The sequence below is a fragment of the Sciurus carolinensis genome, chromosome 15 (genome assembly GCF_902686445.1).
Source record: "Sciurus carolinensis chromosome 15, mSciCar1.2, whole genome shotgun sequence".
NCBI lineage: Eukaryota > Metazoa > Chordata > Mammalia > Rodentia > Sciuridae > Sciurus > Sciurus carolinensis.
The window spans coordinates 53699591-53771405 of NC_062227.1; the positions used below are offsets into that span (position 1 = coordinate 53699591).

The window sequence follows — 71815 nt, forward strand, 5'->3', positions numbered from 1 at the left end:
CAGAGGTGCTAGAGAATGTCCCCCTGGATCCTAAGATTGTCAAAATGTACAGAAGCCCTCCATGAGGACATAAATGAGACCGCCCAAAGATTCACCCAAAGATGACCAGTTCACTCTTGTGCTTAAACCCAAGTGACCAGGAGACCATAGCTCTATACCAATTCATACCAATAACTCGAGAAACCCCTAGAAGCCTGGGACCCTCTCCACCCAAGGCAGAGGAGCAGGCTAGACGGGGTCTGGCCTCTCCCCTGTGGGCATGGACATGCTTGTGCATTTCCACTAAGACTGAACGGTCTTAGAGAGAAAAGAGCCAGAGAAGAATTTCAAAATTAGTACAAAAGAGTAGGAGCCACATTTTCTAAACATTAGAAAAGGAATCCAAGTCTCTAGCTTCATCTTTGATAGCTTACACCCCTCCCCAGGTGACACCAGGGTCCACACTGGGATTTCCTGGCCCAAAGCTGGGATTTTCCCAGACATGGCTTTGGCCTAGAGCATGATTCTCTTATTTGCCTGCTTAGCCAGATTCTGACAGGAAGGCTGGGCCCTGCTGTTCCCAGTGCAGGGAGGGCAACGGCAGCCACTCTGGGCTCTCCCATGGTGGACTTGCCCTGGCCGTGGCCCTCCCACTTGGTGCTGAGGGTCTGCTCACGGCTCTTACTCCAGGGCTCCCCACCACTCAAACTCAGCTTCTGCAGGCCAGTCCTGCACCTTTCAGCTCTGCTCCTTCCTGGGGAGCTCACGGATGCATAGTAGGTCTGGACCCAACAAAGAGCATTCTTCCCAAGAGAATGGAGGAGCCAGTCTGTTTGGGGAGACTGGCTTTCTGGCGAGATGCTGGACTCATCCAAATAGCCTTTCAGTCACTATTTCTGAGGGAGAAGAGGTGTGGGCAGCCAAGGAGAGCGTGGGAGTGGGCCAAGCAGATCATTATGTGTTCTTGGAAGGAGGTTTAATGGACTGGCTCTGAGCTGAGCTGGGAACGGGCTCTGAGGCCCTCAGACGGGACGGGGCTGGGCCAGGGATTCCACGTCCAGTTCTAACAAGTGGCGACGCCTTATGGAAACTCTTGAGAGACGTTCTGTTTCAGAGGAGCCAGCTTGTACTACATCTGATCGCTCTGGCCATCTTTCCCTTCAATTTGGGAGCACAAGAAGGGAAATGAAAATCACTGACTGCCTACTATGTGCCAGGAACTAAGTCAGCAGTTTTACCGTCCTGAGAATCCCAGGTTGCCCTCTGAAGAGAGCGACAAGGAAGCTCACGCTGCCCAAGCAGCCGGGCTCTTTCCAAACACAGCAACCTTCTCTTTATGAGGCCATTTTTGCTGCACGTCTCACCCTTGCCCTCTAGCCAAAATTCCCCCATTTTAACAGGATAAACATTCCCATGGCAAGGGAACACTGTGTTCCCTAGAGGAGATGTAAGCACGTCACTCCTGCTGAGGCCATGTGGCCTTATGAAACAGAGCCGGCTAAGGCCTGGCCCCCGCCTCGAGGGCCAGCCACCGGGTTCTGGCTAGAGCTAGGCCCACAAGGCCGTGGGAGGAATGGGGGATCCCAGGGCGGGGAATGAGGTCTGCAGCAGCTCTCAGTTCTCCAGGTCTCTACCTCCAATAGACCTTATGGTGAGGTGAACTCACTTTGGAAAAGTTGGAGAGCTTCAGCCACAAGAGAAACAATTCCTGCTTTGCAATTTCAGGGCCTTGATTTCTCTGTAAATGAGAATATTGTCTGCATAGAGGAAGGACTCAGAGGTGGAGAAGAAAGTGACTTTTTGGAGACTCTCAGAGAGCATTTGCTTTTGGGCAATCATTCATTCTTTCCTTAATTCATTCAAAATTTATCCAGGAATTAGTACAGCTCAGGCTTTCTGCAGCTGGCACAAATACAGAAATTAACAAGCAGGCAGTCCCTGTTCTTAAAGGACTCAAAATGTATGCACATGTGTTTCATCAAAAAAAAAAAAAAGTATTTCACGTCTTGTGGTTAGAGAGTAATTCCTGAATACACCCATTCTCAACTCCTGTGACTTGAGCACATCACTTAAAAACCACTCCGTGTCCTTGATTGTGTGATATTCATTGTTTTCATAAGTTCACATTTCTGAGATCAAGATGCATCTTAAAATTGTGATCAGCAGCCTTTTATTCTTTCTTGGTGATACATATATATAATGATTTATCTTACAGTTGATAACATCATATATTCAATGAAATAGGTTTTTTAAATATTATCATTATTATTTTTCAGCTGGTTAATGGATTTTACAGTCACTGAATTTAACACAAGGTCTTTCCAGGACATTTCCAGTTCATCCAGATGACACACATCCAATGTCTACATATCTGACAGTCCTTCACTTTTCCTGTGGAAATTTTTACTAAGGGGCTGGGAGTGCTGTATCACCTCTTGGCCACCAGAGGGAGCGAGCACATTGGCGAGAGACTGGTTCCCAGGTTCCTTGCAATCTGCTGTCTATGAAACCTTTCCAGCATGACCCCTCCAGACCAGTGCGCCACACCTCTCCCTGAAACCCCACCTGCAGAACCAGAATAGAGAAGAGAACCCCAATTCCAGAGCAATGGAAGAATTTGGTGGGTTGGATTTGAATGTTGTTAGAACCATACAAAAATTTGCTGTTGCTTAATGAGCTCTTCCTGGAAGTGAGGTCAGTGCTAGCCATAGCTCTGTGACCTGGAAATGCAGAGACAGAGCCCACACTCTTCTTATACCATCAGAGATTCCTGAGACCCCCAGGGATTTGTAAAGCTCTCCAAGGAATTATTCCCACTCTAACAGTCACCTGTAGCCTCACTCACAATTCCATCCTTCCTTCTTCCTTTCTGCCTTCACCCTCCCTTCCTTTCATTAAATATTTATTTGTTGAGCATCTACTACAAGCCAGGCACTATGGTAAGAGCTAGGGATACAATAGTAAAAAGAAAAGAGGCGGTCACTGTCTTTGAATCTCGAGTTCTGGGGGATTTAACCAATTAGTACACAAATCTGCTGTAAGGAAAAATACTGGGTCCCAAGAGAGCATGGGACAGGAGAGGGCTGAGTGCAACTGGATCTGGGAGGGTTTCCCTAGCAAGTGGTAACTGAGACAAATTCCTCCAGGAAAGATGGAGGGGAAGGCTTCCCAGTGATGGACCTTGCTCACCAAGACTCTGAGCTGAAAAGGGCTCAACACCTTCCAGGCACTGAGAGGAGGCCAGCATGAGCCCAGGCTCAGTGGGAGCTGGGTGAGGCAGAGCCTCACTCACCGTGATAAGGGTGCGTGTTTCCATGTGAAATTATTGAAGGGTTAAAGCAGAGAACCAGTTTGAGTGAATGTGAATGATCATGTGACTGCTCTGCCCCATGGAGCATGGCTTGAAAATTAAATCTGAAGGAAGGTGGAGGTAACCAAGCTGGAATTACTGGGGAAGTAGCAAGAGGTTGTGGTAACTCCTGGGTGACAGTGTGTTCTAGAAATAGAATTACTGGGTGTGGAGAATAATATAGAGGGGAGCATTAAAACTGAGGCCTAAGTTTCCTGAAGGAGCAGCTTGGGAGAGGGAGAATTTGCTCTGGCTGGACACCATGACGGAGGACAGGATTTGGAAAAGTAACATTATGAACCTCTTAACTTTAAGCCATTTGTGGAACCTTCATGTATAAGTTTAGAGTAGACAATTGAATCTTTTAATCCAGTGCTCAAAACTGGGCTCAGCATATTAGATCCAAGAGTCCTGGGTACATACATGGAATACAAAGCCACAGTGACAGCTGGCATCATCTGAATAAGGGCACTGTGAAGAGAAAACAGTTCAGAACAGAACTCTGCAGGAGGTTCATGTGTGCAGGAGGCAAAGCCAGTCAAGGAGAGGTGAAGAAGAAACCAGAGAACAGATCAGCCAGGAACGCTCACCATTGTGTCAAGAAGGGATGCCCAATTCTTGGACTCCATTGAGAGGACTAGCAAGATGAAAACTGAAGCACATTTGGATTTGCCAACATGGTGGTCTTGAAGACCTCAGCAAAGGTGATGGTAACTCACACAGGGATGAGGCGGGCTGAAGAAGGAGCAGGAACTGGGTGTTTGTTGGGAATGGCAACCACAAATACAAAGTGAAAGCAGCACCCAGGGCATGAAGTCGATCTCTAGCCAGGTTCAGTGACTCAATGGAACTGTGGAAAAGTTGGAGCACTGGGTCCATCCTGGCTGGGGTCCCACCACATAGGTATAAAGGAGGGAGAGAGAAGCAAGCAGGATGGAAGAAGTAAAATGAAATCTAAATTGGTCAAGGAGGAAAGGGAAGATAGGTGATGAGTGGAGCCAAAAGGTCAGAGATGTCCAGGAGGTCAAAGGGCTGGGTCAGAGGGGACCCAGCAGGCAACTTAGAAGGACAGGAGGTAGTGACCAGAGGAGGGATTTGACTTTTGAGACTTCATAGCATGTGTGATATCAAGCCTATGCAGTGACTGTGGAAACTGGTGACTGGAAAGAGTGAGTGGAGTCAGTGGAGTTGAGGAGGACAGGATCTGAGAAGCCAGAGACGGGGACAGTGAGTTATCTGCCTGGACACCGAAGTTGCGTAGAATGATTGGCGTGGGGATGAAGATGTCTGCTAGGAGCACTTAAAGCCTTCATGGAAAGTGACCACAAAGTCAGTAGCAGCAGCAAGCAGTTGGGAAGCGGGGGTGGCCAGCTGGAGGTAGCCTCTGAGATGAAGGCTTCTGCACAGTCCAGGTGAGCGGCAGTCTGGAAGCATGATAGAGAGCAAGAACCCTCCTTCCACTGGAGGAGGAGAGGAAATAGCCCAGGGAAGTGGTACTAATGCAAGCATGGAAAGGGCTCTCCATCTGCTTTAGAGGAGACCTGTGCAGTCCTTTAGCAGTGTCTGCGATGGTAATCATAAGGAATGGTAGCATCGGTGTCTGCAATCTGAGATCAATGTCCTAAGAAAGACAGGCAGCACAGAGTGATAGGGAGAACCTCAGACCACACTGAGAGGAGCTGTGATCATGAGCAGACTCAAAACTACCTCTCAAAAACCCAATAAAGCAAATAAAGATGTAACTGAGCTGGAGGAGGCCAAATAAGAATGGCTAAAACAACAGAATGGGAAGGGGAGAAGTAGAGCACTACCAAGCAGCTGGTAGGAAACTGGATGAATCAGGAAACTGGGGACCTTGAGCAGAGAACATTCCACAAGCCCTGGCCCTCACAGTGAAGGGAAAAGGAGCCACACACAGAGGGGGAAGGACCTCCAGCCTGGATGCACACAACTTCCAGTAGAACACACCAGAGCTTTGTGCTCCTCTGGGGAGGGAAAAGGGGGAAGGAACTAGAAAGGACCCAGAGGAGAGGGGAGAAAGGGGCCATTGGAGATCAACTGGAAGCAATACCATCTCCATAGCAACTTGGAAAATGAGTTTCTTTGAGCTCCTCAATTGGTAAAAGATCTATGATCTACATCAAGGGGGAAATATATGGACAACAAACTACCACAATAAGATAGTACAAGGGGCAACATGAAAGGTGAAGATCAGGGGTAAAAAGAGAGACTTCTGCTGGGCCGAGTAGCACAGACCTGTAATCCCAGCAGCTCAGGAAGCTGAGGCAGGAGGATCACAAGTTTGAGACCAGCCTGGGCAACATAGTGAGACTCCCCGAAAATAAAAAAGGGCTGAGGTGTAGTCCTTAGGTTCCATCCCAAGTACTACAAAAGAGAAAGAGAGAGAGAGGTTTCTGGCAAGATGGTTAGGGAGGTCTTCACAGCAAAAATGGACATTCTTCAGGACTGAAAGAATGGGGGAGTTTTGAAAGCAAAAGCTGACATGGCTGGAGTAGTACCCGCGCCCCCATCAGATCTCATGCCTCCTGAACTGTCAGTCCTCTAGACCCAGCCTCCTTCACTGTTCTTTCCTTTCCCTCCCACCAGCTGCATGACAGATGAGCAGCTGCCCCTCAAGGAGATGTCTGACAAACACAGCCGCCCTCTCCTGCCAGAGCCTCTTGCCGGCAGACACAAACACTACGAGTCAGAGCTGAGCAGCCCTACCTGGCCACCTAGCCCCCAGGACACACACCCAGCCCTGCCCCTGCTGGAGATGCCTGAAGAAAAGGTGAGTCTTGTCCAATCCAGGATGTTCTCCAGGTGTAGAGATGGAGGGTAGTGGGAAGTGAAGGATGCTGCTTTCCGGGCTTCCCAGTGGACTCCATAGACAACAAGGAAAGGTCACTACCCAGGGAGAGTCTGTCCTTAATCAATGCATAGTCACATCCAAGATCCAGTCCTACATGGCCTTAGATTTAAAAATGTGACTCTGTAGGACGTGATGTAAAGTGCAAGTAGAAAATACACACACTCACGTGCCAGGCTTCCAATCTGTCTCCAAAACCTTCCCCCTTAGACTTGCTCTCTGAGTTACTCTGTGGTCTCCAGAACAAAGGCCTTTTCCAGAAGGCAGGCCCTGGCACTTTCTGAACACAGGAGCAAGAGGTGCATGGATGACTTCTGAGAGTGGAGAGGGACACAACACTGCTAAGAGTCTTTTTAATGAGATAAAATACACATGCCATAAAACTTATGCTTTTAAAGCATTCATTTAAGTGGTTTAAATATATTTATAGAGTTGTGCAAACATCACCATAATCTAATTCCAGTATTTGAATAGTCTCAAAAGGAAAACCCATGTCCATTAGCAGTCACTCCCCTTTCCACCCTCCCTGTCCCCTCCCCTAGCAACCACCAATCTACTTTTTGTCCCTTTGGATTTGCCTATTCTGGATATTTCACATAAATGGAATCATATAATATGTGACCTTTGGTGACTGACTTTTTTTCTTTTAGCATGTTTTCAGGATCATCTATGTCACAGCACAAATTAATACTTCATTCCCTTTTATGACCAAACCATATTTCACTGTATGGAAACACCACAGTTTGTCTATCCATTCATCAGTTGATATTTAGGTTGGTGCCACTTTTTGATTTTTGTAAATAATACTGCCAAGAACATCCATGTACAAGTTTTGATGTGGCTATATGCTGTCATTTGTCTTGGATACAAAGCTAAGAGTGAAATTTCTGGATCATATAACTCTCTGTTTAACATTTTAAGGAACTGCTAAACTTGTCAAAGCAGTTACACTGTTATACATCCTCACCACTAATGTTTCAGATGACAATTTCTCCACATCTTCACCAACTTGTACTATCCAACTTGTACAATTTCTTATATCCTAGGTGGATATGAAATGGCATCTCACTGTGATTTTGATTAGCATTTCCCTTAATGGCAAATTATGGTGAATGTCTTTTTAAGTGTGTAATGGCCATTTATATATTATAGTTGGAGAAATGTCTTTTCATATTCTTGGTCCACTTTTTAAATTGACTTATTTGCCTTTTTATTATTGAGTTGTCATAGGTCTGTGTATGTTCTGAATACTAGACACTGAACAGATATATGATTTGCAAATAATTTCTCCCACTCCATAGGCTGTGTTTTCACTTTCCTGATAGTGTCCATTGAAAGCAAAGCTTTTAATTATGATTAAATTTTTGTTTGCTTATGCTTTTAATGTTGATCTTAAGATCATAGTTATGAGTTATACCCCTGTTTTTGTCTAAGATTTTAGCAACTTTATTACTAACATTTTGGTCTTTTATTCATTTAAAATTAGTTTTTACATACTGTATTAGGGGGTCCCACTTTGATCTTTTACATGTGAAAACACAGTTATCCCAGCTCCATGTGTTGAAAAGCTTATTCTTTCTCTATTAAATCGTCTTGGCCCTTACCAAAAATCAACTGATCATTAACATATGGGATTATTTCTGAACTCTCAATTCTATTTAATTGATATATATATATTTATCTTTATGCTAGTATCACATTATCATGATTACTATATCTTTGTAGTAAGTTTTGAAATCAAGGAATGTGAGTCCTACAATTTTGTTCAGAGTCAAGAAGACTCTGGGACTCTTGCATTTCCATATAAATTTTAGAATCATATTCTCCATATCTAAAAAAAGAAGTGACTGAGATTTTGATAGGCATTGCATTAAATATGTAGATCAATTTGAAGAATATTACCATTTTAATAAGATTAAGGTTTCCATTAATATAGAGTATCTTTTTCCATTTATTTAAGTCTTTAATTTTTTTCAGTGATTTTTCTTTCTTCACATCAATGATATTCTTTAATTTTCAGTGTACAAGACTTATACATCTTTTGTTAAATTTATTCCTAAATATTTTATTCTTTTTAATGCAGTCATAAAAAAGTATCATTTTCTTAATTTTTAGATTGTTAATTGCCAATGCAGAGAAGTAAAACCAATTTTGCATATTGGCCTATCTTATAACCTTACTAAATTTATTCATTATATCTAATAGGCTTTCTGGCAAATTTTTAAGGAATTTTCAAATAAAATAACATGATATCTGCAAATAGAAATAGTTTAACTTCTTTCTTTAAAATCTGGTTTGCTTTTGTTTCTTTTTCTTGCCTAATTGCTTAGGCTAGAACATCTAGTACAATATTAAATAGAAATGGCAAGAGCAGACATCCTTAGCGGGAAAAACATTCAGTCTTTCATCACTAAGTGTGACATTATCTTAGCTAAGTGTTCCTGATCTTAGCGGGAAAAACATTCAGTCTTTCATCACTAAGTGTGACATTAAGTGGTGGCACATGGCCTATAATCCCAGCAACTCAGGAGACTAAGGCAAGAGGATCACAAGTTCCAGGACAGCCTCAGCAACTTAGCAAAGGTCCAAGGAACTTAGCAAGACCCTTTCTCAAAACAGAAAGGCCTGGGCATGTGACTCAGTTCTTGACCAGCCCTGGGTTCATTCCCCTGCCAAAAAAAAAAAAAGTGTGATCTTAATTTTAGTAGATTGTGTTTATCAAGTTGAAGAATTTTTCTTATATTCCTAGTTTATTAATGACTGGTAACATTTTAGTGCCCAATAGTTACATGTCCAATTGGCTACCATATTGAAGAATATAGTTTTAGTGCAAGAAGTATTGAGTAAGGGATTCTCATGTAGAATTGAGGGAAGTTTGAACTCGGATGGGGAAAATAATTTATATTTATTTTTACTAACCTCCAATGGAAACATTTATTTTGATTACAAATGTAAGCAATGAACAGTGGTCAGATTGGTAGTGCCTAAGATTTCTATCACTGTCACAGGTTAGGTTTCCAGAAATCTGACTCTGACATGGAAATTTGAAAGTGAGAATTTGCTGGGATGTGCCTTTGGAACCAACACTTGTAGAGGAGAAAATGCAGCCAGATTAGACAGAAACAGGAACTGAGCAGATATAATCACAGTAAAGACCTGATCCTATGTGAGCCCTAGAGCTGGGATGGCCTTACAGGACTGTCCTGATTGAGGTGAAGAGGTCCCATATATCCACTCATCGCAAATTTTAAATTTTAATAGGCAGTAGATCTGATGTACATACACAGACCACAATTTTTTTTAAATACTGTGATAATTGCATTTCAATTTAATTGGTTTTCTTGGCAATCTATTTTATTTTATACATTTCCAAACATTTTTCTGGAAAGAAGTTCCTAGGCTTCACTAAACTGTCAAAATGGGTCCCTTGTACAAAATGTTAAGAAACCCTCTTTTGAAAAATGTGTGGCAGTCCCAGGAAGGGCAGTCTTGCATGGAGTACTCTGGACAGTTTTAGACAATGAACATGTGGCTCACCCTTTGTGTCGTGATCCTTAACCTTTATCAAAAAAAAAACCCTGACAACCCCAAATGTCCCTTATCTCAGAAAAGGATATTATGATGTCTTCTTGTGGTTTTTCTTGGAAGGATCTCCGATCACCTGATGAAGACAGTCACATTGTGAAAATTGAAAAAGCCAATGAAAGAACTAAAAGGAGAGGAAGCGAGGTGCCCCGCAGAGGCTCTGCAAGCCAGGGAGGCTTCAGCCTCTTCCAAGCTGTGAGCTACCTCACGGGTGAGATGAAGGAGTGCAGGAACTGGCTGAAAGGTAAGCACCTGAGCAAAGGAGCCGTGGGCCAGGCCAGAGACAACCCTCGCTTTGGTTTGGACACAGAAGTTACTCCCTCACACCCTCATCCAAGGGCTCCTTCAGTTGAAGGATCTCCAGCCCTGAGTTGACCCCAGATAGGCATAACAGACCATACTGAGCTGGAATTCCCAGTTTCAGAATGAAATACCTTCCATTGACTTTAGTCCTTTGCAAATTGTCCAAATAAAGGACAATGACATTGGCAACATGTAAACCATTTCCCAAACAAGTCATTTGAATCGCCCCTCCTTCACTTGTTCCACAACTATTTATTAGGTGCCTACTGTGTGCCAAGAAAAAAATTGGCATCATCTGCCCCAAGGTTCCAGGATTTTTTCCTTTTAACTTCTTCCCGAATTAAATGCTGCACCAAACACCACACCCTCCCCCGCCCTGCCCCCACTTGTCCCCCACCAGCACGGGGGCGGGGGGGTTGTCCTGGAAAATAAACCAGAGAAGGAAGCAGAATATATCTCCCCTTTTCTACACCTGGCTTTCTGTGGGCCCTGATACAATAATGATTTTCACTGCTGGGCTAAAACAATTTCTTTTCCAGCTTCCTTTCTTCAGGCTACTTTCTTTGCTGCTCAGATACCAGTCCTCAACTGAGTCATACAGCACTAGACAAAAAGAGTTTCCTTCCCTTCCCACCCCTTCCCTTGGACCAATAAATTTCCCTTGGAGAGCTCCTCCAATTTCCTTGCCAACAAAGCCAGTGGCTGGAACTGTGTTAAATTGGTCTCGGTACAGTGCCTCAGTCTTTGTGGCAAAAACTACCACCCAGACTTGGGCTGGGTGACACCCGCACCCTTCCCCTTCACTGCCCCACCCTAGGCGAGGCTAAATTAGGAGACACATCCTGGCTCGAGCATCCCTGTATGCATTGGTTGCCATGTCAACCAGTGGTCCAATGGGGCTGCACAGTCTAGACCCCGTTGACCGCTCTGTCTGTCTCTTGCAGATAAGCCCCTGGCCCTCCAGTTTGTAGACTGGATCCTGAGGGGGGCAGCTCAGGTGATGTTCGTCAACAACCCAGTCAGTGGGCTCATCATCTTCATAGGGCTTCTGATCCAGAATCCCTGGTGGACAATTGCTGGGGCTCTGGGGACAGTGGTCTCCACCTTAACTGCCCTTGCCTTAAACCAGGACAGGTGAGTCCCTCTTACAGGTCTCTTGGCAAGATGTGTGGGGCACAGTCAGGTGAGTCCCTGAGTGTCAACTTCGCATAGGTCACTGGAGGTTCCTACAGAATGAAATTCACAGCCAGGGATGGCATCAGGCTCAGTTTGACTGTGGAACTTTCTGGAAACACTCCCTCTGAGAAGGGTATAGAGGAACATGTAAGCTGTTCTTCCCTCGTGGGGCCTACAATCTAGTTTTAGTAGACCACATTGGCAGGCAACAGATACCTCAGAATACTATAAGACAGTACATACCAGAGATTTCAGAAAAGGTGGACATCTCTGCCCATTGGGAAGTTTGGGAGGCAGCCATAGACATGTTGGGTATGGAGAGAAGTTGAGAAGAAAGGGAGGCAATGTGGGAAGGAACATCTGAGGAAGGGGACATACAGGGGCAGCAGGAAGAATAGAACCAGGAATGGGGAAGTCAGCCGTGCTGAAGCAAGGGCCCTGGTGGGTACAGAGTTGAGTAACAACAACATCTAGCATTTGTAGAACTTGACAATTTCTTCAGACTCTGATATGTGTTATTCCAACAGTTCCCAAAGCTTCCCAGTCAGAATCAGCAGGGATGAATTATTAAGAAACAGCTTCAGCTCCACCCCCGCCCTCTGATTCTGATTCAGTAGATCCAGGAGGAAAGTTTTTAACAAGATCCACCCAGGAGCTTCTGATATCAAAGAACTTTGGGACATGAATAAGGAATTATCCCATAGCTTAATGTTTTTCAGTTTGGAGTTTGTGGAATCATGACTTAATTATCAAAAGCATTTTTTAAAATTAAGACCAATAGAATAACATAAACCAACTAGAACAATCCATGTATGGTAAAGGTACAGGTTATTTTGTAAAATTTTTGTTTGAATCCTGTTGGAATGTGGTGGGGAAAGAACTTGATCATAACATAAAATGTATTTCTTTACATCACCATGAATCTCACCATTGTGTCCGTCCACAAGAGTGGGACCCTAATTAGAATAAGATATCTTCCACACTTGTATATCAAAATGGAATCTACTGTTGTGTGTAACTTAAAAGAACTCATTTTTTTTTTCTCTCAAGAAATTAAAAAGCACCACCATGCCTTGTCACCATTGGCTCTTAGCACTGTGTCCCAGGGCAGATAGTGAGGGTGGCAGGTGCTCCTCTAAGGTGCCACAGCCAGGGGTGGCAGGATGTGGGCTTGGACACCTTATATGTCAGGCTTGAGATCATGCTGCCTCCGTCACTGCACTTGCAATGACAACATGGCCAGAGGCCTCAGAGTGAGCCCAGCCCAGTGGCAGTCATCCAAGATGGTGGCCTTGGGGGCCACACCAGCAAACTGGGCAGCCACTCGAGTTCAGACAGAAGAGGGCTGGTGGGTAAGGTGACAGTGGGCTTCCGCCAGGGTTTTGTGTCTGCTTCAACCAGTAGCCTCTTGTTCCTCATGCCCACTTCCCTATCAGCTTATGGGCAGCTGGCCAGATGGGATCAGCTCCTGCCCACCGTTTTCTAGAACTTTCCTGGGCAGAATGCTACCCAGTCCTTGACCTTCTTCACTGTAACCCCAGGTGAGCACCTGCCTCTTTGCCTGACATCCTCATCTGTGGAATCTGTAGCTCTTGAAACCATCATTTGCTGCTTTGACAGTCTGATGATACTCTCCTCTTTCTTGTAATCATATCTACTGGTGAACTCACCAAAACACTCAGTCTCTTCAGAGACTGCAGTTTTATACCAGACCCACCTAATCCTCCCAAACAACCCAATGAAGAATTAAGACAAATGTACATCAGATAAAAATCCAAGCCCTCAACTTGGCTTCCAGAGCTTTCTTTGAGGGCCCCTTGCAACCCAGATCTCAGTGTCAATCTTGTCCCTAGTTAAGCACTCTCATATGATTCCTGACACCTGGTATACCTCTGCCTAGCCAATCCTACCATCCCTTCAAATCCCTCCTCCTCCAGGGAGCCACCCCAGATTGCCCCCAGGGTACTCTGAACAACCATAGAACATACCCCAATATTTTATTAGATTTCTCTTTGATTTTTTTTTCTGAGTCTTCTCTCCCTGGAGTATTCAGAACAGAAAGGCCATTTCCTGTGTTCTATATTATACCACAGCACCTAAGAAAAACTCAAGCTTCCTTGCTGATAGGTAATCACCATGTTCTACACCATAGGCCCGAAGCTTTAGGCCCCCTTCACAACATACCTGCACATCTCCTTCCAAGGACTCCATCGCTGTCCACCATGAACCACTGACACAGCTGTGTCCTTGCCACAACCCCACCACCCCCACTACCCCTTGACACCCCACTGCCTCCCCGCAACCCCCCTAGTCTGAGACTATACTCTGTGGATAGGAATTTGAAGTCTACACACTGACACCAGCTATGGCCTGATGGCATTTGATCCTGGTGAAGAACTTTTGAGCGTTGGGGTTGATCCTAATTTTATATCCCTGATGGTCAGGGTGGGGATGAAAGGCAATGGGTTTCCTTTTGATAACCAAACCCAGAAGCCATCACTTTAGGTTAGAGAGAGAGAGAGACAGAGAGAGAGAGAGAACATTCTGGAAAGAGATGGTCCATGGAGAGAGGCAGCTGTTGAAGCAGGCTTTAGATGTCCCTCTAATTTCATCTCCCCTGGACTCTCTCACCTTGACTCCTGCTACCCTGGCCACACTCAGTCCCTGGAGCTGCAGGATCCCACCCCCCATCTACAAAAGGGGCCAACCATCTTTCCACAAAAAGGACTTGACTCTAATGCAAAACACAACTGGAATATGTGGAGAAAACATAAACACACTAAAAAAAAGATTTTCCCCAGAACAAGGGTTCTGCTTCTGAGGTGGTCCCAGTGGTCTCCCCTGTTGCCCTCATGCTTTCCCAGCCCTAGTAAGTCCCCAGCTGCCCTGTAACTTCCTGGTGACACTCCTGCCCCTTCCCCGTGCCCCACTCTCCCGTCGGTTCAAGATCTCCTGGCTCCTATGGAGGGGGAAGCTCCCCACTCCGACTCCAGTCCTAAGTCATGGCCACCACTAGGCATGAGCCCTCCTCTAGCCAGAGTCCCCTCCCTCCATCTCAGGGAGCCTGGAGATTCTAGAAGCCTTGGCCGTACAAAAACAGCCAAAATGTGATTAGGATTATTACTCAGACATATTCATTCAACACCAGCAGTGACCACTGCACACCACACGCAGCGGACAATGGGGCTCAGTAGGCATGGCAGTGAACACAGACAGGGACTTGCCCCCACGGAACTTACAGCCAAGTGCCAGAGGACAGACCACAAGGCATAAAGCTCATTCTCTAGCAGGGATTTTGCAGTGGGATTTGCCCAGCCCCTTCCCCCTACTCCCTTTCCCACTCTCCTCTCCCAGGAGAGCTATTAGAAAGGTCAAGGGCAATGTCCCTCAGGATCAGGGAGAGAGGTTTAGTACAAGCAGACTTCTCTAAAACAGAGACAATGGACCCAAGCGTGGCTCTCCACACCTCTGCCCCCATCCTCCAACACAGACCAGGGTGGGGGTGCTCGTGGGCACCCCAAGCTAACTCAGCACCTCCACTCCATGCAGACACAGAAGGAAAACACCCAGAGCTCAGCCCAAGAGACCACTCACCATTTGCCTCTCTTCTTTCCTCCCACCCTCTCTCTGGCCCTTCTTCCTTGCAACACACACACATACACACACACACTCTCTCTTTCTCTGTGTCACACCTCAAACTTCTACTAGATTTCCTGCTGTACCTAGCAATATGAGGTGTCCCCAGAGAGAAAAAGGAAAGGAACTGGTAACTACACAACTGCCCAATACTCACTGAGCAAGCTGACTTTTTATGTATCATTGGTAAAGTTGACATCTAAATTACCTTAGAATTCTGGGGGAAAAGTTCCAACAGGCCCCACCAAATCCCAACTCAAAGGTCCTGTTTCACCCCCAGATCAGCCATCGCCTCAGGACTTCATGGCTATAACGGGATGCTGGTGGGACTGCTGGTTGCCGTGTTCTCCGAGAAGTTGGACTACTATTGGTGGCTTCTGTTCCCTGTGACCTTTGCAGCCATGACCTGGTGAGGCACCTCCTTCTTTCTGCACACAGATCCATGGGGCCCCAAGATGCTTGTGCCTTTCACTGGACAGGGACAGGCCATGCACTGCCATGGCACCCAGTGTCTTCGGAGACAGGCCGGTTTGTCTGGCAAGGCATCATGAAAGCTCACGTGTTCAGGAGCAACACGAGGGAACAACGTTCCCCCTGTCCTTGAGTGACAGGCTTCATAATAAAGGCTAACTTTGATTGTGTAGCTCCTAAATGACAGGCAGAGTGCTAAGCAAGGTCGGATGATGTGTGTCCCAATTTACAAAAGAGAAGTCCAGAGTATGCAGAGGTCAAGTAGCTCGCCCCAGGTCACGCTCTATGGGAGTTTTTGATGCTCGCCTTCTGAATCCAGAGTGTCCACTATCAAACTCCAGGCTGCATCAGAATCTTCTATTATGTAGCCTACCCAAGACCCAAAGACTGAAAACTCACGTATGATAGAAACAGAAGACTTTCTTGGGACAAAAGTTCCCTATGTAAACTAGAATCTTTGCACTAGAAGTATCAGTTGAAATCTTCCTCAAGATGGAAGAGGGTTAGGAACAAAAATTCATTGAGTGCAGGGTGCCTGTCATTCACACATACAGATTCTTAGCTCATCTGAATTTACAGCAGGTCAGCAGAGTGCCCAAGGGTCTCAGTAGCTTGCCTGCTGTCACGGTGAACCCTTGACCTCCACCCCTGACTTCCTGTGCGCGTACCCCCCTGGCCTCAACTCTGCTCACACATGGTGATTTATTCCTGTTCTCAGTGATAAATCAGACATGGTGATTTATTTTTAACATCTCTAAGAAGTAAATGTCTTTCTTTGGTTTTAAAGTCTGGAGTTACTAAAACCAGTTAGTTTAATTTAGCTTAAGTACTGTTTCATTACTTTTTAGTAGTGCTTGCAAATAAATTACTACATTAACCATTCTGGGCAATTTATTTTTCTTCTTAGGATTTCTTTCTGAATCCATTGAGACAAAAAGATAAGGCAGTCATTTCGGTGGAGATTTCTTTAATGCTCACCCCCTGTGAGGAGTGGAACTTTTTCTCATTTGCATATGTGTTCTTTATAACTATATAGATTAAGCCTCTCAGTCACATGGCCCTGGGTGGCAGTTAGGCTTCAGTGTCTCCCACCCCCATTTCCCAATTTAAAGGACAAACAGTACTGATACCCTCCCTGAGCTGAGTTCTGTACTACAACTCTACTTCATTCATGCATTCACAAGGTCTTTCAAAATCCATGTAGGTAGGGTGGGTATTGGTAATGCCGTGTCCCAGATTTATCCAATGAGCAAAGATTCGAGCGCCTGGGACTGTTGGTGGAGTACAGGGGTATTCTAGATGCTGGGGACTGTGATGGAAAGAGGAAGAACTCTAGTCACAAAGAGAGAAATGGACTCATAAACTAGTTAATAAAAGGAGGTCATTTCAAAATGCAGTATGTGGTTTGGAAACCAACGGAGTCAATGGAACCAAGAGTGATTCTGGCCATGGGTGGTCAGAGAAAGTCACTTTGTAGATGAGACATTTGAAGATCTAGAGAAAGGGTTGTCACAGGTAGAAGACCCAAACTTGGAAGTGTGATATGTTCAAGAAGAGGAGACAAGACAGTGGGGCTGAAACCCCATGAGTGATGGAGGAGGTGCAGGAGGTGACAGCAGAGAGGAGGTGGTGAGGGTTGGCCCCCTGCTCCCCGGAGATCCAGTACGTCTCATAATTTTTATTACAACTGCAGAAAAACAGTTGATATCAAGTTGAAGGGTTTTAAGCAGAGGATTGAGGGATACAGTTTAAATTTAAACAGATGCCTCTGCTTGCAAAGCAGGGAATGATTTTAACTGGAACAAGAATGAATGTTGGAGCCCAGTTCCGGATCCGCTATCATGACCCACAGAGAGATGAGAGCAGTTGGGACTAGAGTGACATCCATGAATGTGGCCAGAAGTGCTCCAGTTTGGGGTATCTTTTAAGGAGGATAGAGGCAACAGGACTTGGGAGGCAGAGGATACGAAGGAGAAAAAGGAAAGATCTAAGTCATTCCTGTAATTCACCCAGGCACCTACATTATGGACTAAGAGAAAGGCAGGCCATGGAAGGAGACAGGAGTCAAATCAAGACTTCTGTTGGGACACAATACATGTTAGACTTCCCAGCAGAGAAACTGGGGTGGTAACTAGTTGGACAAAACTAGAACTTAGTGAAACCATGAAGATTTGAAAGGCAGAAGCCATGGAAGGTGTCTCATACAGGGAACTAAAGAATATCACCTAAAAAGGAAGCCTTCTTAAAAACAGAACATTCAAGACAAAGCCACAGAGTCTCCCAACATTTAGCTGTTTGACATCAGAGGGGGAAAGGAGACTTGGGAAGGAGCAGGCAGGAAGAAAACTAAGTCCAATGTCATGGTAGCCCACACAGGAAGGATTTCAACACAGGGGAGGATCCAACTTTAGGTTAAGGGGACAGGGACTGACCTTGGAGTTAGCAAGATAGACATCATGGGAACTGGACAAGAGCCATTGCTGTGATGGACCGAGGACCCACAACCTGACTGGTGTGACTAGGAATGAGTTGGGTCAGGAAGATTGGGATCACAAAGCTCCAAGATCTCCAGCCCTCTGGGGAGTATTGCTGTGAAGGGGAGCAGAGAAATGGAGAGGTAGCAGGAGTGGATATCGAGTTCAAGGGGGAGGAAAGGTAAAGGTAGAAGATACTAGAGCATCGTACAGACCGACAAGAATGACGGGAGAAAGTGCAGGAGCCAAAGAGAGAACGTGACAGGAGTGACATCCTTGAGACCGTTCCCTAAAAGAACTGGCCTAACGAAGGAGAAGACACCTCCATCAAAGGAAAGAGGCAGAGTACGTGGGAACAGGGCAGCCAGGGTGTGGGTTTTTTTTTTTTTTTTTTTTTTGGGGGGTGGAAAAATGAAGCCTTTCTCATTTTGTCACTTGTATTTCTTAACGAAGTAAAACCCAGTGGTTGACTGAAACCAAAAGGGAAGCAGATAGTCAGGATTTGAGGGAAAGTTGAAAATGTGAAATAGTCCTCAGTGTGTTGGGGTGTGGGGTATGCAGTAGGGTCTTCAGGGCCTTACCACCCCCTGGAGATTTGTGGTCATTAATTGAAGGTAGACTCTGCAGGCAGATCGTGTGATTTCATGTCCTGTCCAGCAGTGTCTGCGTGTGGGAGATGTGAGGTGTTAGTATCTAGGGGGACTGTCCCTTCCAGAGGAAACAAGCTAAGGGAGGTTCATTACCTAACATTGCTCATCCAACCTGGAGGCATAGGAATGAGGATTTGCATCCAGCTCCATCTGTCTCCAAAATCTATCCTCTTTCCAAGGAAGAAGCCAAGAAGACAAAAGGTAGAGACAACTGAAGGTTCCACTTCACCTGGCAGTTTCCAGCATAGCTCTTAGTATTCTTGCTGAGTCAGGCCTGCACAAACCCACACACCAGAGCAGCCTCCTCCTAGGTCAGACTCCTAAATGGTTGTCACAGCCCAGGACAAGAGTTATTATCCCTGATGATTGTTGAAAAGCAATCATTGCATTTAGGTTGTTTTCTCCACTTAAGAAACAAGGAAATACTTAAATCATTTATGATGCGTTCTATTTTAAATGCTTCAATATTTTAAAATTTTGTTTCTCGTAGGCGTAAACGTAAGTTGAACTCTTCGTTTCCAATCCCCAAGCCATGGACCACTAGATTCTTGAGGGACTTGGGAATGACTCTGATAGGAAAGGGGACGGCAAATGGCACAGTAGCCAGTGCAGGAGAGACAGTGGCAACATAAGAATGCTCACAGTGGTCAACCCTCTGTCTCTTCCGCCTTCAGCCCAGTTATCTCTAGTGCCTTGAATTCCATCTTCAGCAAGTGGGACCTGCCAGTGTTCACGCTGCCCTTCAATATCGCTGTGACTCTGTACCTGGCAGCCACAGGCCACTACAACCTCTTCTTTCCCATGACGCTGGTAGAGCCTGTGTCCTCCGTGCCCAATATCACCTGGACAGAGATTGAAATGCCCTTGGTAAGTTTCCCAATGGCCACGAGTTGAAGCCCCTCAATTCCATGGCAGACCCTCTTGCTTCCCAGCCTGTACCTTCTTCAGGCATACACTACCACCAGACGTGGGTTTCAGCAGCCCAAAAAGCATCGCTACCACATCCAGACACCATTTCAACAAGCGGTATGGAGCATCTGAGATGTTCCAGGCACTTTTCCAGATATGGGGAAAGCAACACCCCTGCCTTCCTGAAACTCACATTCTACACAGGGAAAGAGTTAACACAAGTGAGCAAATAAGGGATAAGTTGACAGCGCAGGATGGTGTAATTGTGTGAAAAAAAAATTAGATAAAAGGTAAGAAACTAAAACAAATGTTTAAAATTAGGACTTTACAGGTGTTCCCAGTATAAGACAATGGGTCAATTTTCACATACTCTCTGTACCAATGACTCTCAAGCAAAGGTGATTTTGTTCCTCAGGGACATTAAGCAATGTCTGGAGAAACCTTCTTCTTGTCAAGACCAGAGAAGTGCTTCTGGCATGCAGCAGGTGGGAGCCGGGCACCCTGCTAAGTATCCTACAACTCACGGGACTGCTCCCCCTCCACCCCCAGCAAAGAATTCCAGTCCAGAATGTCTATAGGACCCAAGTGGAGAAACTCTGCTTTATATCCTACCATCACAAATGTAGTCACTGAGACTATACTGTCACCAAATCCTCCAGCTTTGGGGAACATGGACCCATTGCTCCTGGCCCATACCCACAAGGCATTATTCAAGCACCAGCCATAGGGACATGCGGCATGACCAGAGAGAAAGGCCCACTCCACACTGAGGCTGGACCACGCAGTCAGTGCTGAGGGGACCCATGTGGTGTGGGTCACAGACAAGAGGACCCAAAAGAAAGAGAAAGTGGGTGGACCCAAATCGGGGTACCCTGAGGCCCAAGCTTGCCCTCCCAACTCCCCAGAAACCCACCACCCTAACAACCAGCATCCTTCTCTCCCACCCCAACCAGAGCTGAGTTTGGAAGAATCCATGCCACTTCCCTGTTTGTCTAAAACAATGGGGTGGAAGGACTTCCTTTCTGTTTAACCAGCTTGTTGTTGTTACGTGAGAATTAGAAGGAGTATGGAGGAGGCCAGGTGCTCAGTAAATTTCCACCACACACCTGACTGCGCTTCACCCCAGGGTGCCAGCCAGTCCTGGACAGCAGGGCAGAGGGGAAGACCACACAGTTCACCAGCCTGAAATATGGACCATGGCACAGGAGCTTCATTCATTCATCTGCATATGGCTCCATTCCAAGGCCCCTTGTTCCCTCATTCCTCTCATTCTTGATTGCTTGAGCTTACAACCTGTTCCCAGATGGGAAGGTGGAAGTTGGATTCCCCTCAGCACTCCACGTCCCTCAGACATTGGCAGGTCATTGGGATCTTTGCTGAGTAGACTTCTGGCCTGTTCCTCTCAATGTAAACTGAGTTCCCCAGTACACAGAATTTGCCAGAACCAGTAAATAAGACTGGGCCCTATCCTGCCATTCTTTGCACGAGTTTATGGACTCTGGTCCAAACTGTTTTTGATTATTAAAAGGCCAGCCTTTCAGAGGCAGAGGGGGGGCAAAGCTTGAACGCTCTCTGGGACCCCATAAACAGGAATTCCTAGAGAAATCAGACTGATTTCCAAATCAAATCAAGTTGCCGAAAAGAACAAAACGTCATGCAAAGGAGAAGTGCAATTAGTTCCCCACACGGTAGAGTCCATCATCTAAATTAATACAGTGGGCCCCAAACTCTGTTGTGTGTTAGATTCGCCCAAGGCAGGTGAGGTGCCCCATACCAATCAAATCAGATTGTCTATGAGGAGCTGGGTATCCATAAACTGTTTAAAAATCCCCTGGGGATTCCAATGTACACCAAGGTTTTGGAAGCACTTAGGCTAGTCAATATAGATTTATTAAACACCTTTTGTATACTCAGTCATAAAAAACCCTATCCTCTATGAATACTGTGACCCAATAATAGAGAAAAGAGCTACAGAATTTTAAAGATGGAAGGACATCTGCCAGGCCAGCCTCCTCGTGTTGCAGAGGAGGACGCCAGAGCCTGGAATGAGAAAGTCACATGCGTATGGTCACACAATGAGTTCCTTCTGGAAGCTGGAGTCTGAATCCCCAGACAGTGCTCACCCTACTCCACCCCCACCCTCTTTTCCTCTTTGCCCTCAAAGGACTGCAGAGATGGACAATTCAGCTGGTCAGAGTAGGACTATTCAACCTCGGTCCCACATCACTCATCCCCAATCCCTCACCAGCAGATGACTCAGGCTGAGTGATGTTGGGGCTGTGTGCTGTCCTTCAGATGTTCCAGAACAGTACTTTTCCATGCTGCTAAGTAGAAGAGCGGGGGAAACACATTCTCCTCCTTTCCAAGGGCTACATCCACCGGGTGGTACAGCATAGACAGTACAGACGGCACCGGCCAAAAGGATGTGTCAGCAATGTCTCTGTGGGGAGTCAGTGGGGGTGGTAAAGACCTGACAAGGGGTCAAGTTCAGAGGCTCTAGCTTAGTGAAATCACCCAAGAAAATAGCCTAGGATATCTCCACTATTTCTAGAAATTTCTAGGATTCCAGAAGGTTGAAAGGAAATTCCCTAGTTCCCTGAAACCCCTAAAGGCAGCTTGAGGTGCATTCTGGTTCCCTCAAAGAAGAAGCTGTGTGTTCCTCAGAAGCATCTATGCCTGGCCCCCATGTTGGTCCTGCCCGCCCAAGTGCGTGAGGATGCAGATGCCTGGTAGGTGCTGGAGTGAGGAGCTATTTGTTCCAGTGTTTGCCTCCCCTGTTCTCACGCTGGAGGGCACGGTCATCCTCCCGTCCCACCTCATTGCCCCCTCCAGGAATGGCCCAGCCGTGGCCCACAGGCCCAGTCTTTGTGTTATCAGTTCGTGCTCCAGTGACTCAGGCTCTGTTGATTTTGCAGCTGTTACAAGCCATCCCCGCCGGCGTTGGCCAGGTGTACGGCTGTGACAACCCCTGGACAGGCGGTGTGATCCTGGTGGCTCTGTTCATCTCCTCCCCACTCATCTGCTTGCATGCGGCCATCGGGTCCATCGTGGGGATGCTAGCAGGTGGGACACGGCCCTGCTCAGATCCTCAGGATAATTTTCCTAAGGTCATTTCTCCCCTGCACACAGAAAACATTCTAGATTTACTCTCTTCCTGGAGTTTTAAACACTGCCAGGGGTAGGAATTTAGTTTTCCCTTTCTTGAGTGTCTAAAGAGAGTGGACGCAGTGGAGGACTGCAGCTGCCTGTGGGGGAGGGGCAGGAAAGCCAAGCTGGACACACGGCCAACACTTTGGAGTTTTTGCATAAGCTAAAAGCAAGTTTTCCCAAAACTGGAGCAGCGTTTCACAAGTGCAATTTCATCTTCCCACACATATGTACAAGTGTGTGCACACATTGATATATGGACGTGTTCTGTACCACAATCGTCAGAAATGAGGTAGGGGACGTTGGGAGGAGGAGCCTGTTTTTTACTTATTCTGAGGTTTTTCAAAGATGTTTGTAAGCAGCACTTTCAATTCTTTTAATTGGAAATACTTACACTCACCAAAATAATGACAAAAATAAATAATACCAGAGGCGCTCACTGCTTCCTTACCCAGACTCACTGGTTGATGGCATCCTACACCTTTGGCTGTGACACTCCTCCATCTACACATGTCTATAGTTGTAGACTCATAATTTTCAGCCATTAGAAATCAAATTTTTTTAAATCAAATCACTCTTGCTAAAAATGCAGCTTCTCTGGCTAAAGGAGTGGGCAGGCTGGAGTCCCACTTCTGCTGCCCGTCACACCTCTGTGTGAAAACTCTGGCTTTGGAAAACTGTTTAGAAACCACTGCTTCCTTCCCATTGTCAGTTTCCGGAGACCAGATGCCATCTGCCGAGGCTCCTTTGACAGACAGGGTTGTAGGCATAGGGAGAAAAACCAGGAAGGAACCTGAGACCTGGCACCAGGTAGCCTTTGTTTGGTGGTCCAGAATCACCCAGAAACACCACATCTTGTTCCACAGCGCTGACGGTGGCCACACCCTTCGAGACGATCTACATGGGCCTCTGGAGCTACAACTGCGTCCTCTCCTGCATTGCCATCGGGGGCATGTTCTATGCCCTCACCTGGCAGACCCATCTGCTGGCCCTTGTCTGTGGTGGGTATTCCAGAAAGTGACAACCAAGTCACTCTAGTATTCCTAGCCCCCCTTGGTTATGTGCCTGTACTAGCCCATTCCCAAAATCAATAGGAACAAGAGGTTTATTGTCCCCTGACTGTGCAAGGCCATCATGGAAGTGGGGAGGGAATTAAAGAATGGAACACTTTAATATCTCCCCTCAGAGATGGGAGATAATAGGTAATGCCAGGCAGGCGTGCCCCATGTCAGGGCAGAGTGCAGACACTGGGGCTGCAGGAAGGAGCAGGGGACCCCTGCTCTTGGTCTGGCCTCTGCCAGGGCAGTGGCTGGAGGGGCAGGGGTCAAACTCTGGGAAGCTGACTCTGATGGTCCTTGTAACTCCACAGCTCTGTTCTCTGCGTACATGGGAGCAGCCCTGTCTAACATAATGGCGGTGGTAAGTTTGGACTCTCCTGAGCACCGTTCTACAGTGTTCCTGCCCTGTCAGAGCTTCCGGATGCTTGGGTTCTTGTGCAAGATCCTGAGTGGGTTATGGTATCTGGTACTTTACCCAGTTCTTCAGCCAAGGCTTCTCCAGGGTTTATCCAGAGAAGAATTTTGTACATGTACCTGTAGGAGGAATGTGTGTGTGTGTGTTTAAAGAGAACAACGTAAATAACAGTGGAGAACAGAGAAGGACAGATGGTGCTGAAGGGGTGGATGTAGGACACCACTCCTAGCCGATTTTTAACTCCAACATTAAGTGATTCTGATTGCGCCCAAAGGGACCAACACCTCGAATTCCTTGACCCACTCCTCAGACATTCTGAATCCAAGAACAGCAGTGCTTTCACTGGACGAGGATCCCCACCCTCAGCCCCTACCACATCCTTCTCCCCCTGTGTCTCTGGCCCAGCACGGGAACCTACAATCATCCTTCAGACCCGATGCTTTTATTTCCAGGTGGGTGTGCCACCAGGCACCTGGGCCTTCTGTCTTTCCACCCTCATCTTCCTGCTTCTGACGACCAACAACCCCGCCATCTACAAGCTCCCGCTCAGCAAGGTCACCTACCCAGAGGCCAACCGCATCTACTACCTGACAATGAAAAGCAGTGAAGAAGAGAAGTCCCCCAGCGGTGACTAGCCAGCTCCGGGCAGAAAGGCTCTGCCTGGATTCTGGGGTCTCAACCCTGAGTCAAGCAGCTCAGCGCTTCCTTCTTTGCCTTTCCTGCACCTGTATGGAATCAGACGCACCTGTCACTCCCTGTCCCTGAGGCTGATCTTCTCTCTCTGTCCAAATCCTCACAATTATCCATTGTGCCACATTAAAGGCAGTCAGGGATGAGATTGCAGAGTTAGAAGGAAGGAGTGCATCTTACATGTTGTCAGACATTCTTTCAGAAAGGGTGATTAAAAGATGATCTTCTTGGATTGTTTAACTAAAATATAGATGCTGTAGCACTGAACCTGCTGAGTGGCTCCCGGGCAGACATGGAGTCAGGGCATGCTGGGGACACCCACTGGAGGTGAAGGTGCCCTACATGCAGAGGCAGTGACCAATGGGTACCTCCAGCCTTGCACAGAAGAGACAGTGCCACGCTGATGAAGGCTCTTAGTCAAAATGGGGATAGCTGGGGCACCAGAAGTGTCTAAATTAGAAATTCTGGTCATTCAGGTTTTCCTGAATTGGTGATTACTGCCCCTTTCCCAACACTCGTGATCGAAAACCTATTTCTGCATTATCATATGAAAGCAAAATACTGGAGGGCTTACCCTAGCAAGACTCCCTGCTCCTCCAGCGCTCCTTTCCTCCCCAAGGAATTTTATAAGTGCTTCAGGATCCACTCCCGCGTGTTCCCGTCCTTTAAACGCTGTCCTTCTCCAGTCACCTCCCACCCTAAATTTCTCCGAGACCATTTATCCATCTTAGTTTCCCCCCCTCATTATGCCTCTTCTTTTTGCAAGAATCCTATGCCACACATTCCCCGTGGTTCTATCACTTTCCTTGGGGTTTACTATTCATTCCAGGCTGTTACCTTTTATCATTCTTTCTTCTGTTTTCCATCTTGCCCTGTCTTAGAACCTCTCTCCTAGGTCATTTATTACATGTTTAGAACCCTTCCTTGAGTATTTTCTTCAAATAATACAAGAGAAAATAAGGTAGTGTATTCTTGGACTCCGTGTGTCCACAGTTTCTTTCCTCTGGGAGTGGAGTGGCAGAGTCCCTAGGGTACAGTCGTATCCCTTGGATGTCTATAAATGTGCTTTCATTTTCTCTCAAGTGTTAAAATGAGAAATCTGAGGCCAATCTCATTCTTTTGTGTGTGTGTGTGAAGAGTCCTTTCTTTCCTTCTAGGTGACCATAATCTCTTCATCTTTGGAGTTCAGAAATTTTATGAAGCTACACCTGAGAGTGTGTCTTCTCTCTTCAGTCCTGCCTTTCCGTCTACAAACCCCAGCTTTTCTTCAGCTCAGCTGAGTTTCTTCTAGTGTTATTTGATGATTGCTTTTCCTACATCCCCTCTGTCTTCTCTTTCAGGAACTCCAATATCCATATGTTAGGCTTTCTCACAACCTGTTCCAAGTTGTTTATCTTCTTCCAATTTTTACCATGCATAATTTTGTCCTGATTTGATATATTTCTTCCCCTTGATCTTTCAGCCACTAATTCAGGTCCCAACACTAACCTTTCTCCTTTATTCCTTAGATTCAACTGATAAATTGAATATATATATATATATATATATATATATATATATATATATATAGAGAGAGAGAGAGAGAGAGAGAGAGAGAGAGTATCTTTTTTAGAAAAATCTTTGAGATTGGAGCTGAAATTAAACCCCATGTGTGTTCATATTATTTTTTGTTGTTGTCTATCTCCTCTTGTCCCCTAAATCAGACGTAGCTTCTGGTAACTTGTGGCCCCAAACTTAAGCCCATTCTCCTTCTTACAACCCAAATGGGCCCCTGTGCTGGTTGCCCAGGATCATCTGCCAGTGATTTGTGACCTCAGAAACTCTGTCTTCTGCCTGATCTCATTCACTCACTGACCAAGGAGATACTGTGTAAAAAAATATTAATATGTTACTGAGTCCCAGGCTTGACAGTAAACCAGAAAAGAGCTGACCGCCCCTGCCTTCGAGAAAGTTATTTTATGGGGATTTGCCTGACCAGGTGAGGTAGATTTTACCTGAGATAAAAATGAGGCTGAGTTCACTTACATTCACAGCACCAGTCTTCATCTTGAGGAAATTATCTGGTCGGGTGGGTCTTTTGTTTAGGAAGTGTATCAGGCATGATTTTAAGTGTTCCAGGAAAATATCTGTGCCTCTTTTCCTGTCCCCTTTGTTCCCATTACCTGCTACCCAGGCATTTCCAGCCATCCCTTTGATTTAAGGCTTTGAACCTGTTAAGACGTAAACAGTCCTGGGAGGGAAACACAGTAAGCATGATCAATCATTTCCATCTTAGGTCGCAGGAGCCATTTCTGAGAGTAGGTTCCATGAAAAGGGAGGGAAGAGTATAAAGAAAACCTGAGCAGCATGTTTCAAGACAGTCTTTGGGGAAGAAAAGTAAGCGCATGCTTAGATGAGGCCCAGCTGGGTGTGTGATAGTCTGGAGCACATTGTCCCACCAGAATGACCGTGAAGCTGGTTGTACTTGGCTTGAAAAGAAGACAAGGCTGAAGCCATGGCTGCCTGCAGTAAGAGGTGACGTGTGAAGAAGTCAACCCAGTGTCACTCCACAGCAGAGAGCACAGAGGTGGGAGTGCTGAGCAGGCCGACTGAATCTGTGGAGAGGGCCACTCCATAACAGTGGCAGGGCCTAAGCAGAAGTGTCCCGTGAGACTTGCAGTCCCCTAATTGGCATAGCAGGGCTAGATGCCTTCAGGGGACGTTTGCTTTGGGTGGGGTTAGACCAAATGACAACTGCAGCCTCTTTCTTCCAACTCCAAGTATCTGTGACTCTGTGGCCCTGAGTGCCTGCAGAGGAATAAGGTGGAAAATCACTAAGGTGACGAAAACTTACAGAGACAAAAGGTCAAAATACACCATTATTGCCTTTACAGCTTTTCCTAGAGCTTGACCAGTTAGCTGTTTGGTCAATTTATCAAAAAGCTCGGCATGGTTGCTCATGTGGACACAAGTTGGAGGACCAACGTCACTCCCCTGGCCCTTCTCCCCGACCTGCTTCTCCCCATCACTCTCCCCTCTGGAGGCTTCTTCTTCCTGTTCCCCTCTAAGACCAGACTGTCACTTGGTCTTCCTGGCCTGTGTCTGTGGTTATATCAAACTGATGTGCCCCAGTTTTTTCGTGCTCCTTGTGTGAGTCTCAGCTTTGTTCCCTGAGGCCCTCAAGGTTGTGAGGGACTGGGGACAGTCACCCCATAAAACCAGGTGGGGAATGAAAGTTTCAGTGTGGGAATGATTTCTACTCAATAAACTGCAGTCTCATTTGGCAGTTTTAAAGGCATTCACATTTTATGTGAGATTTTCTTGACTTGCCTGGTTTTCCCGCCTCTAGACATTCAGAGCAGATAGAAGACCCATAGGGACCCTTTCTACCTCTAGTGGAACTAGAAATTCTAAAGTCCCAAGGAGGGGGTGGGAGAATGACAAGTCCTTTTTAACCCTCTGTGCATTGAAAACTAGGAGCACCCAGGTCCCTGCCACAGCTGCAGGGGCTTCTGGAGCCAAAGAGAGCAGCACTTGGCTTGCGCTTTGCAAGTTCCAGCTTGGTTCTCTCCACAGGACCCTGGCCCCTTCCCCTGGAGGAATCTGACTGCCCTGAGTTAACCCTGAGGGTTCATTTCATTCTCCTCCCTCGAGAAGGTCAGAAATATAGAGCTGAAGAGATCCACACCATTGTGAAGTAAACATCATTCTGAAGTGAATTCTGGTTGACTGAGCCTTCCAGAAAAGAGTCTGTGGCACAAACAGACACACAGATCTCTTGGACAGTCCTCAATACCTGGGTTCCAGACTTTGGTACAACCTACAGGGGACAAGATTCTACCTTGGCCTTTTGCTGCCTGGGAAACCCTGGATTGTCCTGCCCTGGGTCTCACGTGCTAATGTGTGTGACAGACTCTGTGCTCCTAAGAGCCATGGTCCCTCTCGGCTCAGGACCCACTGTGAGCTTCCTGGATGGTTTCTCCAGGGGACATCATGTCCTTTCTTTTCAACTTGGTTACATATTGCTCCCAAGGGGCATTGCTTTGTTATGACTAGGTAGGGGATGTTTAGGGAGCCAGAGTGAGCTCACCACAAGAAGTTCAGGAGCCCTTAGGAGAGGCCAGAGAAAGAGGGCAAGGGACAAGCATCGGGCTGAGCTAAGAGACTAAGTGACAGGGAACAAAGAAAAGATGAAGGCTCCATGTTGCCCGCAGAAAGCCGTGACCCTGACCCAGCACACCCAGGAAGGCCCACGGCTGGGAACATCTGCCCTCACACACTCCGTCTTTCCCTGGAATGTGGGGGGCCTCCTGCGCTGCTGCTACCCTCTCCTTGGATTTCCTGCCTCTGAAGCACTCCCCTAATCAGGACCCCTCTTCAGCAGTTCCGAAACACCTGGTGTGGTGGCAAGGGGACCTTTGACGTCAGTGGGGAGTCTGTCTACTCAGGTGTGGCTAATTTCCTCAGTGTGAGGTTTTGCTTCTGATCCTGAGGAGGGCCGCACTCCACCTCTGGGTGTATATGTTGGGGGTGGGGTGGTACGCCAGTTTGGGGTTGATGACCCATCATACTAGCCAAACAAAGCATGTTTGGATTGGGCCCCCTCCCCAAACTCCTGCCCACCAGACTGCACCGCCTCGTGGGACTTGGGAGGGCCTGCTTCCATAATATATAGACCTCAGAGTTCTTTCTTGACACGGGGGTTAGGTCATGCCCTTCTTGCTGTGAGAGGGTCCCAGTGAGCCTGCAGACCCCAGGCAGCAAGAGTTAGGAGGAAAGATTTGAATATTTCCACAGAACCAGAAAGACAAGATCCGGCATAAGCTGTGCAAAAATTTCCATGGAGATGCTGATGGCGAAACTACTCCCCAGTCTGCACCCTTCCTGTATGGGGAATTAAGGGAGCTTATTGAGGTTGGAAGGCAAATTGGCCCCCAGAGGAGACAACACTTAGATAATTGCTTAAAGGCAAATGCCAGAGCTGGAATTCTAATGAGAAGAGGTGAAGGCTGGAAACAATAGGGAAGCGACTAGACATCCCCAGCTCTGCCCTTTAAAGAAAGTTGCCTGGTCCTCCCAGCGAATAGCCATGGTAGCTAGAGCTCACCTTCCTCTGGGGGTTTAGGAAATCATCTTTTGGCAGGAAAGTCAGAGAGAGAAGGATTTCTGCAAAGGGGCGTTTGTCCCTCCTGTCCTCCTCCTCCGTGGTGCCCTTCCTCAAGACTTGTGCCAGCATGGGTTTAGGGGGTACACACTGGTGAATTCACAGTCAGCAAGGGGATGGACCTGAGGGCTCAAGGAGGTGAGGAAATTTGGGTTTAGGAGAAATCACAGTGCCTGGAACTGCGGACCAGAGATGCCACCCATTTGGAAGGAAGCTTCTTCCCAAGTCCTGATGGTCTAGATTCCTCCAGACCTGCGCAGGAAGTCAAAAGCAGCCCAGGTAAGAGATGCTGGGGAAGAGAAGTGGACCACGTCGATCCCCAGCCAACAGCAACATCTGACTTTTCAAAGGAAAAGTTTTAATTCTTTCTTCTGTTGAGCTACCTCTGGGAAAGACTGTTATAGAATGAGAAACTCGCTAAGAAATCCAGAGAGAAGTGAGGTCTCAGAAACTTCAAGATGGAATGGTTCTTAGTATTTGCAGTTCAAACCCTGTATTTTATAGATGAGGAAACCACAGCTAGCCAGAGATGTGTCCAGGGGATTAAAGAGCCTGTGCAAAAGTCCAGGACCCTAATACGCAACCCTGGGCACTACATGCTCACCTGGGGATAAAACCAGGCCAATTACCAGCCTCCAACCCCCCGACCTGCACACGGGAAGACCTTCAAATAGCATTTATCACCCTTCCCACACCCTATGATCCCCAGCCCTGCATCCCAGTATGGCTCCCGGGGCTGTGCTGTGTTGTTTTGAACCTCTGGGATGTCACTTTTGACTAATGAAGCAGCATTGAAAATGTTCTGCAAGGACTCATTACCTGCTGCTTCCAGAGCTGAGCACCTGCTCCAGGTCCCTGGCCTGTCTCTTCCGGTCCTGAGTGCCTTCTGCAGACACACCAGAAGAACAGGACCACCACCCAGTCTCCAACGCGTCTTAACCTCCCAGCTCCTCACAACTATCTCCTTGGTACCCCCTCTTACATACCCATCTTAGATGACATAGACTTATTCTGTGTAGCTACAGAGTGGGGAATGTTTCTGGAAAACAGATGGCTAGGTCATAAGAAGCAACATTCCCTGATATTGAAGTTATCTGAGCCAAAAGGGGACAGCCAATAAAGTTGGTGACCTCCTCCAAGACAAGTGATGTGAGACTTGGCAAACTTGCTGGGAAAAGCCATCATGCAAGGTTTGGATGTGCCTATGGTCAAAACCCTGGTTGCAATGTACCCCTTCTCTCAAATGTGTGTGAAATCCACACCCTTCTATGACGTTAGAGGGAAAACTTAAGTTTACTCTTAAGTGTCAAATCTGACTGATTGGTATTGGTTTTATGGATTATTGGGTTAAGAAGGATTTTGAGGCTGCATTTAACCTGGTGGGAAATAGCACTGTGCCCCAAAAGCTGTATCTTCCCTAGATATTGGGGGGAAGATATACAAAGAATTGGGGGAAAGAGAATATGGAAATGTTTCCACAAGAAAAGAACCTAATATACAATAGCCCAGAATTTTCCTTGACCTTTCAGTGGGTGTTACAAATGTGATGATACATGAGTGTTTATTATTTTGTATAACTTTCATTACTCCTCTTGAAATATGCATTATTTCATAATTTCTTAATTTAAAAAGTCATAAACCCATTGATATCATTTGGAAACCTCTAACCACTTATAAAATCTCTACATTGCAGGAATGAAGAATTAAATCAGGAGGACAAAACTTGGCTCCATACCTAACCAGTTAGGTAGCCACTTCTCTCTGAGCCTCAGTTTCCTTCTGGAATTTCTGGGTCACGTGGTTATGGAAAAACTGGTATTGCAAAGTAGTTTCAATAGGTTGGAAAATATATATGAAGTACTTTTCATTTGTGTTGCCAGCTATTAGTATAAAACTCTACTGTGGCCTAAACTTCTAAAGGTGCTTTCTAGAATACTTTCCACAAACACCATGGGCAATCAGAGTAGTGGATCCCTGTGGGCCACCATGCCACGGATGGCTTCCTGGAGTGGGTAGAACATGACCCAGTCTAGGACTTAGACAAGAGGAGAGAAGGAGGAAGCACAGAAAGCCAGTGAACAAGTCAGTATGGCCCAGCTAGATGCATTTTGAAAGGAAAAATGGTGAAATTTTGCCATATTGTGGAACATCTGGAAAATGGAGCAGAGGGGTTGGAACATTATGCTCTTGGCAATATGGAGATATGTAGATTATTGAGTAAGAAAGCGACATAAAGACGTGATCAGGCAATGGAAGCACAGAATGGGTTGAAAGGAGAAAGATGAAAATCAGGGAGACTGGTAATGTGGACATGCATTTGTGAGGGTGTGGGTTGGGTGTTTATAGGATCAGAAAGTGCAAAGTCATTCCAGAAGAGGATGGGTCAGGAGCCACCCCAATTACAGATGGGGTGGCCTTTGGACTCGCTTTAATATCATTTATGAAGTTATCATAAAGTATCATAAAGCTAACTGAGATATCAACTCATTTATGCTTATTAATGTCTTCTCCATGAAGTGAGCCAGAGTCACCAAAAGAAACAAATCCAGACAAGTTCATTGGTCAGCGAGAGTTGAAAGGATCAACTGCGAGGTTTATTTCACAGTTAGGGTGACTTCTACCTCACCTTCCTAAAAAATAAAAAATCAGGTACCTAAGAAGCTGGAGTTTCCAAATAATTTATCTCCAGGTGTTCCTGCAGACCAGGCTTCCTCTTTAGCCCACCTGTCTCTCAACCCACCACCAGCCAGTTCTGTTAGGAAGGTGCAGGCAGACTGCGGGATTTTCCTTGAGGAAAGGGGACCATATTTCTAGAAAAATAAATTCTAGAATGTGTTATTGGGCCATTGCATTCAAAAGCAGAATTAATTGACAGAACAGAAATAAAACCCTCATGGGGAGTAAGGTTTAGAAAAACAAAGCTTAAGACGACAAGGCAAAAGACAGAGCAGACCTATGTAACACCCACTCCTGGCTTTGACAATAGCTGTGTGAGCACAGGCAAGTCACTCCATGCTCTGGGATCCATCAAATCAGAGGGCTGGACTAGAGAATCTCAGGAGTCTTTTCCAGTCCTCACAGTTAATGCCTTTGATAGTTATCTTCCAAAATGTCAACTAATACAGAAAAGGGGTCATAAGCATCCATCTCACTCTGTGTGTCTCTCATACACACACACACACAGAGTAGCCCTGGAAATTACATGTCATAGTGCAAAGCTCGGCTTCCATGTAGGGAAACATCCACCCAAATCATGGCCAAAGCATAATCATGTAGATCATTTTGTAGAAAAAATCAAATTATATAGGATGTGTCATTTCAAAAAAAAAAATTCATTCTGACGTTGCAGTTAGGAAATTGCCCTGTGGTGTGTGGGTGTGTCCCCAAATAGCAGGGTGAAGGAATAAAAGCCCCAGGGAGCAGGGACAGATGACAAACACAGTTCAATGTTAGATTCCAGATGCTCCATGCGTCCACACTGCATGTGATGCATGGCCAGCATCGACGTGCCTCCAGGAGAGGGTGAAACCTGTTCCAAAGCTGAGAGACAGCCTATAGAAGGTATGTAAACATTGGCATTTTGGGGTTGATTTTCAGGAAGATAGACTAGATAATTTTTCCCCTTCTGAAAGATATCGAATAGGGTTCAGGCATTTTGTTCCCTCAAAGAAATTGTAAAGCCTCAAAATTTGATTTCACAGGTGAATTTTTTATAGAAGATTTTACTCCTGATCATCTGAATGGCTGGCTTCTCCTGTGCATTGAGTCAGTAGAGGCAGGAGCACTTAGGGACCACTGTTCCCCAGAAAAGGGGTTTTTGAACAAATTATTGTGTTTTTTCCTTCTGAGTCAACGGGTCCCTGTTAAAACATGGGATGGTAGCAGTCCCAGAAGGCAGGGACCATGCTCCTGAAAAGGTCCCAAATGGCTCCCGGCAGGAAGCGACATGACTTGAAACTCTTCATGAGCCTGTTGGAGGAGGGAAGAGCAGCCATTCCGGCACCAGGTAGCATGCCAGGCACCAGGTAGCACGCCAGGGAGAGACTCAGCACTGAGGTGACCTACAGGTTACTGAGAACAGAGCTGCCCCACTGAGTGCTACAGCACCCATGTAGCCGTGCCCAAGGAGCAGGGGCCCTTGGTGACCAGGGTCCCTGGGCCCACATGTTTACTGAACCAGGTCACCAAGTTCTATTTTCTGTATGAGTCTGATGTTTGGGGGAGGGGAGACAAGATGAAAGCACTTATTGAGCACCTAGTATGAACAAAATTTACACTTGGGATAGAATCCCAGCCCCACCTCTAAGCTGCCTTGGACTTCATGGCCAGATGGAATAGACCCATGTAACATCTGGTGATCAAAACAAATCACATCAAGCCAGAGCTCCATCTTCCTTGACCTGTTTTCTCCTCTCTCATTAACTGAGTTCTTCCAGCTCCTCTTACAGGACTTCTGAGTTTCTGTTGGCTGGCCATAGATGCCCAACCATTGTATCGCCATCTATAAACTTCCACCCTTTTAGCCAAGGAACTCCAGAAATAATCAGCCCTTGCCATGCAACTTCTAAAACATGTACAACTCAACTATAAGTTTTATCAACCTCCAAAATCCTCCCTACCTCTATTTCAATATTTATCAAGCATTTAACATTTGCCATAAGACATATTATTTTTAAAATAGTTCATACCCTGGGGTATCCAATGACTTTGTTTATCATACTATTCAGAAATTAAAATTTGCAGATTCAAGAAACACTTTTGAGTGCCTACAATACACCAGGCGTACAAAAAGTTCCAGGGCACTAAAGGGAAGTTAGTATGATCCTGGCTGTCAAGTATCTCACCATCCGTAAAGGGGACAGTCAGGAATATGTGAAAAACCCTCAGCTAGGTAAGAGGCAGCACAGATAAGTGTAAAATACCAGGCATCCCCTGAGGAAAAGAAGCCATCCTGCCTGATACAGAGGATGGAACCTGTCAGTGCCATCGAGGGAAGTGTCCTCCCTAAACAGGTATCTCAGGGAGACCCACTGCCAAATTATTTTCCAGAGCATTTTGCAACCATTATCTCATTTTATTTAGGTATGAGAAAGAAATGGCAGATGTGTCTCATTCACAAGTAGGATTTGCAAGGTCAGCCCAACAGACCTTGTGAACTTTTGGTGGGGGGAGAATTGCATGCCGGCACCTGTGGAATTGGTCTGGGAGGTCACATGACTTGTAAAAGGTCAAGCAGAAATTAGCGACTTCTGGCTCCCAGCCAGAGTTGTTTTCTTTTTTTCCCCACCACACCAATGGTATTTCTCATTTCTAGAACTTTTGATAGACATGCTCATAATATTCTTGAAATTGCCTTTATCCATGATGAAAGTCTTGAGAATTTGTCCCAGAGGCCAGCAGTAAATTGGTATCACCTTCCACTTTAAGGGTTTGCACAGCCTTGGAAGCTGGTTATTTCATCTCCTGTCTTCTGTGTGGCGCTTGTTCCCACCTCTCATTCTAACACTCCCTGACACAGCCTGAGGGGCCGCGGCCCTCCCTGGTGGTCTGCAGCCCAGCACTTCAGTATCACCCATGTGAGGAAGGTGTTCCTTAGTGTGTGTATGTGTTTGTTTTGCTGAGGTTTTGTTTTTATGTTGTTTTGTTGCATGGCTCTGCCTGGTTTTCCTGGAATTTGAACAGGCACAGAATCTGGGCTACTAAATATGCAGACCAGGGGGACAGAGGCTGAGCCACCAGCCTTCTCCAGCCACCTGTGTGATGCAGGGCAGATGAGCCTGGACACCCGAGGAATTTTCAGGAAGCAGGTTTATTTAGGCTGTAGTGGTCCAGAGGGTCTAAAGTCTAAAAATCTCTGGACTTGAGTCTGGAAATCCTTCTAGATTTAAATGTGGTTACAGGACAGTGGGAGTGGTTGGGAACATGACAGTTACTCTTTATCACCTATTCTTGGACTGGACAGGGTTTCCCACCTTTTGTCTGCAAACCTGGCACTTACAAGAAAGAAGAAGTTTCAAACCACATTGAGCTCTCTGCAGAACTCCTGTGAAATCCTGTGGACACTCTTTGTAAAAATCTTTCTGACAAGAGGAAAAGCTTAATTATGAAAGCGGGGTCTTTGGGGTGGGAGTACCTGGTCTGCTTCATGTAAGCCCTGCCTGATGGATAAGCTCAGCCTCACCCGCAACCCCTCACTCGCCCCCCTAGAGACCTTGGCTAGCAAGCCCTACCTCTTCTAGTATATAACTCAGTGAACAAAATCTCAGGTATCTTTACAACCAGTGACTTTCCCTTTGGATTGCCAAGAGTTCCAGATAAATGTTGCTTAGGTTTGTTAAACTGAAGCAACCTCTTAGTACATTTGAAAATAACACAGGTTCATAGACAGCATTTGTTGTGCCCTCTGATATCCAGGACCAAGTCCCAGGCTAAAAAGAAAGGCAGACAGGTCTGTGCTGTACGACGCAGCCAGCCCTAGGTGGAGAGAGCAGCGAACTGGGAGCCAAGAGACCCGATGCGAATCCCGGCTTTGCCGAGATTAATGAGCTCTGTGTCCTGGAGAGTTGGTTTCCTTAGACAGAGGAGGCGGGCGTGATCTCAAGCGCCCCTCAACTCTGCATTTATGATGCTAAGGTTAAAATACAGCTCTGCCAAGGGAATGGCTGGGTGGACAGCACTTGTCATATGAGGAATAAGAAGCAAAGGTATGACAGGGATGCCCTCCTAACCTGGCAGATGTGCCTGAGGGTTGGCACTATGGGAGAATACCCTGCTTTGTCAGGTGAGGCAGGACACCCCTTCCATTCTCACCCTGCATGAACCCTGTCTGCAGAAGTGTCCTGGGGCAAGCTGACTTCCCGGCATCTCTGCAGTGCAGAGTTGACTTGCACTTCCCAGCTGGGGATGAGGCTCGTGACTGACCCACGCACAGGGTGCTAAACAGTAGCTGCTTCTCCACCTGAGCCAGAGGGAAGGGACGGGGTCTTGTGTTACCTTTCAAACGGAAAGAGTAAGCAAGACCTTGTTCCTTGTTCATGCATGCCCACAGACTCTTGGGGTTTTGTCCCTCCTATATTCTGAGTTTTGTTAAAGTTGTCCCTAGATCAGTGTGATCAAGACCATTGTTTTCAAACATCAATGTACCTCCAAATCAGCAGGGATTCTTCCTTAAAAGCAGATCTCAATTCAGTAGGTCAGGGATGAAGCATTCCTAGCAAGCTCCCTAAAGAAGCTGGTTCATGGACCAGACTGAGCACTGCAGATGCAGAGAAAAAGAAAGAGTCCCTGTTTGTAGGTTGCTACAGAAATCATCTTGAGCCTCAATTTTTCATCTTTTGGCAATACTTCCCATCCTGTGTGTTTCAAGGTACTATTGAAAGGGCCAAGTGAGTTAACTTAGGAAATGCACAAATGTATTCATGCAAATATTTTCCACTATCTCAGGCAGCCACTGGACCATGTGATTCTGGTGTGCCAAAGAATCTCTAGCAGAGTGGGTTAAACCTGCATGCCCTAGGAATCACCAAATATTCCAAGAAACAGACCTTGAGTGGGTGTAGGCACATGCACTTTAACAAACCACCAGGCAATTCCATGCTGTGGATTCTCAGACCATGCCTTGAAAAATCTGTTCCTAGTGGTATGGAAATTGAAGACAATATGATTCAGAACAGGGGTTCTTATGGCTGCTAACCTATTCGAGGCACTTGGTTCCCCATAGATTGGTACTTGTCAAACTTTAATGTACATGGAACTCACTTGGGGAATCTTGTTGAAAGATAGATTCTAATTCCATCAGTCTGGGATAAGTCCTGAGATTCTGTATTTCTAACAAGCTCCCAGCTGATGCTAATGCTGGTCCAGGGACCAAACTTTGAGTAGCCAGTACCTGGATCTATAGTTCAAAGCCAAGTTGCACATTAGAACCATTTTTAAATACAGGGGTATTAAAATTTTCATTTTTTTAAATTAGTCTAAAGTAAGGCTTATGCATTTTTTTTAAAAGCAGCCAGGTGAGGTAATTCATAGTCATTTGGAACTTTCTGCCACAGGTGTGTCCAAGACACTGGCTGAAGAGTAGTGACTGGGCTGTCAGCCCAGGGTCCACCTGTTCCTGCTGGTCCAAGGTGCAATTAAATGGCTCTTAGGCTGACTCTTCCATGTCTTGACACAGATATAACTTAGGTTTCTGTGGGAAAGGAAATAGAAGTTGTAACAGATTGGAAGCTGAGAGCTCAATGGTTTAATGTAGGATGATACAGAAATCATCCTGAGTCTCGATTTTTCATCTTTTGGCAATATCAGCACCCATGCTATCCATTTCAAGGTGGGCCAAGTGAGTTAACTTATAAAGTGTGCAAATGTAACCAGGAGAGTATTTTCCACCTTTCTAGGCAGCCCTGGACCACGTGCCTCTGCTGTGCACTGACAGTGGAGTGTTGTACAAAGACAGATGCAGTCACTCCTCCAGATCAGGCTGCCCTTTCTACCTTCCAGCTTCTGGGTGTGGTTTTTCCTGGCTCTCTGCTTGGCTCTCAGGAGTGTGGACCAAATGGGATGCTGACCTGTCTCTTCTTGCCCCTGGCTAGGCGGCAGTGGGGAGCAGCCACCACCAGCAGGCCCAAAGGCGGAGGAGGGCTCTGAGGCTGTGCTCCCCAGGCGCAGGAGTGTGTTCCACATCGAGTGGTCGTCCATTAGGAGGAGGAGCAAAGGTATGAGCACCCTCGCCTCGCGCTCAGTGCCTGGCTCCCTAATCTCTAATACAACAGGGGCAGTGACAGTACCTGCTTCACAGGGTGGTGGGGAGACCCATGAAGGTCAGGTTCATTCTTTTCACATGACTACTGACCAAAGCCATGGTTTTCCTGGGTCTGGACACATTCTACCTACAGTGGGGAGATGAAGTGGTCCAGGCTAACACAGGGCTAGGCCAGGGGTCTCAACTCGGCTGCACGTGACAATCCCCTGTCTCCCATCCCCAAAACTCTAATTTAATTCATCTGAGGAGCAGCTGGACTGGCTTTAGGGTCTTTTAGAGCTCTTCATGAGATTCTAATTCCAATTTGCCACCAATTCAAAAACCACTGGTCTGGGAGGTTATCAATGAAAAGGCCTCATCGAAGATGGTGGGGGGAATGTCCAGGCCAAGGGAACAGGTAGAGGGGAATGGTGGGGAGGGGGCCAGGGGGCAGCCAAAGCTGAGCAGGTGAGGAAGCCAGAGACCTGGAAAATGAAGCTGGTTCTGGCAAAAAGCTAGAAGTCTGGAGAGATCTCCCCAGTCTGCAGTGGTAGGGAGAAACCTTGTGGAGAGACAGACAGAGGGCCAATGCAAATCTACCCCAACCCCCAGAGAGGGTAGCAGAATGCCCAGGGCCGAGCAGCTGGCCAGCTGCAGCGGGTACTGCAGCGGGTAGAGACGACTCTGCAGGCAGTGCCTGCTCACAGCTTCTTTCCATAGTTCACCTAATCTCATCATTGCACACCAAAAGTCATTCAAGCCAGAGAAATGTTTCTGGAAAGGTTATAGGAAACCTTACAGGGTGGAGAGGGCATTGCAGGTACCTGAAAGACCCCCAAACCTAGAAGTGTGTCTTTGACAGGGGTCCCCACATGGTGTGAAAGAGCGTGGTTTGCCTCTGAAGGTCAATAATCCCCTTCCTAACGCCGCCCGTGATGGTGAGCTGGGGGCAAGGACCAGTAGGGTCCCATGCAGAGGAGCCTGGAGGCAGAAGTCCTTGGGAACTGCTGCAGATTACAGGCAGCGGGATCTCCAGACAGAAGCAGTGGGTCTGGCAGGAAATCACATATGATCTGAGTTATAGGACTTTGCTCTGCTCTTCCTTTCAAAGTTTCCAAAATTAATGTTTTCTCCCACATGGCATAACTTCCCAACCACGCTGGTATCTTCAGCCTGTGTTCTTTCAAAGGTGGGAACACAGTGCCTTTGACACATCCTTCCAGGGCTTAGACACCCGGAAGACTCAGGAATGACTTGCCAAAGTACTCTGAAAACACAGGGAGGGCAGAGCCCAGCCTGCCATTCTCACACTTGACCACAAGAGGGAGCCAGAGCATCAAGTCCAAAACCTACCAGGGCCTGATCATTCAGGATGCCTAAAACCCTACTGAAATTGGTCATCCTCAAAAAATAAGTTATCCATAACAATGAAAAGTGTTTAGAGTCACATTTCGAGATTTTTCTAGAATTACTTGGATATACCAATGTCTGTTTGAAGTGTATACATGGATATCACTTGTCCTGATCCAACCAGCGATTGTCAACTACTAAAATGTCTAAAGACCAAAGACCCATCAGCCATCTTGGGAGAGTCAGAGTCAAGTTCAAACCCAGATCCTGCATGGCTCAGGCAGGTTACTGCTTCATGAGGAGCAAATGAAGGACTTCAACCACATCCAGTCTCTTCCTCTGTGCACTGACTTGTGGCATAGGAGAAAGAACTCTGGTTGCAGGGCTCAAGAGCAAGTCACTATCCCTCCAAGCTACTATTTCCTCATTTAATTTAATTTCCTCTTGTCCCTCATGGCAGTTGCCCATGTTAAGTTACAGGAGTCAAGTTACCTTGGGGCTTCTACATCAAGGGTCAGTGGAGCCTCTGAACTCCCTTTATTCTTTGTAAAATATCCTGTTTACGTGAACATGTACATTTTTTCTCAAAGGGAGGACCCAAATGGGCCTATGACCAGTAAAGGAAAAGAGGGCCTTTCAGGTACAAGACTCCCAAGAGTCTAACTCAAGTCTTATACTAAAGTACTGCTGAGGTGCCAGAGCAGAGGTGCCCAAACTGATGATTCTCTTTCCTTCCAACTTCAGTGTTTGGAAAAGGCGAACACCAGGAGAAACAAGTCAAAGAACCATTTCCCTATCCATACCGGAAGCCCACAGTTGAGCTGCTCGTGAGTATGGGGTGACCCAAATCAGGGACATGCCCTGAAGTCACAGAGACTACAGCAGATTAGGCAGCTGAAGTCTGCCAAGAAGTTTCTCCCATTTAGGCAAACTTTTCTTCAATTCATATTTTCAGAAATGTAGGGATGCTTGAGTAAAATTCTCTATTTTTTACCGTTTACTTTGTGAACTTTCATATTCCTTTTATTTGAGTTATCAGGTTTCCTCTAAATCAAGAATTTAAGAAATGAGCTCAGGCCAGTTTTCAAAAATGGAATCTTTACATATTCAATTTCATATCTTTAGTTTTACAAACAGTTCAATTTCTCTTTAATTGCAGAAGAGAAAACAACTTCTTCTAGAAAGAGTACAATATAGTGAAAGTAACACTCTTTTAAAAATCCAGACATCTGTGGTTAATCTGAATCCTACTGTTTGACCTTGACCTTTGCAAATAAAAATCTCTGGATGCCTGAGCCCTCGTTCAGAAGTGAAGATGAAAATATCCTCTTGTTGTCCCTCATGGCAGTTGCCCATGTTAAGTGAGGTCCCCAAGGACCACAAACATCAGTGTGCAAACCGCAGATGGCAGGAGGCTCTTGCCCATCTCTCGTCCCTGGGCAGGATCTGCACACCATGGAGGAGAGCTCCGAGATGAAGGTGGAAACCAGCGTGGCCAGGACTTCCTGGATCCAGAGCTCCGTGGCTGCCAGCGGGAAGAGGATCAGCAAAGCCCTCAGCTACATCACAGGAGAGATGAAGGAATGCGGAGAAAGACTCAAAGGTACAGTTCCGAGAGAGCAGCCCCAGATCCTGCACCTAAAAAGATCACCTTGGTCATCCCCGGAAACTCACCGCCGTGGCGGGGTGGGAAGGTGTTTCTGTAGACCAGAACGAGCTCTATCAAGGGTCTTCCAGAAAGCTGGGAATGTGCCATTACGTAGTCTCTTGAGATGTAAATACAGGTACAGTTACATGTGCAAGCTCTCCTTTCTAAATCGCATAACGCTGCTGTCCCAAATGTCCCATTCAAATGTTGCAGATAAACATTTTTAGTGCTGGGACTCTAGAGAGTCAGCAGCATTCTAGAAAAATGCCTTCTGACTGATTTACAGAAGAGCTGTGTCTACTAGACTCATAGGTTCTCTCTAGCAATCTCCTTGAGCTCAGCTCATGGGTTTGACACCCTCTATGCAGCAAGGAGTTTTCTGGAAATTTTATGCCACTCTTACGGGAGGCACAGACAGTGCAGAGGACCTAACCCCCGCTGCAGGAAGAACAAGCTAGAGTACATCCAGCTGGCAAGGGGTCCCAAGTTTTCTGGGCAGTCAGGTGCTCTCCCAGGTTCTCCTTTTACCCTTTTCTGTGGCAGGTGACAGCAGGTGGCCAGCTCCCTGGAAACTCACTTTGGACTTCCAGAGAGATCCCACGCACCCTTGGCCTGCCCACCAGGCCTCACCCAGGGCCACCACCCGGAGCCTTTGCTGAGTTCCTCCCTGTTCCGTTTCAGACAAATCCCCGGTGTTCCAGTTTCTAGACTGGGTGCTCCGCGGCACGTCACAGGTGATGTTCGTGAACAACCCCCTCAGTGGCATCCTCATCATCCTCGGCCTCTTCATCCAGAACCCCTGGTGGGCCATCTCAGGCTGCCTGGGCACCGTTGTGTCCACCTTGACAGCCCTCATCCTGAGCCAGGACAAGTAAGTCCCCAGAGACCCAGGGTCCAAGTGTGAGGCCAAGAGGACATTGCAGAGGACCATCCTCCCCTTCCCACCCCTCAGCTCAGAAACCCCTCAGAATAAGGGCTCTGGTAGCTAAGCACGGAATTTCCTAGAGACACACTCTCTAGAAAGGTGCAGGGTGGGTAGGCTGTGTCCTCCCTCTTCACGCCCACAAGGTTGGCCTGTGAAGTGTGTGGCAGGCCCCAGCCGAGAAGAAGCTCATAAGGAAGATTTAAAAGGCCCTGGGACTGGGCGCGGTGGCGCACATCAGTAATCCCAGTGACTCAGGAGGCTGAGGCAGGAGGATGGTGAGTTCAAAGCCAGCCTCAGCAATTTAGCCAAGCCCTAAGCAACTCAGCAAGACCCTGTCTCTAAATAAAAATATAAAAAAGGGTTGGGGGTGTTGTTCAGTGGTTAAGCACCCTGGGTTCAATTCCCTGTACCATAAAAAAAAAAAGTAAATAAAAGGCCTTTGGGAAACCTCCACTCCACCAGCCCCACGTGTCCCCCCAGGTCAGCGATTGCGGCAGGACTCCACGGTTACAACGGGGTGCTGGTGGGGCTGCTGATGGCAGTGTTCTCAGACAAAGGCAACTATTACTGGTGGCTTCTGCTCCCTGTCATCATTATGTCTATGTCTTGGTAAGTTTGTCCTGAGGACGCAGGTTCAGGTCAAGGGCCCATTGTCCTTTTCATCTCAACCCTGTGACTGCCCGTCTAAACTCCATTTTTAAGTAGCATTTGTTCAGCTTGCATGTCAGAAACACCCGCTGGGAATATTTACTCACATGATAGTGCTACCACACAGCGCTGGGTCACCTGTACACAGTGTCTCCACTGTCGTCCTTTCTTCTCTTGCTGAGATCTAAAAGGGTTTCCTGCCAGAGCACAGAGCAAGAAACCAAGGTCACACAGGTGAGGAACCACACCACGGGGGCCTGTCAGCTTCTGGCAAGCTGGTCTCTCCTGCTCCTACGGCTTCTCTCTGTCCCTGGGACCCCAACCAGGGTAGGCTGAGGAACAGCCATGGGGCAGAGCCCTCAGAGCACCCCACCTCCAGAAAACACAGGGCACCCTGCCCACGAGGCGAGTGAGCTTGACACTCCATAAACATGAGCTAAATGACTGGGTGACTGACTCCCTCCCCTCTGCTTCCCCAACCTGCCCTTTCTCCTCCTGCCTGGGGAGGGAGCGGTATGACTCTGAGGAAGGAGTGAGACTCCGGTCCTTTAAATGTCTCCCAGAAAGCCCTCCTTCTGGAATTGAGAGTGGACTCATCCTGTCACTGTACCCTGCACGGGGAAGGGGGCCCAGGGAAGACCCTGCCTTTGTGCTCAGGGAGGATGCTGAGCAGACTGCTTTTCTCTGGGAAGGTGCCGGGGTCTCCTGCTGCCGCCTGGTCCAGTGGTAGAGCCAGGCAGCTTCCTGACCAGCATGTCTGTGCTTCTGCCCTCAGCCCCATCCTGTCCAGTGCCCTGAGCTCTGTCTTCAGCAAGTGGGACCTGCCAGTCTTCACGCTGCCCTTCAACATCGCTGTGACTCTGTACCTGGCAGCCACAGGCCACTACAACCTCTTCTTCCCCACGACGCTGCTGCGGCCCGCATCCTCCGTGCCCAACATCACCTGGTCGGAGGTCCAGGTGCCCTTGGTAGATATCACGGCAGGAGGAAGTGTAGTGTCAGTACAAGTTCAGTGTTAAAGTGGTATCTGCTTATTGTGCACATAAAGAACATCCTGAGTGATCATCACTGACAAACATACAATCTAAGACATGCTTTGCACACATTTCATGACCTACAATCCTTGTCTCCTTCTAAGGGCTAAAAGGGTTATTTCTGGTCCCACCTGTTATAACACAGAGAGCAGAACTGAGGCCAAGTTTAGAGACCCACCTGAGATCACACAGCAAGTTAGTGAGGAGCAAACTCCAGCCTCCTGACTGCAGGACTGGGTTCTTTTCTTTTTTCCCTTGTTCGAAGTATTTTTGAGCAGGGCACGGTAGCACATGCCTGTAATCCCAGCAACCCAGAGGCAGGAGGATCGCAAGTTCAAAGTCAACCCCAGCAACTTAGCAAGGCTTTAAGCAAATTAGCAAGACCTTGTCACTAATTTTTAAAAATGTTTAAAGAGGGGCTTAAAGAGTTTAAAGAGTGGCTTAGTGGTAAAGTGACCCTGGATTCAATTCCTGGTACCAAAAAGAAAAAAGTCTTTTTGACACTTTACCCTGGTTTTAATGCAACTGTGTCTTTTCTTCCCTCAATCTCATTGAATCATTAAAAATATGCACATCATGCTGCCATTTATTGGCTTAAGAAGTCACAGTTATAGCCTTCGGAGCTTATTCCATTCGCTCTCTGAGGCTGGTATATGTTTTAAAGCACAGGTGTTCCCCCATTAAGAAATATGTATAACAGAGCTTTCAAAATTGTTTTTTTCTTTAACAAGTATTCTGGGGGCTGGAGAGATAGCTCAGTCGGTAGAGTGCTTGCCTTGCAAGCACAAGGCCCTGGGTTCGATCCCCAGCACCCAAAAAAAAAAAAAAAAAAAAAAAAAAAAAAAAAAAAAAACAAGTATTCTGTATAATATGCTGACCTCTGGAAGTCTGCCAAGATAATGAATAAGAAGCAAAACTAAAAACACTAAATCAGCTTGGAGAAATATGCCCATCAGCCTTCTTATCTAGCCAGGTGCATTTTCTCTGAGGCCTCCGACTTTCCATGACATTAAAAGACCCTACAGTCTGGCACTCACCCTGAAACTTCATTATTGGCAATTCATCACCACAATACCACTTGGGCTTGTTGAAGGAACTTTCAGAGATAAAGAAGCCCAGTGTCTCTTTGCATTCCACAACATAGGTCAAACGCACCCTGCATTTGCACTAAGAAGCATCATTATTTAGCAAAGGAAACCTTGTGTTAGCCCCATTTCGTTGATTGTTATGTTTCTTCAAGGACCTCCTTGGGGCAGAGGTGAGAAAATGTGCTGTGTTAGGATTCTGCTGCCCAGATTTCCCAATTTGTGATGTTTTCCCAATTGATGTCTTTTAGAAACAAATTTGGTCAAGGGTGTGTTATGAGATGATGTCAGAAGTTGCAAGTGTAAGATATTACATTCGCTGCATGACATTTTCAATTGAAAAAAAGATTTCATAACTTTATAGAAATGAAAAAAGAATAATCCTGTATACACAATTTAGAACCCCAAAATTCCAGGGGAGAAGCCAATTTGTGGTGATCATTCTTTAAGAAACATCTTTCTGGCTTATTGAATGAGTTATGGTGATTCACTTATTGGTATATTCTTGACAATCCTAATTAGAGTCAAGTGGTGAATGTCAGAGTGAGGGTCTAGAACTACCACTGGTTTTGAGCCTCTGTGGGTTCCTTTGATCTCATGACCACTAGAAAGGTTCCTCAGCTGGTGTAACTAGGTAGGTGCCCAGTACCACTGCCTCTGTGTCAAACTCTGTCGCCTGTCCCCTGGCCCCTGTGTGGCCAGGCCAGAGCCCCTATTCTGTTCTCCATCCTGGAGTGCAGGGAGACCTGCCTGACCGGATAGCCCGCTAGCCTGTGCTCCTGTCTCCATATCCTCTCATTGGGTGTGAGCCCATGAGCTGCAAGTTCCCCAACCCCTGGCACTTCAGGGACAGTCTTCTCAGAGGACTCAGATTGACAGGAGAACTGACTAACCATAATAATAGATGCACAAACTCACCTGAGACTCTGCTCCTTCCCAGCTGACTGCCCCAGGGGTGAGGCAAACCCAACATGTACCAGCATGGCCCAAGCCACTTCCACCAAGCTCTTCCCTGGATCAAAAGCTTTGGCCAAACCCTCCAAGACAAAGGATCCAGCGTCAGTTGCTAGGGAACCCTGCATCCCAGGACCCTCTTCCCTGACTCCAGGGCATCTGCACAAGTGCCACAAGGATTCCAGCTTCCTCAAAGGCTCTTCCACCCCCGGGACCCACTGGACCTCGAGACACCTGGAGAGCAGAGTCAAGCAGGGTGCCCCCGGGGCTTATCAACAAAGAGAGCAGATGGCGGACATGCCACCTTCTTTAGGTCCCTTCTGTGGCTCCTAGTCCAGTTGTTAAGCCAGACAAGATTCATGTCACCATCCCCAGACAGGTGGTTCTTGAAAATATAAAAGACCTTTTTCCATCTACTAGCTTTTTTGCCATCCTCTTAGGTATGAAAAACGTTTTGAAAGTTTTGATTAGAAATCTATTCCTTTTTCCAATGAGCAATGCCCTCAAGGGGAAGTTTCCCAGTTTCTCTTCACAAGGAGGCTGAGCGTCTTCCACTCCTATTCCTAAATGAAGGGAACAACATACTAACCCTGGGTGTCCCGAGAACTCAAAGTTAAGATGGTCGGTCATTCTTGTGTTCCTCGTGGAGCTGACCTATTTGATTCACCTTGGAAACCAGGGGCCGTGTGGTTGGTGCTGAATCTTGGAGCTAAGCTTTACGTCATCTCTTTTGCTTCCCTAATAATGTGACTCTGCATCCACAGCTTCTGAGAGCCATCCCGGTTGGGATCGGCCAAGTGTACGGCTGCGATAACCCCTGGACGGGAGGCATCTTCCTCGTGGCCCTGTTCATCTCCTCGCCTCTCATCTGCTTGCACGCAGCAATTGGATCCACCATGGGGATGTTAGCAGGTCTGTGTCATTGCTCTCCCTTGGTAATGAGCCACAGGGACCCAGTGCCCAGGGCCAGCTGCAGAGAAATCAGGGGCATGTGTCTTTAACGCCACACCTGCGGATTCCCAGAAACACGCCCTCCTCCCACTGCACCCTGTTTCTCTGCTTTTGGTGCCAATGCCCACATGCCCTACAGGCAAAAGTGGTCCTCTAGAAGGACTGGTGTCAGTCATTCACACTGTAGTGTAAATTTAAAGTTTGGGAGAGATTCCTCTATGCGTTTTTAAAATCTTAGAATCTCCAATGACAAAAAGGGGTTGGATTTGTTCACAAAAGGATTCCTTTTCTTTCTTCCTTCCTTTCTTTTTCTTTTTGGCAGGAGAAGGACATTCTCTGGGACTGTTTAAATCAGATTTCAGAGTCTTTTATCAGAGGGTCTCTGCAGCTCCTAACAGCTTTGCCACTAGAATTCTTGTGGCCCTTTGACTATTTATTTCCTTTAGGTGTAGTTTCACTGAATAAAATCAAAAGTCCTTTATTGTGTAAATACCTAAGAGGATCGCTGGTTCTGGGCTTTGAGAACTGTGGCAGGGGTGGGGACAGGCAGGCGAGCCCCTAGGATCCCTGACTCTGTACCGACGCCTGCCTTCTCTCTCAGCCCTTAGCATCGCCACACCCTTTGACGCCATCTACTTTGGCCTATGTGGCTTCAACAGCACTCTGGCATGCATAGCCATCGGAGGCATGTTCTACGTCATCACCTGGCAGACGCACCTCCTGGCCATCGCCTGTGGTAGGTACCTCTAACAGTGTCCCCATAGAGAATACACCTTGTGAAAATTCTGCTGCTCCCCAAAGATAAATAGGGGAAGCTGTTTGCTTTATAACTGGGCTTTAAGTTAAAACCATCTTCAACAGCTACGGAGCGATTAATATATGCAAAGCTGATTTCTCTGTCCGTGTACATGATATTCCAGCCACACGGCAGCAGGCCTTGTTTTGAGGCGATGGTTGTTTTGTTGTTGAGCATGGGTTGTCTCCTGTGACTGCGACTTTTCCGGACAGTGATCGGAACTGACAGAGTGACTCTTAAGCAAGTTAATCCTCATGGCAATTGACATCATATACAGCTTTGAAACGTAAACAGCCAAATATTGACCATAATCCTTTCAAATGATCCCTCTGAGTGACATGCTCAGAGTCCCAGGAACTTAGATTAACCATAACAATTGGCATATTTTATATTTTCATTCTTGAACATCTTTTATTTCTTGATGCTATGTGAATGGAAACCAAATAAAACTGCTTTTGAACAATAATTTAAAACAGAGATTCCACTTCAGCACAACATAGATTCCGAAATATGGTCTCCATTAACTTTAACAGTAAACAAAATAAGCCAAACCCAAAAAACCAAAGGGTGAATGTTTTCTCTGATATGCAGATATGTGGATATGCGGATGCTAATTCACAATAGGGGAGGGGGCTAGGGAAGAATAAAGTTACTTTATATTAGGTAGAGGGGACTGAAGGGAGGGAAAGGGTCTGGGTAGGAATGATAGTAGGGTGAAACAGACATTATTACCTCATGTACATGTATGACCATATGACCAATGTGATCCTGCAATATGTATAATCAGAAAAATGAGAAATCATACTGCATTTATGTATGATTCAAAATGTATAAATGCATTCTACTGTCATGTACAACAAATTAGAACAAATAAAAAACTTTAAAAAATAACATTTTTTTAATAAAAGAATAAGTTTATAATAAAAAATTCCCAAATATTCTTCACTGGGGAAGTTGTTCTAGATCAATATCACCATAGACTTGTTTCCTTAATGTAGTTAGTAGATATATTTTCTTTGTTTTTATTTTATTTTTTAGCTGTAGATGGACACAATACCTTTCTTTTATTTATTTATTTTTATGCGGTGCTGAGGATCGAAGCCAGTGCCTCACACATGCTAGGCAAGCACTCTACCACTGAGCCACAATCCAGTTCCTAAGATATATTTTCTTTTGCACTTTATAATAGTCACTACAAACATGAAGAAGACAAATCCTGAACTAGGTGTGAAGGGTTAATGCACTGTCTTTTTCTTCCTTCCTTTAAAAAATTATTTTGTGACCCCAAAAATCTCTATTATAAAGTCAGGCACTATAGGTATTTATGTAATTACTTTTTAAAATTTGTTTTAATTAGTTATCTATTTTTAAATTTGTTTTAATTAGTTATCTACATGACAGTAGAATGCACTTTGATATATCATATATAATGGAGTATAATTTCTCATTCTTCTGATGATACATGATGTAGAATCCCACTAGTAGTATAATTATATAAGTAATAAAGTAATAATGTCTGACTCACTCTACTATCCTTCTACCCCCACCCCTGCCCTCCCTTCACTCCCCTCTATGTAATCTAAAGTAACTGTATTCTTCCCTAACCGCCCCCACATTGTGAATTAACATCCACATATCAGAGAAAACATTTGGCTTTTGGTTTTCTGGAATTGACTTATTTTACTTAGCTTGATATTCTTTAATTACTTTTATTTGCTCATAGTGACCAAATAAACTTAGCACCAAGAAGGCACTTGAAATACCTCCTGGCTAGCCTAACACCAACTCTCCAAGGTTGGCGCTATTGCTCTACTCTGTGAAAGTAGAAAAAATGTCTCAAAGAGCCAGCACCAGAATGAGGATGTGAGAAATGAGGCAGCTCAAATGCAAAACTGAAGGAGGTGCTCACGGTCGGGGTCCTGCAGGTGATGACCCTGATATGTCCCCATGACCCTGAGGTTGAGGACCACCTGAAATTTTACACCCCAGGTGCCCCCGACTCACCGCCCCAGAGTTCCAGCCTCCAAAGAGGATAAATGTCAGACGTTATACCAGTGGTTCTCAACCCAGGGTGATTTTCCCCTTCCCTAGGGACATTGGCAGTGTCTGGTGACGTTCTTATTTGTCATGCCTAGGGGAAGGAAGCGGTTGCTACTGGCACCTCATGGGTAGAGGCCAGGCTGCTGTTAAGCACCCTACAATGCAGACACATTGTAGCCCCCACAACAAAGACTGTCCCTGGTGCCGCGGTTGTAAACGCAGGCATGTGTCATCTCATTTAATCTTCACGACAACTCTAAACCCTGTGGGTATTATTACCATCCCCACTTCACAAAGGGGAACTGAAGCTAAGGGAGCAAAATAAATGGCCCAAAATGGGATCTGTAAAATAACTGACTAAGTCTGTGCTCGTTGGAGGGCATCAGATGCCTTCCTGAAGCCAGCGCTTTCTCTGCAGGTGGAAAGGTCCAGAAGAGTCAGGCCCTTTTCTACAGTCACACAGTGAGGGACAAGAGAGGTGAGGCAGAAGCCTCCTGCAGCCTGCTCTATGCATCTCCCAGGACAGAGAGTTCTCCCTCCAACCCAGACGGTTGCGTGTCTCCTGCCTCCTCCTCTATCTGTCCTTCCTCCTCCCTCCTCATGCTACAGGCCCTATGACCAGAGATGAGCAGACATGCAGTTTTCAGAGGGATTTCCTGTTGGTAACAGATCAAGTTTGATAAAAGAAATCAAATCTGAGGTCAGAGGAGCATGAGAACAATTCCTCCAGCTCTGGACCCAGGGTCAAGGGCTGAGTCTGATGGTGCTGGATTCTCAGGCCTCAGCCTCAGCCTCCGTGTCCCCAGCCAAACCCACTCAGCCTTCTGGCTCCCCTGTAATCCAGGGGTCAGGCGGTGTTGGGGGGCCTCTGACTCCTTTGTCTGCCCTGCTCTTTCTAACCTCAGCCCTGAGAGGCTGCCGTGTACAGTAGGTAAGAGTTCTTCCCGCCTTGGAGCCAGGTGCCCGTGGCTCAGCCCCTTGTCAGCTCTGTGGTCCTGGGCAAGTCACTTGAGCTCTCAGTGCCTGATGCTCACCTCACAGAGCTGTTGTCAGGAACAAGTAATTCCTAACCCCTAGAGGGTGCCCCGGAAGTGCTGGTTATCTATAGTCAGTAACATCTACTAATTAACAAAGGTTCAGATGATGCAAAGGATGGCCTGAGCTGCTCCTGCTCCCTCAGAAATTACCTAGCTGGTAGGACCATGAAACTCCTGCATGCCCCACACCCCTCTTCCTATAGCTCAGCCCTTCATCTCCTCCACGCCTCCATCTTGAAACCCTACCTCCAAACAGAGGCTTCTCCAGCTCAGAGACAGCACAGCAGCCATACTGTGAAAACTCTCTGAGCCTCGGTTTTCTCATTTGTGAAATAAAGACAATAATGGTGCTCACCTCATGGGAACACTGAGGGACATGGCTGATGTTCCTGCTAATGGGTTGCACAGTGACTCTCTATTACAGGTTAGCTGTTGTTGATGTCTTAGGGACAATTGGGATGTTCTCTGTTGAGAAATTAGGGGCTCGGAGGCAGAGCCCAACTGTACTGGTCCATTTCCATTGCTTCTCACCCCTGCCAGCACCTGCCTTTTGCCAGCGGGCAGCACGGTCATGCCCTCCTCCCCGGAGCCCAGAGGTCAAGGCCGTGGGCATATCTGGTGTTCCCGGAGCTCACAGAGTGCTGCTTCTCCCTGGAAGCTCATATTATGTTAATGCTTTGTCATGAAATACTCCAGCGGGGAGTTCAGGGACTCACTTGCCTTTGCCGTATAGTAAAATTTTCATTTATGGTTTATGCTGTTAAATGTTCCCTTACTGGAATGCAAGGTGGTGGGACCCAAGAGAACTGTAACAGCTAAATTCTGGCCCTTTTTAACAAAGTTCATCTTCCGTCTTAGCTGTACCAGCATTTGCGTGGAATTTAGCACTTTTAAACCTGCCAAGCCATGGAAACGTAACTCGGTGATTTTTTTAAATCTGAGATCGCATTAGTGGCATAAAATTAATGAAGAGAGAATATGTCAACCGAGCTTGAGAAGCTGTGAAACAGTTATTGGATATTTATGGTTGCTTCTTTTTCCAGCACTGTTCGCAGCCTACCTGGGGACCGCGCTGGCCAACATGTTATCTGTGGTGAGTCAACGTGGGCTACAGATATGCCCACGGTCCCCTCTCGGCCTCCTCAGATCTGTTCAAAGCCCTCCTTCACAAACACTTCCCAATTCACCCCTCTTGTCCTGAACCACATACCCAGCACATAGTAAATGCTGAAGAAATAGCAAATGAACGAAGCCCTAAGGACAGCCTCCAGCACAGGGGCTGTTAGATTTGGGGCTTTGCATCTGAGTGTCAGAAACAGTGAACGCTTCCCGTAACCCCACGAGCAGCACGGAGTTGGTTCTCAGAAGTTCAAATGTCAACTGTTGCTCAATCAAATGCCATTGTCAGTGGGCCCAGGAAGTTTTTCCTAGGTCAATTAGAAGAGTATTCTCTTATAAATATAACTCCTTTATATTGTACTATTCTTTTTATGGGGGCGGTGGATACCAGGAGTTCAACTTAGGGGCACTTGATCACTGAGCCACATCCCAGCCCCATTTTATATTTTATTTAGAGACAGGGTCTTACTGAGTTGCTTAGCACCTCACTTTTGCTGAGGCTGGTTTGAACTCACAATCCTCCTGCCTCAGCCTCCCAAGTCGCTGGGATTACAGGCGTGCGCCACTATGCTTAGCTATATTGTACTATTCTTTAGAACTATTTTAAATCTTTATTATTTGTTTTTTACAAATTTCTATAGATCATCTGTCCACCTAGCTTGTGGGTCAATGTGCACCTTCTTTTGTCCCATAGCAAGTAGCACCTTTCATGGAGGTGACGGGGGGTGTCACTAGCAAAGACCTCAGAAAACAGGGAGAGTCAAGCCCTCCCAGCAGAGAGAAGCCAGAGTGTACAGATAAGCCCAGCAGTCCCAGAACCCCTTCTGTGTCTGAGCTCATGTCAAATGGTACGTGAGGTCAGGAGGAGCCACCTAGCCAGCCCCAGGCCCCAGGCCCACCACATAGTGCTAGGGCTCAGCATGCAGTCACTGCCTCCTCTTCTTAGATAAGGGCTCGAGGGACACATCACATGAACAACCAGGAAAATTCCTGTTGCTCCTGCAGGTGGGGACAGTGGGGACATTCTGCTCGTGGCTGTCTAAATTCCTCCTTCACCTCCAATGAAAATGGGTGTTTTGAACTGAGTCTTGAACAGTATTTTCCCAGCAATGGAGTTAGCCTTCCCTGATGCTATCCTGTCTCCCCCAGTGGACTAAGTCCTTCCTCTGGACTATCACTTTGTGTGCACTCTGGCTATCACACTTGACACACAGTATTGATACACGTCTACTATTTATCAGTCCTCTTCCAGTTTCAGCCTGTGCTCTCCTTCAGAACAGGGGCCCTGTCATATCTTATCTTCATCTCTAGTACCTAGTATAGTACCCAGCACATAGTAAGTGCTCAAGAAATAGCAAATGAATGAAGCCCTAAGGTAACAGCCTCCAGCACAGGGGATATTCGAGCTGGGGCTTTGCAGCTGACTATTAGAAACACTGAGAGGAAAGAGAGGGTGCAATATCACCTCCAGGCTTGCTACTTTTTCTGGCACCATCCATCCACCCCTGTGCCTTCCTCAGACAAGGTACTAGAGGAGATGCAGAACAGGAAGCTTTGGTTCTGGTCATGTGTTTACAGTGGCGACCAGCCTTTGCCTCTGTGTGCAGAGAAGTTACAGACTATACCACTCAATTGAGACATTTTTCAAAACAAAAACAAGTTGACATCCTGGTTGTGTACTGTGTTTAAGACACTGTGCTGACCACAGACAGGGGTACTAAAGCATGCAGGCTGTTGACTTACCCAGAAGTAATTTCCAGTCTCATTCCATCTCATTGAGGAACAGGATATTAAAATGTTGAACTACATTTACGAGACCATTCAACCCTCCTCAGAAGAGCCCTTATGAGCCACACTCCTTTGCTTTCTAACTGGCACATGTACATGCTGCCCTGGGTCTTCCACAATCCTGCCATCTGCTTGATGATAATGGCCATGTCCTGAGGATCATTTATTGAGCATTTACTATGCACTAAGCACCAACTCTCCGAGTACGTATTATGATCTCTGGTTTGCTATTGAGGAGATAGGTCTCAAAAAGATTAAATGATTATTATAAGGTGATCAGAACTGAGATTTGGGTCTAGGTCTATGGAGCTTCATGTCCTTTCCACAGTGAGATTCCAAGGGATGCATTTTAAAATACCTAGCGTGCTTTGTGCTTTGGAAAGACTCAGCAAGTAGCACTCATGACTCAGGGGTATTCCTAGAGCCTAGGTTCTGGCCTGGTTCTGGTTTTTCCCCAAGGCTCATCCAACAGTGCCATCTTGACACACACGTGATTGGCGTTTTTACTCCTATGGTACCACCCAAGGTTCTTGCTGCTTATAATAACATGGTATTTGGGGAAGAGGGGACATGATTTGGTCTGCTGCAGAGTTGAATTTGTAGGCTCTCTGTTTGCAAACTATCCACTCAAGCTATCGCAAAAGAGTGAGGGAACTTATCCAAAGCCTCAGGGCATCTCAAAAAATGAAAAACGAGTCTCTGTCATGAGGAAGGGACGTGGGGATGGAAGAGCTCCCGAGAGGAGAGGCAGCTTCTCCTGGCCTCCAGCTCCCTGGGATGAGCCTGTGGTTCCCCGCCTCACGCCATGAGCCCACGCACTCAGGTCCTGTGAAGGGCTTCTCCGCGGCACCCAGCTTCTGAATGGCCGCCCGTCACAGGGCAGTTCTCCAGTCCCTTCAAGTTCACAAGCCCTGCAGACGCTGTCTCGGTGCCTTTCTGATTCATGTTCTCAGACAAAAGGGGTCTACTAGCCCAAGTCACCCGCCCGTGGGAAGGGGTGTTTGAGTGGGGTGCCTATCTCGAGTTCAGTGAGTTGTGACCAAAGACAAAGGTCTAAACAATGTCTGCCAAAGTCATTCCTTCAGGGGGAGCCAGTGGGAGGGGACACGGAACTACCCTGGTTCCTAGAGTGGGACACACAGCCAGACTCCCCAAGACAAAGCACGCCTCCACGTGAGGGCGTGGCAGCCCCGTCGACGTTCAGCGGTTACGTTGCCGGAGTGCGCTCCTGTGTGAGGGAGACTGAGGCCGCGGCCCTGAGTTTGTTCATATCGGCTTTCAGTTAGGCATGCGCTCTTCAACGCCCACAGAGCACCCCTCCTCCCAGGCGGGAGGCCACGGTAAGGGCAACGGAAACCAGCGCCTGCGCCTCATTAACCCAGGCTCCTCTGTGTCCCCCTCCCTCCAGTTTGGACTGCCACCCTGCACCTGGCCCTTCTGCCTGTCAGCGCTCACCTTCCTGCTCCTGACAACCAACAACCCTGCCATCTACAAGCTCCCACTCAGCAAAGTCACCTACCCAGAGGCCAACCGTACCTACTACCTGTCCCAGGAGAGAAACAGAAGAGTCTCTACCACAACCAAGTACCAGGCCTACGACGTCTCCTAAGTGGCCCTTTCCAAAGCCTGTCACTGTAAACGCAGCCTGCAGCAGGCTGCCTGGGTCCCCAGGCTAAAGGCCACTTCACCTCCTCTCTGTCTGTCCTGTGATCCTCCCTGCCAAGCACAGGCCAAAATGTGTGTGGTCACCCACCATTCAGGAGCCTCTCTAAGACACACGACACTTATCCACAATATGTTAGTTTAGACGTGACACCCACGGCTGGCTCTGTTGGGCCAAGAGATCCCTTTGAGGGGAACTTGCTGTCTTCTGCAAAACAAGCCTCGTCCCTAAAGAGAAGTCACCAGAAGGGACAGAGATGGGTGATGTGGTCACCCAACACAGTCATTTAATGTAGCAAAGCACAGTGCCAGGAAATGTTCATTAGCCTGGAAGGCAAGAGGCCTGGTCTCCTTGCAGCTCTGCTTCTAAGCAGCTCCAACTGTCCCAGCCTCGGTTTCTTATTAGCAAGTGTTTCTCTATGACCGGGAGGGACTCTAAAGTCTCTTCCACCTTAGAAGTGTTGATTCTTTTCTGTCTCCTATAAAATGATCAAATTAGCATGACCAGCAAGTATTACCTTAAGTTGAATAATAGCAGGAAGCGTTACCCAGAGAAGCAGCAGCAAAGTGCTGATGTTCTATTGAGGTTTATTCTGGGATGGTGGGAGACAGTCTCCAGATTTGAGGTTAGGAACTTCCGTTCACCAGAAATACCAACGTGCCTTTTCTGACATAACAGAAATATTTCTGGAGATGTCGGAAGATGAAAACTGATCTTTTCCAACATTTAAATCACATGGTGAAGAACCATCCTTCCTTTTGTAATATTCACAATCACACTGTCATTAAACTGCTCTAACCTCGTCAGCTGGAGTCAGGGTTTTCCTCCACAGTCACTCGCTGCCCCCTGGAAGGGTTTTCCATGGTCACACCTGTCTGGAAAGAGATGAGGGTGGGGCAAAAACTGTCAGAAGAGCGTGTGGTCTGCTAATGGAGAGAGTTCCACAGAAATGACCTCGGACATTGCTTTCTGTTTGAGCTAAAGTGTGGATCCTCATGACCCATGTCCCTTTTAGCATTTTTAGCCATTTGTGACCAGAGTACATACCAGCTCCTCTTGAATGGCCACCAACATTCAGAGGGTAGCGCCGACTGAGCTCCTAAACCACAGGGCTCCTTTGTGGGAAGCCATGTACCCCTGCCTTCCCACCCCTTCCCCAGAGGAGGGGGAACCTCTTCTTGCCTCAGTAAGACACACACACACATCACTTCCAGGTTAGCATGATGGGACAATGACTTAAGAAGAAAGTGGAGGATGGAAGAAGGGGAAGAGGACAAACCCTTTAGGAAAACAGCTTTAAGAAGTACATTTGACACCAGGTGTGGTGGCACACTACTATAGTCCCAGCAGCTCAGGAGGCCAAGGCAGGAGGATCACAAGTTCAAGGTCAGCCTCAGCACCTAAGCGAAGCTATAAGCAACTCAGTGAAATTCTGACTCAAAATAAGTAAAAAGGGCTGGGGATATGACTCCATGGTAAAGCACCTCTGGGTTCAATTCTCCAGTACAAAAAAAAAAAAAAAAAAAAGAAGTACATTTTATCAAAATCCACACTTCACAAAAAGTTTGTTTCTCAGGCAACCTCACAGCCCAGGAGCACTGAGCTGTATGTTTGCCTTCCAGATCCTCCTAGCCCATTGTGACTTCCCCAGGAAAATGGAGCATTTCTCCATGGAAACAAGTCCCCCTCGCCCGGAAAGGGGAATCACTCACATTCCAGAGCTCCCTCTAAGTTTGTGATCACACCTTGAGGCCAAGAAGGTCCCAGGCTGTATTTTAATGACCATAGAGTTACAACTCTTCGAGGAGCATGCATCCAGGACTTTCCCCTGAAGGCTGTTTGCTCTCAGTTCACTCAGCTGACCCAGAACCTCCAAGTGATGACATTGAGCTATTAAAGTACCGGTTCTCATGCACTTACCACCAAAGTCTTATAATCTGGTTTTATTAAGAGCAGAAAACCCTCCACGTGCATGCCATTCTGATTACTGACCACAAATAAAACCTCTCAGCTGTTCTAAGTATTTCAATATCCTTGCCTATAAAGCAAGCTGAATTGACCCAGATTCCAAGCAAGGTGGAAATAGATGGGGTAAAAGAACTCAACCTATGAAAACATGCAATGTCTATAAGATACCAGGTCAGTCTAGTCCAGTACTAGTCCAGCACTTCAATTAAGTATCAGCAGTGGAGCTGGAGCCAATTCCATGATGCCTGAGAGCCAACTGAGCAAGCAACACCACTCGGTGACATCTGGCCACTTAAAATCAGCCATGGTGGGTGTATTTACACCACGGAAATTGGCAAACTACAAATCTGGGCATGCACACAAAACCACAATATACATTTTGCAAGGACACACACCAACAAAAAAAGTGCATTGGAATGTGGGAGGGAAAACAGTGAACTTTACAATTTAAAAAATACACACAGCTTCATGCATTCAAGAGAAAGGCCTTGTATGGACCAATGGAGATACCATGCAAGACTAAGGCATGTGCTTAACTCAACTTTCTTTAGAAAAAAAAAATTAAGGAGATGGGCAGACACACATATACGTGCATGAGTTGTTTTTGTCATTTCTCTCTTTTCTGTATAGAACTAGCCCACCCACAGTACATAGTAGCCCTGAGAACTAGCTGGCTAATACCATTCCATCCCACTTTCCCACCCTCTTCAGAGTCCCTTCACTTATCCTGGATGGAATTTGAAATTTGTGTGTTTCACAACACAACCACATACTTAGAACAGACACAAGAATCTCAGGCAGGCAGCAGACTGAATCTTGTCTCCAAAAATGGCCGCCTGTAGCCTCATCCAATCTTTGGCCATAGTATTCAGGGAAACAATGCTTCAGAATGGACCACACAACCTGACCCTAAACTTTTCATCACGATATGGGCAATAACTTCAAACCCCAGCATACAATGTTCTGCAACCATCCTTTGCTTATGGAGCCTCTACACTATGGACCCCCAAGTCATGTAATGGCTTCGGGTGAGACCAGTAGATGGTAGATCAGTGGTTCTCAAACTCTAGCATGTATCAGAATCACCTCAAGAGCATATTTAACACAAATTCCTGGGCCCCATTCCAGCACTTGATGCAATAGGTCTGGGGCAGGGCCAGAACATGTGCATTTCTAAAACCTTCTCAGGTGATGCTGATGATGTGGGTCTAGGGGTCACACTTTGAGAAACAATAGTGTAAACTTAGAAATGAGATACTGTCTCCAATCGCCCTTTCCCCCTTCACTGAACATTACAATGCTCTAGTTGCAAACTCTCAAGCATATAGGAACCATCTGCAGAGCTTATTAGAACACAGATCCATGAACCTCAGCCCCAAAGATCTGGAATTGGAAGATCTGGATGGAGCCAAGACTCTGAACCTCCCACAAACTCTTGGATTATACGAACCTGATGATCAAGGTCCAGACTTAGAGATCATTGCATCAGCTCTCAGCCCTGGATAGTTTAGAATCACCTGATTCTGACACATAGGGCCTACCCCAGACCATGTCAGCAGTGGGCCTGGGCACAGGAGTGCTTTTAAAGTTCCTGGGATATGTTCTAATGTGCAGGCAGGATTGAAAACTACCATGGTGTCTGCACCCTGGGCCCCAACTTGTCTCCAGTCAGTCACTCCTGGAGGTTGTTAAGCCCTCATCCCTCCTCCTGAGTCTGCAGGTGAGTTTTGAGTAAAGGGCAGAAGGCCCAACATGGAGTGCAATGGGAAGCTCTGGGCACCTGGAGGTGGGAGGGATATGCAGACCACAGAGATCCTGAAAAACAAAGTCTATCTCTTCCTCAGTGTTGCTGAGGGCCGTCCCTGCACCCCGCAGAGACTAAATAAAGAAAAATGAAACCACTAACCAGAAACATCCGGCTCAGTAGGCCAAGCAGGTTTGACATTGGTCCCGGAAGACTATCGACTGAGCACCTTGGCCTTAGAAAGAAAACGGAAGGCAGCAAGACAGTCAGCAGTCCCAGACACTCTGTCCTCAGATGGGCAGCTCAGGCCTGGTGGAGGGCGTGACCACAGGTGAGATGCAGGTACGGGATGAAAGGCTGCCCAGGGGTGGAGCTACAAGGAGCTGGGGTAGCAGCAATAGGCTGCTGCAAGTGGACAGGCAGGTGGGGAGCTGGTGCAAATAGGAACGTAGCCCCTGCAGGCAGGAGGCCCTGAGCTGCTAGGCAATCGAGATGAGAGGTCAAGGAGGTGGAGAAGAGCAGAAGGCAGATGTGCAGAAGAGCAAGAAGCAGTGGGCCAGGTGGTACTAGAACAGGAAGAGGAAGAGGAGAAATCAGGCGGGTTTGGTGGAGGAGAGACTCCAGCCACCTGGGAGCTGCCTGGTGGGGCAGGCATGTAACGGGAACAGGAAGGAACTCTCACTCCCTTTGCCAGCACCTGTTTCTTGAGGGATCAGTGTGAGTCACAAGGATCCACCATAATGTTGGAGAGAAAGATTGTCACATGTAGTGTGGCCTGAGCAGCCATGTCAAGGAGCGTCACAGGGCAGGAAGGTAGGCATTTGTGTGAACAGAAGGTAGAAATATCCTGATATCTAAGCCATAGGCAGGCCCCTTCAGACCCTAGAGAGTGAGTGGTTTCAAACTCCCTGTGACATGCCCACACGAGGCCAAGGTTGCCGTGAGGCTCAAAGGCATGGAGGAACGCTCCCTACTGTCGGCACCGGGCTCTGGGGAGCCTGCAGGGAGAAGATTCTCTGGAGAGTTCTCAGCTGGGAGGAACCCCAGGCAGCATGGTTTTGTCAAGTGGTAGATGTCCTCATCCCTGGGTCAGAGGTGGCCTGTTACATGCAGGTCTTAAGCTGTACTCCAAGCCCTCTAAAGAACTGTAGAATCCTCTGCCTCTCTGGATCGTTTTTTTTTTAAGCTCCTTGAGAGACATCTGCTGCTCTGCGGGTTTCTGGCAACCCTGATGTAGAGCAAGACAGAGAGCCCAGAACACAAGTTCAAGGAGTGGAGCAGGAGGGCAGGCCAGGGTCCTACACCAGGTGGGACCCTCACCACCCCCCTGGGCAGCCACTGCCCCCAAGGGCCAGCTTCCCCACTCCAGGGTCCCACATGGCTTCTTGACAGGCACAGACTCTGAGCCCCACATAGGCAGGATTAGGTTTTATATGGTCCCTGAATCCCCACACTTGCTGACTCTTTGTGCCCCCACCCCCCACCATCCCAAGTGTAGTGAGAGGGTGACAGAACAGACTTTCAGTGAGCTCAGGTTTGAGATTCACTCTTTCATGAGGATATGCTTATTTATTTGAGGATATGTGTATTGATTTGAGTGCTAATAGATCTTTTTGACTTGCTCTTTGAGAATTAGAATAACAGGGTGGTTGGGGTTTGGGTGTTTTGTGGAATTGCTTCTGTTATCTTCAACCAGGTGAGAGCCCATATGAGACTGTCACCCATGCATTCCTCTGGGTGCCTTTAAGCCACTGGATGCAGGAGTCACATTTTTGGTTTGCTGCTAAAGTACCAATTTAAAAAAATAATAAATATTAAACAGTGTGTTGTGTTGGTTTGGTTTGGTTTTTAGAAATGTAGTCCAAGAACCACCTGAACCAGAATCCCTCAGGTGATTAACAATGCAAATCCCTAGGGCCCCTCCAGACCAAATAATCAGAAACTGTGCGGCTGGAGCTCTGACTCTGCACCCTTAAGCTCCCTGGTGATTCCTGTGCCCCTTTAAGTTTGAGAATCCAACTCATCCTTCCAGTGGGGGCGTGAGTGTGTGTTTGTGTTAAGGAGATGGGGGACAGAGGCTGACAGGTACCTAGGACCAAGATGTCTCTTCCCGTACCTAATCCCCTTCTCCATCAGCACTGCCCTTTCTGTGCCCTTCTGCATGTGGACATCTTATGCAGCCTGTGTACCGCCATCACTGAGCCCAGGCACACTGTGGGTGCCTTGGCTTGTGATACCTCTAATTGTCACCAGAGGGCGCCAGAGCATCTCCAAAAACCACGCAAGGCTCCCCTTGTTCTTGCTCTCCATTTCTGTGGGAGACTGTCCACTCTCCACACAACTAGTGTCCCAATCTCTTCCCACAGCCTTGTCACTGATTCTCAAAGGATGCTGAAGTTCATGAGAGTGAACTGCTGCTAAGAAAACCACTAACTATTTGTGAGGCCTGAGGAATCTACCTGATGCCTCTACGACTGATTTCTCCTCCTAACAAGGAGTTATCACAGACCTGACCCTGGAGTTCTCTACAAAGTGAAATGAGATAACAGAGGAAAGCTCCTCGACCATATCCTGGCTATTGTTCTACCATAAGACAGTGAGGTTCATTGCTAGAAAACCAGAAACCGTAAAATGGCAAAAATAAATTTTTTAATGTTATTATTAACAAGTCTAAGCTCAGTCACGGCTGCCTTTCATTCACATATTCTGAAACTTCTCCACCCTCTTTATAATTTCTTGTCTTAACCTGTATTTTCCATGCAGCACAGTTCACAACTCTGCTAGTGAACAGATGAGCCAGGTTAAAAAAGAGGAGTCTCCTCCAGCAGGCCAGCTCAGCCCCACACCTCACACCCGACCCACTCGCCTCCCTTTCTTTAGGATAGGGGGTTTATTTTTTAAAATAGGTATAACTCAAAAATTTTGTTCCTGATTCATTGTGCTCTACACAGCATTACAATAATTCATTCTGTAGAAACAATTATAATAGGTACTCTGATGGTAGGGGTTGGTGTTGGAGTTGAGGGTGTGGAGATGGTGATGGTGGAGTTGTTGGTGGTGGAGGTGATAATGGTGGAGGTGGTGATGGTGGAGTTGTTGGTGGTGGAGGTGATAATGGTGGAGGTGGTGATGGTGGAGTTTTTGGTGGTGGAGGTGATAATGGTAGAAGTGTTGATGGTGGAGTTGTTGGTGGTGGAGGTGATAATGGTGGAGGTGGTGATGGTGGAGTTGTTGGTGGTGGAGGTGATAATGGTGGAGGTGGTGATGGTGGATTTGGTGGTGGTGGTGGCAGTTTACGTGATGGTGAAGCTGATGGTAGGACTGGTGGAGGTAGTTGGTGATGGTGAGCTGTTGGTAGCACTGACAGAGTGGAACTGATGATGGTAGAAGTGGTGGTAGACTCTCTTACTTAGCATCCTTCAGAAGCTTCTCTTGCCTTTCGGATAAAGCCCAAACTTCTGAACTTAACAGATGAGCTGTTCATGATCCAGTTCCTGCTTACTTCTTTACTCTCGCTTCTCATCAGCCACACACACACACACACACACACACGCACACACACACACACTCACTCACTATCACACTAGGTTCTTCCATGTTTGAAAATCTCAGCCTCCATCCCAATACAGAATTTTATTCTGTCTTCATTCATGCTACTCTGGCCATTTCTTTCTTCTGTTTTCCAAAGGAGATACTGCCATTGAGTCTTCAGTGCCCAGTTTAGAAGTCACTAGCATCTTTTATAAGGATATCTCTGATCCTCAAAGCAAAATTTGTGTTCTTCCCCAACACTCCATGGTATATTGGGAAACCTCATCTGTAATTTCTCTGATGTGGCTTGTTGGAGACTAGTTGGGTCTCTCTGCCTGCCAGAAGTGGTCTTTCAATTGACCTCTCCAAGGGCCCATTTAGACTGACCCCAAATCCCCAACCAGTCCCCAGTACTGACCTAGCAGTCACACCATCGAAGTCTTACATGCCCATCATGAAATCAGGTAGCAGAGCCGGTTGCACTTGGAGCTCAGACAGCTGCCACAAAGCTTTTGTTTCATTTTGTTTTGTTACATCTTATTAAAGTATGATATCTTCCCAGAAAAATGAACTAATCCTAAGTGTACCACTTAGTCAATGAATTTCCCATAAATGAACATACCCAGGTAACCAGGACCCAGCCCAAGACACAGAATATTAGTAACCCTCAGAAGCCCCTCAATAGTTTTACTTAAAAGCGGGTTTAAACTTTTGATGTAAAAGATGAGCCACCACATTTCAAATATATGAGTTGTTAGTAGCTTTTCAAAGATATCTTGAAAGTTTCAGTAGCCAAAATTCTTCCAAGGAAGTCATTCTGGAGATCTGGGGACACAGTGTTCCCTTCCAAAGCAACACCCAAGCCCTTAGCTAACCTGGGCCCCGTGTGGGCACTTGAGGAGCTGAGCCAGCTTCCAGGGGAGGGAGCCAGGTACACACACTACCTGGTTGAAACAACCTTGATGTTTGGAGAACATTATGTTGACTCTAAGGACATTCTGGCAGGGGTTCACCGAAATGGGATGGGAAGAGCTACATGGTTGCCTGCTAACTTCGACTTGTCTCTCCACAAGGGACATCTCAGGTACCATTTCACTGATTCCCTTGAGTGGGTCACCCCATTTTAAAGCAAAGAAAGTTGAGGAAAGATAACAGGACTTGTCTCAAATCTACTTATTATGATACTCGGAAGCCCCCTAGAAACAGGATTTCAGCCATCCGGCATCTTACAAAGAACAGCCTAGGCAGAGAGGCCCTGGGTGGGAGAGAAGACAGTGTCTTCCATTCCAGGGGCCCTGACACCTCTGTGCAATGTCCCACTGAGGGGACTGAGAGTTACGGATGGAGGGGTGGGGTAGCACCCGCTTCTAGAGGCAGGGTCCTGAAAACCAGGTGGAGGGGCTTTAATGCAGGGTTTCTTCCACTTGCCCCGCAGCTGCCTTGACCGGCACGCCTTTCCATGCGTGATGGCTGAGAGTTCAAGGTGCGGCCTTGCTGCTCTTGCGCAGGTGCGTACTTTTTCTTCTGCATTTCTGAGGATGCCTTGATGCTTCGCGCGGGTGTGTTCAGTAGTCCTCCTGCCCTGGTATTTTCCATTAGAGGAAATGTACTGGCTCGGTTATTGACACATTCCCATGGCCCCAGCATCACACAGGTGTTTGGGACGGCACTTGACCTCCTGACCTGTGCTCACAGGGAAAGCTCAAGCCCAGCAGTTCACACAAGGCTGCAGGCCAAGGGGGAGGCCGTTCAGGACGTGCACACGGATTCCAGCACACCCCCTTATCTCAGAGGCCCTTGTGCCCAGAGCAGCACACTCCCAGGTTAACCTCGGGTCCTGCCACGGGGCTGGCCAAGCTGCCTGGGGTCCTCTCTGTCTTCTGCCCTTGGCAGCTGCTGGGAAAGTCACCGCGTCCCTTGGAGGTGCTGCTGGACTGGTACCTCATCAGTCCTGGACAGGTCGCCTCACCAGCTCTGGGCTTCCTCAGCCTCAAAAAGAAGACGATGCCCGCTGAAGGGTTGAAGGAGCATCTTCCCCCATCCCGTCAAAAACACAAGCTCTAAAGGACACGTCATGGCCAGCAGTGCTGAGCAGAGGGACCTGGGATGGGGGTCACGAATAAGCCCGTGAGGAATGGCTCTGCTCACTCATCCTCCTCCTGCCTTCTGACTGCTCCCCTGTTGTCCCAGAAGACCCTCCCTGGTCTCATGTTCTCTGTCACATCTTTGTCAACCATCCCCAAGTTCAATGTCCCAAGCCCTAGATTCTTTCCCAGACTTGAGATCCATACCTCCAACAGCATCCTGGGTGTTTCCACCCAACTGTCCAGATATCTCAAACTCCATGTCACCAAACGGATGCTCACCTGCCTCTTCTCTGTTCCATGTTGTCACTTTAAATTTTTCATGAATGTATGATAGACTCACCGTAAAGTGCACATGACACAAGTACACAGTGACAGAAACACCCAGGGCATCAGCGCCCAGACGAAGAAACAAACATTGGTGGCACCCCAGAAGTCCCCCTGTGCCCCTTCCAGTAGGGCCCAATATCCAGACTCCTGTCAGTTTTACCCAGTTTTGAACTTGGTGTAAATGGCATCATTCAGCTGTACCCCCGTGACCGGCTCCTTCCACTCAGCACGGTGAGATGCAGCCACAGACTTGCGTGGAGTTGCACGCCATTCATTCTCTGGCGGGACAAGAGTATCACTAGTCATCCAGTCCACTGAAGGGCAACTGAGCTGCTCTCCATTCAGGGCCATTATGGGTGCTGCTGGAATGGAACGTCGTTGTGCATGTCCACATCTCCTGATGGCATTTAAGAGAGTCCGATCTAGCTACCTGGTGGGATGGGAAACCGGAGGAGCTGATGGGGGAGCACAGCCTCCAGCCGAGAGAAGATGCTGGATCCCAGGTAGCAGGGAGTGGACCAGTGCAGGCAGCAGGGCTCACACCTGTAGCCAGGCTGTCAGGGAGGAGGAGCTGACCACACCCCATTCCCAGTCCTTGGGGACTCCTTGGGTTGGTGTGGGAAGCCATCCATGAGTAGCAGAATCAGGCTTGGCTGAGCCATGGGATAGAGGTCAGACTCTAGGAACTGGCAGTCATGGGAGACTTTCAGACAGCCTCGGGTAGGTGATCTGTACAGAGTTGGCTCACTATCTGAGGAAATGCTAATTCTACTGGATGGCTTCCCTAGCTCCTCCCGCATCCTGTTCCTTACAGAAACTCCTCCCGGTCCCCCTTTACCTGTATGACTATAAATAAAGGGAAGGTGGGCTTCTCCATCTTGTCAGAGGTCATATCTTGGCATGGCTCAATCTATCACACCCCCTTCCATTTGAAAAGATTATTGGCTCCTGTGTTTATTTAATTAAATAAGTTTCTTAGTGATTAATCAACAGCCAGCACTGTCCTCTGACAAAAACCCTTTCCCTCACCCACGCTGGATGTAGCAGGAATCCCCCCTACAGGTTGGCCTGGGTTTGCAGCTGGGGTTGGAACCATCCTAGATGGTCCACAAGGAGCCCTGTAGAAACAGGCTTCCTTTCTGCTTGCTACCCTTAGAATGGCCCGTGTGTCCTCAGAACTGGCCGATCTGCATGTGTAGACCAGGGCTCAGCCCTCCCTGGTTGCTGCGCAGCCGAGAGGCCAGCCAAGGCTTCCTTCCCGCTGTCGGGGACCTAAGGCTGGCTGCCTAAAGCTGGTTGACCTGCAAGACTGCTGTTCAGCTAGAAGCCTCTGCAGCTGCCCTCCCACAGGACAGATGTCTCTTGCACTACAGGGGCCACCCTGTATGACCAAATGCCATCCATGTTTGTGGCAGATGGCAGAGGCCTTGTCCCCTGGACTACCTGTCCCAGTCATAATGCTGCAGCGCTGGACCGAGGGCCATGTTTATAGAAAATCTACACCTACCCCTTTGTTACCCCAAAGACACATATGCCCCATCTCAGTACCACTGAAGAACTCATCCTAGCCCTTCAAATCCCCAGTCACAGCCACTCACCATGAATTCACCCACAGATGCGGCAAATAGTTATCGAGAATCTTTGTGAGCCAGACACTGATCCCGAAACTGGGTTACGTAGTGAACAAGGCCAGCCCTGACTCTGCCCTCAGGAAGCCTGCAGGCTGGTGGGCAAGCTCAGCTGTGGCAAATAAGCTGCACGACAGAAAGCCCCCCGTCTCCATCCTACCAGGCATCTGCATCGCGCTGGGTGATGCAGACCAGTGGCTGCAGCTCTGGCCTGGTGACTCACCTTTCCTCAGACAGAGGCTCTTAAGGAGAAGCACTCGCCCACGCCTGCAGATAGGAAGGCAGGTAGCCTTTGGAAAAGCGTCGTCAACTGTTATTGTAATGTAGGCCACAGAAAGTACAGTTCTACACAGGTGGGATTTTTTTTTTCTTTGGAGGGGAGGGAAAACTTTCAGCCAAAGGAGTTGTATGCTGGGGTGGGGTAGGAAAGAATCCCTGCAGGAACCCCGGGTTTAAAAGGTCAAGGAATTCAAAATGCAGACCCCAAAAGTAGGGGAATACGAGAAAAATGCGTAGGGAAGGTCCCAGAGCCCCTTTAGGGTGGACCCTGTAGTGCAAGAGATGTCAGTCCTGTGGGAGGGCAGGCTGCAGAGGTTTCTGGCTGGATGGTCAGAATTGTTGCCAGGCTCCTTGGGCTGGAGGGAGCCCTGCCCTCTGCGTGCGAACCTCAGCCTCCAGTGACCTGTGATACTCTCTCATGATGACTGACAACCGTGAGGCATGCACTGAGCTGTGTGAAGCAACCAGCACCAGAGCAGAGGGTGGGGCTGGTGGAGTAAGCGGATGGAGCCTGATGGGACGAAGGGTGACAGGCTTCGCTGACAGGCTTCGCCAAGAGCACCGCTTTCCCCAGGCATGACCCAGCTTGTGATAGCTCCCAGCTGCCAGCTGGAACACAACCATGACTCACTTGGATTCCACGGGGCATCTCCAACCAAGACGTTGGACTCTGTAACTCTGACCATTCCAGGAGCCTGACCACATTCCTTCCTTCCAAGTCCCAAGGAGAGAGATGCCCAAGAGTAGGGCTTCCCGAAAGTAATGTGCACACAAATCCCCTGGCGCTCAGGCAGCTTCTGACTCGGGTGCTCTGCGTGGGACTGAGTCTCATTTCTCACAAGTTCCAGGGTGTGCAAAGCTGCTTGTGAGTAGAGGTCACGTGGAGTTGCAAGAGTTGAACATTACCAGAGGGGAAGAAACTAAACTGTCACCTCTCTTTCTGGGGGAGGAGGGTTGTATCCACCACCTGGTTCAGCAGGAATTTTTTTTTTAACTCTATTTATTGAGCAGTCTACTTCATGAGATGCAAATAGAATGTGGGTTTTTAAAGTCATTCCCTTTCAACAATAAGCAAGCATTTTTTTTGTTTTTTGAGTAATGGAACTGAGATGATGGCACCATTGGTAAGGAAGTCAGAGACTGAAACTGTTTCAGGGGTGAATAATAATGAAAACTACCTTCGCTTCAATGCCTATCATGTGCTATGACCTTGTTTCACCTTTATATTTGGGAAAGTATTATTAATCTCCATTAATTTAATGGTAAAATTAAGATGCAAAAAGGTGAACTAACTTCCCTCTGCTATTATTTCTGGCTATAATTTGAACCTTGTCAAACTCCAAAATCCATTTGATCCCACTGTGACACACTTCCTTGTGGTGGAGGAGGAATCAGGGTTGGATGGGTTCAGCTCACTGATTCTCAACCTTGCCTGCGCATTAGAATCACCAAAAAGTTGCCCTTCAATTGATGAATGGATAAAGAAAATGTGGTATATATACACAATGGAATATTACTCAGCCATAAAGAAGAATAAAATTATGGCATTTGCTGGTAAGTGGATGGAGTTGGAGAATATCATGCTAACTGAAATAAACCAAGTCCGAAAAACCAAAGGCCAAATGTTTTCTCTGATAAGTGAATGATGATACATAACAGGGGGAGGGATTATCAGGGTGTGAGGAAGAGAAGAATGTGGAACTTTGGATGGTATTGAGGAAAATGGGGCAGGAGGTGGTGGGAAGGAAAGATGGCAGACTGAGACAGACAGTATTACCCTATGTAATGTATGATTACATGAATGGTGTGACTCCACATTGTGTACAACCATAGAAATGAAAAGTTGCACCCCATTTGTGTACAATGAATCGAAATGCACTCTGTAAGAATAAAAATTTAAAAAAAGAATCACCAAAAAGTCTTCTGAAACCCCTACACCTCAAACTAACTCCATTCAACTCTCTAGGGGAGGAACCCTTAATCAGAATTTTTTTTTAAGATCCTCAGATAATTCCAATATGCAGTCAAGCCTGAGAGTCACTGATTCAGCCCAATCCCTCCTCTAATAAATGAGGCAGTTTGGGAAGCTGGTGGGTGAAGTGCCAATCCCATCACAGTCCAAACTCATAGATAGATCTCCATGCCTACCCAAAAAAACTGCTCACCATAAAATGATACTGTAGGATGCAGTAGAATGGAAGAAGGAGGATGGGGAGCTTGCCAAGGGAAAACACGGGAGAAGACTGAGAATTCAAGCCAGCATGAGAGGCAGTGCAATGTAGAGCTGAGAAGGTTCAGAACGATGAAGTTCAACAAACTAAAATCCTGGGTCTGAAGAACAGCATCTTATTGGTCTACGAGTCCTCCTGTTCTTGGCACTTGTTCAACAATGGATAGGTGAGTGGTTGGGTCCAATGGACAAGAAAGTTGAGAAGCCAGGTGGAGGAGAGAAGTGAGGTTCACACTGGGACTGAGGAAGGGGACAATGACAGAAGAGAGTTTACCAAGTATGAAGCATCCAGAGCAGCACAAAAGCATGTGGCCATCGTGGGAAACCATGATGAGGATTTTGTTTTTAGGCTTGGGGATTTTTTTGTTTTTGTTTGGGGATTTTGTTTTTAGGCTTGGGATTATTTTTAAATATTAAGACAAAATACACCAGGTAGAGGAACAAATGAAGCAATCTGTTTGAAGCAAAAAATACATAGAGTCCGCTAGGGACCTCAGTCCATCATCTTTTGACTAACTGAGCTGAGAGGATGAGGCTATCACCCCCTCCTCCAAAATTATAATCTGCACAAATCTCAGATTATAAACTGTGCAAAGCTCTGGGAACCCAACCTACCACCAAATCTTCCTTCAGCAGCTTATTTCCACCCTTCAGACTGTCACAGATATTATTCTAATTCTATTTCTCCTTTTTCAATGCTAGAGACTAAAAACTGTTAAGAAATTGCTTGTCAGACTTGCATGACCGTCAAATATCTCTCTGAGATTCATGGACCCCAGATTCTGAAAAACAAAATGTAAGTCAGAATTATAAAGGATGTTGGGCATTCAAAGTCTACGTGAGGATATCATATTAGTGTTCTATTGCTATGAAAGAATACTTGAGGCTGGGTACTTTATAAAGAAAAGAAGTTTGTTTAGCTCATAGTTTGGGATGCTAAAATCCAAAATTGGCCTCATCAGTATAAGTTCTTGTCAGGACCTCATGGTAGATGCAATCACAATGGTGGAAACTTCTTTGAAAGCAATCACATGACAAGAGAGGACACCAAAGAGCAGGACAGATCAGGCTCGCTCTTTTATAAAACTTGCCTTCATGAGATGCCCTAATGATCTGACTACCTCCCACTAGGCCCCACCTCTTAAAGGTTCCACCACCTCTTTAAATCATCACACTGGGACCAACTTCCAACACATGGACTTTTGAGGGGACAAATTACATCCAAACCATAGCAGTTATTATTTTGCTTATCACATTAAACTTCTGACTGGACTTTTCCCTCCATCAACAATGTTTAATTCATGGTTCATGCCCATGTGGAGTTAATGACAAGACCACAGTTGCTTGTGTTCAAAAACGACATCTCCTCAGTTGCATCCTATGTGTTTTTCTGTGTGGAGAAGGGACTTCTCATTCACGTGTGACCCTAGCTGACACTTAGACATGGCCCACCAGTGTCTCACTAAGCCATGCATTTGGGGAATACAGAGCAAATTGACCTACCAAGGAATAAACTCTGACTTCACTCACATCAGCACTACCTGACCACCACAGGCCACAATGTCATAACTAAATTTTTGCCCTTCATTCAGCTACACCCCTTGATCCTTAAGCTGAGGGAGAAAAAGACCGCAGGTGGGGAAAACAGATAAAGCCATGGGAAATCTGTTCTCCCTGTCCATAATCTACTTCTTCCATTTCTATTTCTTCAAGACCCAGAATTGACACCACAGTTGGGTGAAGGTACCTCTGGTCCCAAGAAGCTCCAGCTCAAACCTTGCTTCTTCCATTACTGGAAACGAAGTCAGGGTAAGTACATCTCCAAATAAGAGTTACCACCAAGTCAAGAGTTGCCATCTTTTGTTTAAAAACAGGGACTTAGGGCAAACTAAGAACCCATCTAGTCTAATCACCATTTTTTATCTTAGTTTTAAATGATAAATTGAAATTTTTGTACTTTCCAATAACTGTATGGAAAAGATAATGGTGCTTAGCTGATTTTAACATCTTAGAAATGATGTTGCATCAAAAAATAATAATGCCCAGGTTCAATTCTGGTTTTGAATAAAACCTAGATCGTTTGTTCTTTAACAGCAAGATGCCAATTAGGGTTCACAGAAATTCTCCTCCACGTCTTCTCTCAGTATCTTTGCACAATTGCATTTCCTGGACCAATACTATTGCAGTGAGATTTGCTAAGACTCTGATACAAACCTCTGGTCACATTCACACTTATCAATTCCATTGGTAAACTCAATTTACCAACTCAAGAAAATGAGGATGCAATAAGTTATGTCTAGTTTCAAGTCAGTCAATGGGACAACTCCATCATGTTAAAAAAAAAAAATTCTTGTTCACCCAGGGTGGTCTCTTTAAGGTGATTGACCATGAA

The 71815-nt window shown here is 46.9% G+C and overlaps 1 protein-coding gene across 1 annotated transcript; it reads left to right on the plus strand.

The window, feature by feature from the left end:
- Positions 1-15151: 15151 nt before the first annotated feature.
- Slc14a2 (solute carrier family 14 member 2) lies at positions 15152-56547 on the plus strand. The gene is made up of 16 exons (XM_047526910.1): positions 15152-15306; positions 19167-19359; positions 22317-22464; positions 23415-23549; positions 23918-23967; positions 24474-24648; positions 38443-38565; positions 40686-40768; positions 41385-41544; positions 42271-42460; positions 42995-43123; positions 43938-44130; positions 47000-47147; positions 47788-47922; positions 52103-52152; positions 55375-56547. Exons 1-16 carry the CDS (start codon positions 15215-15217, stop codon positions 55573-55575), a joined length of 2205 nt encoding a protein of 734 aa, XP_047382866.1. The 5' UTR covers positions 15152-15214; the 3' UTR covers positions 55576-56547.
- The last annotated feature ends 15268 nt before the right edge of the window (positions 56548-71815 follow it).

Bases quoted from the DNA above. Each gene is read 5' to 3' on its own strand.
- Slc14a2 (XM_047526910.1), top strand. From the start codon at position 15,215: ATGCTGGTGGGACTGCTGGTTGCCGTGTTCTCCGAGAAGTTGGACTAC. The intron at 41,545-42,270 runs GTACAGTTCCGA...GTTCCGTTTCAG, and splicing joins ATGCGGAGAAAGACTCAAAG to ACAAATCCCCGGTGTTCCAG. The intron at 47,148-47,787 runs GTCTGTGTCATT...CTTCTCTCTCAG, and splicing joins CACCATGGGGATGTTAGCAG to CCCTTAGCATCGCCACACCC.